The sequence below is a fragment of the Carya illinoinensis genome, chromosome 3 (genome assembly GCF_018687715.1).
Source record: "Carya illinoinensis cultivar Pawnee chromosome 3, C.illinoinensisPawnee_v1, whole genome shotgun sequence".
Taxonomy (NCBI): Eukaryota; Viridiplantae; Streptophyta; class Magnoliopsida; order Fagales; family Juglandaceae; genus Carya; species Carya illinoinensis.
The window spans coordinates 43,089,619-43,161,707 of NC_056754.1; the positions used below are offsets into that span (position 1 = coordinate 43,089,619).

Sequence of the window (72,089 nt, forward strand, 5' to 3'; positions counted from 1 at the left end):
TGTCAAACTCTCCACAGCATTTAAATCACTTGTGTCATCAAAATGTGCTGGCATCTTGCAAGCGTTGAAAACGTTCAACTCAAGTGCCATGTTTCCAAAGGTAAGCTTCAAAACTCCACTTCTGCAATTGATCAATGCATTTGATGTAGCTAGAAATGGTCTTCCTAGGATGACAGGAGCTTGGTAAATAGTGGAAACCGGCTGCTGCATATCAAGAGCCACAAAATCTACTGGGTAGTAGAATTTGTCCACCTAGACCAACACGTCCTCTACAATACCCCTCAGTACCTTAACTGATCTGTCAGCCAACTGTAGCATGATGGAAGTCTTTTTCAGCTCACCCAATCCCAACTGCTCATATACTGAGAATGGTAGCAAGTTCACACTACTCCCCAAATCAAGTAAAGCCCTCCCAATGCGTGATTCACCAATCATAATGGAAATATTGGGAGAGCCGGGATCTCCAAACTTCTAAGGAGTCTCGCTCAATATCAATGCACTAACTTGCTCCGTTAGGAAAGCTTTCTTCTTCACATTCAGCTCCCTCTTCACTGTGTATAAGTCCTTCAAAAATTTTGCATATGAAAGCACTTATTGTATGGCATCCAAGAGTGGACTATTGATCGTCACTTGCTTGAAAATCTCTTTAATCTCCTTGTGATACTTGTTCTTTTGGCCAGCTGCCAATCTTTGAGGATAGGGAACCACAGGTTGGTATCCCTTACTAGTCTCAACATCTGCACTCACAGGCTTCTTCAGCTCTGGTCTCACTACCTCTGATTCTTTCTCAACTTTTTCAGTCTCTGTTACATCTTCAGGTGTAGGACCAACTACCTGTGTGTCTATAGGCATCCCTGGTTGGGGAACTTCCTTCCCACTTCTCAAAGTAAGAACTGCCTTTGCTGTCTCAATAACATCCCCTGAGACATTATGCACTTGCTGTTGTTGCTGCCTGTATACTTGAGGATTAGGCTGAGGCTGTGCTGGAAATTTCCCTTTCTCTAGGGTGTTCAAGGTTGTGCTCATCTTATTAATAGTGCCTCGCAACTCATTTATGGCCTGAGTGTTCTGATTATTTGTGGTGGCCTGAATCTGCATGAATTGCTGAAGTGTATTGGCCATCTGAGCCATACTGTCATCTAGAGTCTTCTTTGCAAATGATGAAGGCTAAGAACTCTGTGCAGCTACATGAGACTAAAATCCAGGAGGAGCTACATAAGGATAGCTCTGAGGATTTTGATAGGGAGGATACTGGTGCTGAGGAGCACCCTGATTGAATGGCTGCTGCTGAGGTGATGGGGACCGACCAGGCTGATCATTTCTCCATGAGAAATTTGGGTAATTCCTCCACCCCGGATTATATGTGTTGGAGAAAGGCTGATTCTGTGCTCTATTAACCCAGTTAGCTGATTGCATCTGCTCAGACCCACCTTCTTGAAATACTGGCATAATCGGGCAGTCTTGGGTCTTATGGTTTGAATCAACACATATAGAACATGCCTCTACTACTTTCACAACCTTCACTTTCTCCATTTCCATGACCTCTAGTCTTCTAGTCAATGCAGCTATTCGGGCTTGAACATCAGTGTCTTCTTTAAGCTCATATCTACCCCCTCCAAAAATAGCCCTCAGTGGTTGTGCTGCTAATGGAACTCGATCAGTACGAGTGTTCCACTGTTATGCGCTCTAAGCAAGGTAGTTAAAAAATGATAGTGCTTCATCAGGTTTCTTGCTGAAGAACTCCCCATTGCACATTGTCTGAACAAATTGCTTGCATTCTGGAGTGAGACCAGTGTAAAAATAGCTCACCAACCTCCAAGATTCAAAACCATGATGTGGACAAATGTTCACCAAATCTTTAAATTTTTTCCAACTGGCCTGAAAGGTTTCATCAGGTTTCTGATTGAACTGACTGATTTGCTCTTGCAAAAACTGAGTTCTCTGAAAAAGAAAAAATTTTTGTAAGAATTCACGCTGCATATCAGACCAACTAGAAATAGAATTAGGCCTCAAAGAATTAAACCAAATCTTCACTTTATCCTTTAAAGAGAAAGGAAATAAACGAAGCCTAATGAATTCATCAGTAATAGCCCTAGTGATAAAAGTAGTGCAAGCCAACTCAAAATCTGTCAAGTGCTGGTAAGGACTCTCAGAATCCATCCCGTGGAACTGAGGTATCACTGACATCATGCCATACTTAATAGAGAAATTAGGTGCATTTTCAGGTAAAACTATGCATGAAGGTGTAGTGGTGCAAGTGAGTTGCAAATAATCCTTAAGAGAGCGTGGTGCAAGTGCAGCCATGTTTTCTTGTTCAATTTCAATTTCCTCACCTGACTCACTAATAGAAAAGACAAAAGAGCTATCTATCTCCAAACTGTGTATACTACTCTCAACACTCGAAGTAACTCTAAGCAACCTATTTGAACTGTCCCCCACCCATGACATGAAACATCAATTTAAAGAGCATAACAAAAATATCGAGTTTAAATTTAAGTTAAAATACTTTCCCCGGCAACGGCGCCAAAAACTTGACTCACTCAAAAATGAGTAGCACTAAAGCTATCCCAAGTGCAGGAGGATGTCGTGTAATAATTAGGAATAAATTCCTAGATCGTCTCCTCAGGGAAAGTTACATAAAAATCAAACTCGTTGAAAAAGGTGAAAAACTTCACAAAGAGAAAATCAAATAATGGTATGTGCAATGGATGGAAAAGGGTATTAGTCATGGACTAGATTCATGTTTTTAGATTTTGATTGTCAGATTGGAATGTAAAGAACTAATAGATTAAACTCGGAAATTAATAAAACTAAATTAAGAATTAAACTAAATTAGGAAGTAATTGACAAAACATGCACTGAAAATTGAAAAACCCCAAAATCAATGTTCTAGGATTCATCATTGTATTCAAATCACAAATTTTCAAATTAAACTACCGTAATTGTAATCACTATTAAAATGAAAACTTAACGAAACGATAAAAATAAATAACATGAATTAAATGAATAACAAATAAATTACTCAAACGTCTAAATCAAAATTCTCCAAAATAATTGCAGAAACTTAAAACTGAAATGAAATAGCAAATAGGGAATTGAAAAGATTAAGCCAATTGAATGGAGATGAAGATTCGAAGCGGTGGAGGAGGCTGAGCTGCAGTGGCAATTGGACCTCTCAAGTAGTTCTTCAATCTGCTGCAGTGTGAGTGAATGATCCAGTGGAAATTGTGTAACTGTGTGAATGATCGATTTTATTAATCCTCCTCTTCGAATTTGAACGAAAATCAAAGGAAAAATGAATTCTAAGTGTTTCTCAAATCAAAACAGAGTTTTCCATGCCAAAAGTCGTCCATAAGATGTAAAAAATCCTTTATATACTCTGACGGCGGAATAAACACTAATCTGTAAAATGTGATATTCGCTCGAGCGGAGTGTCGAGCGAACATCGAGCGTTCGACTCTGCCTAAATTCGCTCGAGTGGAGGGTCGAACGAACATCGAGCGTTCCACTCTGCCTAACTTCGCTCGAGCGGCCAAATGCCTCCGCTCGAGCGATCTCCTTTCCCGCACACTCGCTCGAGCCCACTGTCGAGCGGAAGTCAAGCGTTTGAATCTGCCTGAATTCACTTGAGCGGCAAAAAGCCACCTCTCGAGCAATATGTACCATAATCCATAGTAATCAACAGTTGATAAAATTAAAGCAGAAATTCATGCTTTTAATCAATTAAAATTACAACTTTGATTTATTCATTTTTTCATATAAAACCAATGGTAAAGTAATGAAAGAATTAATATATATTGGTTCCAAAAGCATTAAAAATGCAATAATTCAGCTCAATCAGGTATTAACTTATTTGTTGACCTCGGTGCACTCGAGTTGCTCCCCTTATGTAGAGATGACATCCCACTCGTCCATCTCTACCCATCCGTATTAAATGATCATTCAATTCAAGAAAGTGAGAAAGAAGAAGAAGACGAAAAAGAATTCGGGGGGGAAGTGGATAAGGAGGATGAATAAGAGGTTGATGATGATAATGAAGATGTTATAGAGAGAGATTCTAAAGCAAGCATGGAAACCCATTGAGGACTCCCCACCTGATGAGTCCGTTCCTGAAGATGAAGTCAACACTATAGAGAACGATGCACAGTCGACACCTACTAGTAAGGAAATGTCGTTGATAATTAATTATATAATTAATACTTTTGTCTCAATAACTATATAACTATAAAAATTATACTATTATCTATTAGTTGATGCATCTGCTCGTCACGGTCGTGGCTATACACGCGACATCTCACTTGAGAAAAATCGAAAGCACGTCAAACTGAAAGTCACAATTCCTGATAATTCTACTGGAGGAGTGGATGATAGTGCAGCAGAGTTTTCCTCCTATATTGGCACAGTAGTCCGAACTTATGCTCCATTTCATGTGCACACTTGGTGAGATGTGCCGAATGAGATTAAAGAACACATTTGGAGTCATGTGCTGGTGAGTTTACTTTGAGAGTTCGTTTTTTTCACCTAGATTAGTATATCATATTTTTTACATAATTAATTTATAATTAGGATGAATTTGACATCAACTTTGGTCGTAGCGAGGATTTGAAAACTGTGAATGAGTTAATGGCTACACTATTCCAATGTCACAAGGAACGATGTCACGACCACTTCAAGAAGTTTGAGACATTTGAAGAGACTGCACAATACCCTTTCCAGCAGATGAAGTTAGACGACTAGATAAAGTGTTATGATTTTTTTACATTTCCAGAATATCAGGTATTCTAGATTTATTTCCTTTAATTATTTACATTTATATTTGTTGTTTATATTATATGTATATATATTACAATTAACATTCTTAATTAATTTTGTAGCACTTAAGTTCTACTAATGCACATAATAGATTCGCTCTGACTATTCACCATCATGCTGGTTCAAGATCATTTCATCGTCTTGCTAAAAAAATGGTAATTAACAAGCTATATAATTCATTTATTTTCCTAATATTCTTTTATATAAGTACTAACACTATCTTTTTAAAATTGCTAATGTCGTTTTGTTAGAAACGTGATGATCCTGAAAAGTTTTCCCTCGTTCATGTCTATGCTTCTGCTCACACTAATGATCATAGTGAGTGGAAGGATCCTGCCGCTGCAATTAATTATGTAAGCAGTGTTCCTTTTGTTAAATAAAGTATGAAACATGTGAATAGTTTATTTTTTATTTGTATTTCTTTTAATGCGTTACTTATTGTGTGTTTTGATCTTTCAAACTGAAGGGAAAAATGATGGAGATACAGTCAGCTTCCGGGGAATCCTCTCCTAGTGACATAGACATTTTCATATAAGTGCTCAGGCCCAACTATTGTATGGCAAGAGGTTTGAGATGATCTTTCAAGCATTCCAGTTCATCCTCCTCAACCTTATCGACTTCACAAATTAATAATCTTACCAAAGATTTAGAAGACGCACGACGCAATAATGAGTATGTGAGGTCCAGATAGCAAGAGTTGGAGTTCCTCTTAGAGCGACAGTCTCATTTAGAGACGCGATTGTAGGACCAACAAAGAGACCAGCAGGAAAGAATACGTAGTGAGGTCCAAGAGCAAGTACAGTGGAAGATGATACTGCAAATGGAGCGTGTTATGTCATTGCAACAGAATTGTGGTGGATAAGGAAAGAAAAAGAAATGAATTTTATTAGTGTATTAAATTTTTAATATCTAATTTGAAAACAGTTACAAACATTGTTGGTTATGAAATATGATACAATTGGTATGTTTATTAATTGGATGAGTTTAGTGTTTCTGATATATACGTTCGAATGTAAATAAAATACGTTTGAACAATATTTCACATTCGAACACACGTTCAAACGTAACAACACAAAATTATAACAAAACGTTCAAACGTTTACACCGTCAAATGAACATAACGTTCGAATATTTAAACGTTTAACATTCCAAATCTCCAAACGTACCTCTTGCTTTCGAACTCTAGTTTCTTAACATTCGAATGAACATCTGAACATTATGACACGTACGTTCAAACATTGGTGCGCTTACGTTGGAATCTAAATTCGAATGTAACGTTCGGACGTATAAACATTCAAACATAAATATGATACGTTCGAACTATAATCAACAAACGTTACCTTCTCTCATTCGGATATCAATTGGTCTAGTTTAACTTCGAACGTTATATTTTATGTTCAAACGTAAGTTTCTGTGACAAATTCTAACCGTCACAGAAAAGTAAACGTTTGAATGTTATTTCAAACAGCACATCACCAACCATCACTAAAAATATTTTTAATGACGGTTGTACAGTAAACTGTCACCAAATGTATTCTGTGAAGCACATTATGTGAAGGTCGTGGTGACGGTTTACAGTAAACTGTCACCAAATGTATTCTGTGAAGCACATTATGTGACGGTCATGGTGACGGTTTATAACCGTCACCTAATGTATTTCGTGACATTTTGTTCATTTCTTGTGACAGTTTCATCTGTCACTAAATTCAATTTTTTTTGTAGTGTGGTCTTTTAACCCAATAATGAACAAATAGTAAAAGGCTGAGCCCTGGATTCAATCCTATGCAGGAGTGTGAGTAACATTTACTAGTTAGAAAAATTAATTCTTGGGCATGGTATGAAGATTCTAATTTTTGTTCTTTTTTGTTTATTGAGTTTGGGCATGCTCTGAAGATTCTAATTTCTTTCAACCTAGTGTTGCAATAGGGGAGTTTTTCTATGTAAAATTTGATATGCTGGGATGATGAGTAATGCGGCTTTGGTTAAAGTATCAGAGAAAATGCCTTGGCTACCTTAGAAAACTTACTAATTGGGAGTATTATGCATTTGTCTTAAATGTATTCATTAATATTTATATAGTTAATTAAATCTTTTTAAAGGAAGATTTAATTTTGCCATGTTGTCTGTGCTGCTCTGTTTGTTCATGCTGGAACTGTTTGTAGGAAACGCAAGGTTCAAGAGATAGAAGAAAAGAATCGGCCAGCTAGAAATGATAAATGGGAAAGAAAGGACAGGCAGTCATGGAAGTACAAAGCAGAGAGAAGGCACTGAAGTATCTTCGCCATTTTTTATCAAGTTTTTCTCATCTGCGTATTTGAGTTGGTCTCTGTCTCAATAGCTCCAAACTCTGAGTTAGCACAACTTGTTGGTTAAGTTACACAACTTCTCCAAAATATGTATTTTCATGTACTTCAAAAACTCAGAAATATGTTCAAGAATTTCTTTGATCTGGAATTTGGGATTGAATATATGGATTTTGAATCGCCATCTACTCCAATAAATCTACATTTTATGATTATTCATTGTCAATTAGCCTCTTAATTATTAAAAGCTCGGGGTTTTATGTTCAGTTCTCTTGGCTGCAAATAGTATTCAATTCTGGCATGAATCTAGAAGTGTGTTGACTCTACCACTGAAGCTTTTAGGGGGAAAAAAAAAAGACATCATTGCCTTTCAGTGTGTATATGTAATTTCGCTAGTAATGATTGATTGCAGCAACATTATCCTGAGGAAAAGATTTTATATATATATATATTTTTTGTTGCATTCATTTTTGACCATATGGTAGGTTATTTGGGACAAATTCAATGGTCAGAAAAAACTGATTGATTGTAGTCACTAGATGAATGGCTGGAAAAAGTGGCAATTGGGACTAAAATTAAGGGACCAACCAGTGATAATAACAAATGGCCGCAATTAACTGATTGCTACCATTTTATAGACTATTTTCCAGCCAAAACGGATGCAAGAAAAATCCAGATATGTTGTAGTGGATAGACATGGTTGAAAATAGGCTTTCTTCGCTGTTCAATCCAGTTAAAATTTGAGGGACTACTCCAGCTAGCTAGTCTCTGCTTTCATTATCTTCACTTGTCTAAATCTCTGCTTTCATTATCTTCACTTGTTGGGTGGAGATATTCCCAACAAACTTCCAACTTAAAATCACTCCACTCATTTTCTTCGATGCTCAGGTAGTTGTCAACGGCAAGCCTCCCACCGTAAAGTCCTCCAACTCCTAAACAACCTTTGAACACAGGTAATTAGGAACAATCATGATGAGCAAAAAGAACTAAAACAAACCACCTTTGGTCGGCTGCCTCCAAGTTCCTCCTCGAGTTACCAGGGTCATGATTTCTATCAAAATCATGTTAATCGCATGCTGTGTCAAATTGAGATGAAGGAATGGGCTACTAATGTTTATAAGACACTACAAAAGAAGAAAATAGTTTTGCTCATGATGTTTTTTTGTGAATCATTTACTCCTATGTCAGAGTGAGTATGTTATCTCATTTATAAGCTTGTGCATACGTTTTCATGTAAGTGTACCAAAATTAATGGGATTTGATAGAGTAAAATTAAGGTCACATATTATTTGAATATTTAATATATTACGCTGTACGTAGACTCTGCTTGTCAGTGGTCCTCATTCGTAGGAGTTGAAGGATGCATAATGGCTGGCTAAGGTATGGCAGGGTCAATTGCGCGCTTCAATGAATAGCCATTACTGTAAATGTATCTTTCCGGAATACTGACACTTACATGACGTTCCTATTCTATTATAGGACCATTTCATGTCAATTAACAATATTGGTGCCTATCTATAAAAGTAATTTTTTTTTCAAAGGAAAAATACAATCATTTATTTATCAAGAAATTTATATTTATGAAAGGATATATTCTGAAATATTTACGTATCAAATATGATATTATAAACTAAAATAATAGATTTGAAACTCCACTAGCACACTATTTTTTTCTGTGATAGGTCTGATCTTCACTACTGCTGATACTCTCTATAGACAAACGTCTAAAAGACAACTTAACCTCACCATTGATAGAATGAGAGGACTCAACTTCTTCAGGCAAAAATCGGAGAGACAAACTTTGTTTTTAATTAATAATAAGGAAAAAAAAGCAGTAAGATAGATGCGAAAAATGACAAATTACAGTTTTAACCAACTCCGATAGATTTCGAAATCTGAGATAGAGCCTGAAGGTAACAATCTGCTCGTGCCAGGCGTGTATCTTAGGAGTTTCCAAAAATTTGTAAATATATCTTTTTCAGCCTTAAAGTAAGTAAAAATAAAACTAAGTGAAAGGAACTACATTGATAGACAAAATGGGTGGAGGAAAAAAGGAGAGGAAGGAGACGAAGAAGGAGCCTGCTCCTTCGGCAAAAATCAGATATGGAGCCTTGATTTTTCACCTATATAAGCAATTTTAATTATATACGTCATGTGGTGATAGGATTAAATTAGAGTCATCCATATTTTTGGAGTAACTAATAATTTTCTTAGTAAATAATCCCTCTTTTGTTAGATGCAGGACGACAATACGCAGGCAAATTGTACGACGTTGCATTCCTATGCTCTAATAAATTTCTAATTCTTTCATTTTTTGAAATGGATTCGATGCAAGCATCTTAATTTGGTTATTCAGCTCAGGAATCACAATAAATCCACTTTTCATGTGGGAAAAAAAAGGTATATAAGAGGTTTGGTCGTTTTGTGATTATTGAAAAGTTTCAAAGTATAGCAACATCAATTTCCTTTGCAAAAACTTTATGTTGAATTATTTTTACGTATTTTTTATGTACTTTATTAATATGATTAATTGTATCTTTTGTTAATATAAAATATTAATTTGACTAACCACTTCAATAAAATATCTAAAAAATATATAAAAATAATTTGATTTCACATGACTCCTTTCTTTGTAGGTATTAGGAAAATAGACAAAAAAGTCGTACATTATACCCACGTGGGCATTGAAAGGTGTATTCCAACCCAACATGGAGGTAGCTAGGACGAGTAGCGCCAGTCGACCTAATGGGGTTGAGAACTTGGTATCTTTAGCTGCCCTTCAACTTAAATGACTCGCTTCAAATCCCATTCCAACGTTCCAACATTCCAACATTTGTGCATATAAACCTTTATTTTCCAATTAACTTTTAAGTACGGATAAGAGTTCAAAATAAGAAAAGAATTTGTTCAGATTAAGCTTAGTTTGGTAACGATATCTCATATCGTTTCAAACATCACTTAAATATAAACAATTTTTAATTTTAGGCTCCACTTGGTTATCAAAAATCAAAATTTTTATCCCATCTCATCTCAACTCATCATTACAATTTTTTCAAATTTTCATACAAAATATAATAAATAATTTAACTTTTTCAAATTTCAATACAAAATTAATATTAAAAAATTAAATTATAACAATAATATTTTATTCATTAATATTCAAAACATCTCATCTCATCTGTATTACCAAATGGGACCTAAATTTTCAAAATTTTGATCTAATCATTACCTAATGATCTTTATAGCTTTTCCAAATTTTCAAACAAAATATACAAAATAATTGAATTGTCTTAAATTCCAAAACAAAAATTATATTCTAATAATATTTTAACTTTCTATTATTTTTATTCAACTTTTTCTCTCTATTTTCCTAAAATCTAATAAAACATTTTAATTCAAACATTTTTAATACTAATCAAAAAATTTTCATCTCATCTCATTCTCTAAATGAGGCCCTAAATAAGCTATTTCATCTTTACATCATTTCAGTAATGCTATTATTCATTACGAATTTTGTTAATTTTAATCATTTTTATTTTTCGTGATACATTTTAAATAAGTCTAGTTTATTTTCAGAAACCATCTCATCTAATTGTTACTACTTTAATTCCTAAACTAAAAAAATAATAATAATAATTCAACTTTATCAATTTTCAAAATAAAAATCATATTAAAAAATTATATTCTAACAATATTTTATTAACTTTCATTTCATCTAACTTGTGTAACTAAATGAGACCTAAGTATCAATCAATTAAATATAAGTCACTTAATATGTGTCACGTATGAGATATGATAGAGAATATTAATAAATAAAAAAATAAATCACAGATACTAAAATTTATTGCAAAATGGAAACTCAGATGGTTTGAATTCGAAATCCAATATAGATCTAAGAAGCCATGTTAAAGATATCGAAAAGATTGGGATGGTCCCTTCTTTTTTGTCTCTTTTATTTGAGTCATACTAGAGTAGAGAACCGAAACAATGAAATCACTAGTGCGCTTGAATGGATTCAAGATGAGATGGAATGATTTTAGAAGAAAATTAAAAGTTAGATTAAATATTATTAGAATATTATTTTTTAATATTATTATTATTTTAATATTTAAAAAAAATAAAATAGAATTTAAAAGAATTGAATTATCTATTATATTTTATATAATAATTAAAAAAATTATAATGATAATATAAAATAAAACGCTCTCTGAATTTATACGAGTTTTTATCCTTCATGATGGCATTAATTCTCAAAAGTGAAGAAAAAATTAAAATATTTTTAATATCCAAATCGGTCAAAAGGGTCACAAGCTTTTGTCTCCTAAAAAAGCCTAATTTTCAGCATATCTTAATTATGAGTTCCAAAAGATTAGCAGATTTGCCTTGCATTCAGTACTCGATCATGAGCTAAATATTCAATTGAAATCTTCGCCAAACTGACGTCATTTCTTTACAGGAATATATATTAATTTCTTTTATTTTATAAAAATTCTATGTGCAGTCATTTTTGTGTATTCTTTTGTGCACTCCAGTGATATGATTGGTTGGATATTAAAAAAAAATTAATCCAGCCAATCATATCAGTGGAGTGCGCAAGAAATATGTAAAAATGACTGTATGTAACATTCCTCTTTATTTTATCTAGTTTCTTTGTATATGATCATGAGCTGTAAACTCTAGCAAGATTTCCAAACTCCGAGAAAAAGCACTATATATATTTTGGTAGGCTGGAATCTACCATTTTTACTGATCTGCAGATAGGCACGGGTTTATTAATTTAATTGATAAAAATCTCTCTAATTTGTTACCATCCATAGGGTGACGCCAAGTTCACATGCCGTAGATCCAGGGCAAAGATTTTGAATGGACTCTACGACTTTAAATCAAAAGATTTGATATATACCATAATTTACCCATACAACTATGAATAAGATTAATCATTTCATATATCTATTTTCTTTTTGTGTAAAGGACTCATGATTAATTCAGAATGGAAAGAGATCAAGATGGCCATGAATTAACAAGATATATCTACATGCACGAATCATCCTGCTCACCTTAAGTTTTACAGGAAACAATATTCAATGAGCCGTACAACACAGCAATATTGGATTGAGTTCACGTGTGAGGTCAAGTACTGCACTGATCACATGATTAGTATAATAAATTAACTAAATAATTATGTTTTAGTAATATCAAGGGAATAAACGTAACGTACGGAGTTATGTTTGTATATAATATGATGAAGTTATGTTTGTATATTATGAGTTATCTATGGTTACTGCAATAATGATGCTTGTCAATGGCGGAGCTAGAAATTTATTCTAAGGGGCCAAATAAAATTAGAAAAATGTACGTAAAATATTTTTTGTTCTATTTTTATATAATTTTTTTAAGATATATAATAATTTGATATGAAGATTTATAATAAAAAAATATGTTTAATACAACTTATATATTAAAAAAATATTTGATATGTCAAGATCGAACAATATATTATTAAAATAATATAAAGACATTCATATAAATATATTAAACAAAAAAATACAGAATATCTAAAATTATAACTTGCATTCTTTCAAACAAGCAAAATCATCAAGTATTGAATCTAAATCAAAATTCTTAATCATTTTTCTTTCAATATAAACAATGGAAATAGGTTAAAAATACTACTAGTTATAGTTAGAATTTTTTTATTTATGATAAAAAATATGTATTTTATTTTATATAAGATGTGTTTTATTTATTTTATTTTTATATCAAATTAAATTTTATAAAATGGTCACAATAATCTTTAGAGAAAGTCAATACATAATAAATTAATATTATTTTATTACATAAAAAAAAATTAACAAATATATATTTTTTCAAATTTGCATGGTCCCCTGCCCCCAACGTGGCTCCGCTATTATCTTTCGAATGAAGGCAGTCCCACGCATGCTCCAGTTACTCGGAGGTCAGCTATTGAGTACTTTCGGCCGCCTCCCAACTGGGCAGCCAATTCCAATGAGGAACGTGGCAAGGGTTCCACCTGGCAGTGAAAACTGACCTTTGTACATTCGGTGCCCTTTCAATAGGCAATGGCCGGCAGAAACGTGGCAAGGGTACCACAGGCAGTTAAAATTAAGCATAATCACTGACGATCTTATTATTACTATTTTTTTAATTCTTTTAATATATTTCAAATTGTTTTATTTTTATTATTTTATTTTAAATATTTTTTTAATATCTTTAATCATTAAAAAAATATACAATCTCACTAATAATCACTTTTCAACTATTAAATAAATAAAAAAATAAAATAAATAATATAAAGATAATAAGAATATAGGAAACCTATTATTATTCTAAGAGTGCTGCTGCAGTTAAAGCTTTTCTTTTGAATATCCACCGAATTAGTCTACATTTATTTTTGGTGATTTTTTATTTTTTTATTTATTTATTTATATTTTTAAATAATTTTTTAAAAATTAAAAAGATTCATAATATTATTGCAAAAAATATATTTAATTACTAAATAAAAAAATCAATTCGAAACACTTTTTAAATCCGAATTCATTATTCTAAAAGTAATAATACTGAATTATTTATTTATTTATTTATATTTTAGCAGAGAATTCTTATCCATGGACACGTGTGGAGCGACAAGGATAGTACTACTACCCCACCAAGAGCGTAGAACGATAAAAAAATTTTATTTGAATTTTATTTTTCTTATATTTTTAATCCGTTTGAATATTTAAAAAGAATTTACAATATCAATAAAAAAAAAAAGAAGTACTTACTTAAATAAGTATTTTAAAAAACACTTTGGGACCGACAACAAGCGAAAGCATTTTTCCGTATTTTCGCGACAAATATAGCGATTCAGCAGTTCCGTACCTGTAGCAAAGACAAGGACATCTGATGATTGATTATTGTCACGCTTTTATCAGGCAGTGAAGATATGGACAGGATCATGTCACGTGGTGTTGGGGCCTCCAATGTTGCATCAGTGTGACAGTTCTGTTGTTATCAATGCTAGACGGTCCTACTTCCGGACAGAGTCTCGAAACTCTCATCGACCAGTTAAATTTTTTTTAAATATATAAAAAATTTTGAAAAATAGAAACAGAAATTCATTAAAAAATATTTATTTAATTATTCAGTAAAATAAATTTAAATAAAAATAAAATAAAAACCCGCAATCGGTGATCTGTGGGAAAAGCAATTTCCATCAATCACGATATCTCTGGAGCCGATCGCAGATATCAGCTGGCCATATATATATATATATTGTAAAATAATATTGTTGTAAAATAAATTATATGACTACTTTGAACTAACTGTCAAATGTATAGTGCATAGTACTAGCATAGTGAGTTGGCCGACATATGCATAGTGCATAGTATTAACATAGTATAGCATAGTGAGTTGGCCGACATATGCATAATGCATAGTATTAGCATAGTGCAGCATAGTAAGTTAGCATAGTACCCTTTGTACGCCTATATATATCGTTGAATTTTTTAAGTAATTCATAAGTTTCATAACTTCTCTGAGCTCTATCTCTCTCTCTCTCCTTTCGATAGTTTCATAACACGTTATCAGCACGAAAGTTCTGACGATCTTTAAGCTAATAGTCCTCTACTTCAAGTAAGTTTTTCAATATATTTGTAGTTTTCAAAATAAATATGAAATGTTAAACATATTTATGTTCCTGATTTATATATGTAAAAAATGTCAAATCTTACAAAATTGGAATTCGTTGCTCTTGACATTTCTGGAAAAAATTATTTATTTTGGATCCTTGATGCTGAGATCCATCTGAATGCAATGAACCTGGGAGATACAATTAAAGAAGGAAATCAAGGGTCCCTGCAGGACCGTGCTAAGGCAATGATTTTCCTTCGGCACCATCTTCATGAAGAATTAAAAACTGAGTATCTAACGATGAAAGATCCACTTATTTTATGGAATGATTTAAGGGAGAGATATGAACACCAGAAAACTGTAATCCTCCCAAAAGCTTGTCATGATTGGATGCACCTGAGGTTGCAAGATTTCAAGAGTGTTAGTGAGTATAACTCTGCACTCTTTAAAATTAGCTCGCTATTGAAATTATGTGGTGAAAAAGTTACTGATGATGACTTATTAGAGAAGACATATACTATTTTTCATGCCTCGAATGTGCTCTTGCAGCAGCAGTATCGAGAGCGAAAGTTCAAGAAATATTCTGAACTTATATCTTGTCTTCTATTAGCTGAGCAAAATAATGAGCTTTTATTAAGAAATCACTAGTCACGTCCTACTGGTTCTATATCATTCCCTGAAGTGAATGGTACTAGATTTACATCATTCCTAGAAGCGAATGGTGCATCTTTTCAAAGAAAAAGAGGGCGTGGACGTGGTAAGAAAAACTATAGAAGTGGAGGTCCTAGAAGTGACTACACTAAAAGGGATAATAATAGATATACACCGTACCACCAGAAGTGGTTCAACTCAGAGAAGGGCAAAGGACCTCAAAATAAATTTTTAAAGAAAGATGAAGATGGATGCCATAGATGTGGTATGACTGGACATTAGGCTCATACCTGTCGTACAGCTAAGCACTTGGTTGCCTTATATCAATCTTCTATAAAAGAAAAAAAAAAAGAAATTTGAAACAAATTTTACTGAACCATCATATGCTTTAAATTTTATAGATGGAGAAGATATTACAAGTCTTGATGTTTCTGATTTCTTTGAGGATTCTAGTGGTAGACTTAATCATGGAAGTGTTCCTTTTTAATTAATGTATTTCCTTTATATTATTGTAAAATATTTTTATTCTGCAATGTTTTTTTTTTTAGTAATGAAAGTTTTATATATTTTGTAGAATCATGAGTTTTATTGATGAACTTTCTATCTCCGAGATGAATAATAAAGATGTATGTCTGGCTGACAGTGCTACAACTCACACAATTCTTAAGGATAAAAAATATTTTCAAAATCTAACATTGAGTAAAACCTATATTCATACCATTTCCGGTTCATCGAATCTAATTGAAAGCTCCGGAAGAACTTATATTGTGTTGCCTAATGGCACTAAATTTTGTATTAATGATGCTCTATTTTCTTCACAATCCAGAAGAAATTTATTAACTTTTAAAGATATACGTCGTAATGGTTGTCATATTGAAACCATTAACGAAGACGATAAAGAGCGTCTTCTTATTATTAAATTAATTTCGAGCCAGAAGCTCGTATTAGAAAAATTGTCTGCCCTCTCATCTGGATTGTATTATACAGAAATGAGAACAATTGAATCACATGTTGTAATGCACCAGAAGTGCATTGATCCCAAAATATTTATGACTTGGCATGATCGCCTTGAACATCCGGGATCAATAATGATGAGACGAATAATTGATAATTCGTATGGGCATCCCCTAAAGAATCAGAAGATTATCTTACCCAATGAATATCCATGCTCTGCATGTTCTCAAGGTAAATTGATTATCAAACCATCTATCTCAAAAGTTATTTTTGAATCTCCATCTTTTTTACAAAGGATTCATGGGGATATATGTGGGCCTATTCAACCATCAAGTGGACCGTTCAGATATTTTATGGTTTTAATTGATGCATCAAGTCGATGGTCACATGTTTGTCTACTTTCCACTAGAAATGCTGCATTTGCTAAACTTCTTGCACAAATAATTAAGCTACGAGCACAATTCCTTGACTATCCAATTAAAACTATTCGATTGGATAATGCAGGAGAATTTACATCTCAAGCTTTTGATAATTATTGCATGTCAATAGGAATAGATGTTGAACATCCAGTTGTCCACACACACACTCAAAATGGTTTAGCTGAATCATTGATTAAAAGGCTTCAGCTAATCGCTAGACCTTTACTCATGAAATCAAATCTTCCTATTTCTACTTGGGGACATGTTATAATTCATGCAGCATCATTAATTCGAGTTAGGCCGTCAGCATATCACAAATATTTACCATTACAGCTTGCATTTGGTCAACAACCAAATATTTCTCATCTTCGTATTTTTGGATGTACTGTATATGTTCCAATTGCACCTCCACAACGTACAAAAATGGGCCCTCAACGTAGATTTGGGATATATGTTGGGTTTGATTCTCCATGTATTATCAGATACCTTGAGCCTCTTCAGGGGATATGTTTAAGGCACGTTTTGAGGATTGTCATTTTGACAAATCCATTTTTCCAACATTGGATAATGAGAAGTCGGTGCTTGAAGCACGACAGGAAATTACTTGGGAAAATAAAGCTCTTTCCCAATTTGATCCTCGTACAAAAGAATGTAATCTAGAGGTTCAAAAGATTATTCATTTGTAAAGTGTTGCAAACCAATTACCGGATGTATTTACTGACACTAAAAGTGTGATAAAATTATATATTCCTGCTATTAATGTTTCAGCAAGGATTGCAGTCCCTAAAGGACAAGTTGCTAAAATAGCAATAGGCGAATCTAAAATACGCCTGAAGCGTGGACGACCTATTGGTGCTAAGGATAAAATTCCTCGGAAGAGGAAAATACAAAATGAATTTGGTACTCCTGAAGAGTCCATACCAACACAGGCCATAAGAGTAATTGATGCTCCTGAAGAGAGTAAATCTCCTGAGAAAGAACCGCCTGAAGAGGTATTTCATGAAATGTCTTCCCTTGAAGAGGGACAGGTACTTGAAAATAATGAGATCTCGATACATTTCATGAGTACAGGAGAAATTTTGAATAGAAATAAAACTGTTGTCGACAACATATTTTCATATAAAATGGCTCTTGACATTACCAGAAGTAATGAAGAAATTGAGCCAAAAAACTGTCGAAGAATGTCAACGTAGAAATGACTGGCCAAAATGGAAATCAGCTATTGAAGTTGAATTAAACTCGCTAGCAAAGCGAGAGGTCTTTGGACCAATTATACAAACACCAAAGGGTGTAATGCCCGTTGGATATAAATGGATATTTATACGTAAACGTAATGAAAGTAATGAAATTGTGCGATATAAAGCACGACTTGTTGCACAAGGTTTCCTGTAGAAACTGGGGATTGATTATGAGGAAACATACTTTCCTGTTATGGATGCAATCACATTCAGATATTTGATCAGTTTGGCAGTTATAAAAAGATTGAATATGCAATTGATGGATGTGGTCACTGCATATTTATATGGATCATTAGATCATGACATATATATGAAAATCCCTGAAGGATATAAAATGCCTGAAGCTTCTAATCTGAGTACATCCAGAAGTATGTATTCTATTAAGTTTCAAAGATCTTTATATGGGTTAAAACAATCCGGACACATGTGGTATAAACGCCTTAGCGAATATCTATTGAAAGAAAGATTTGAGAATAATTCAATATGCCCATGTGTTTTTATTAAGAAATCAGACTCCGGATTTGTTATTATTGCGATTTATGTTGATGATCTAAATCTTGTTGGAATTCCTGAAGAGATCAAAAGAACCGCTACATATTTAAAGAATGAATTTGAAATGAAGGATCTTGGCAAAACGAAATTTTGTCTCGACCTGCAGCTCAAACATTTGCCAAATGGAATTCTCATTCATCAGTCAAATTATACAGAGAAAGTCTTGAAACACTTTTACATGGACAAAGCTCATCCCCTGAGTACTCCAATGGTTGTTCGATCACTTAATGTGCAGAAGGATCCATTTCGTCCTTGTGAAGACAATGAATAAATTCTTGGTCTTGAAATACCTTATCTCAGTGCAATTGAAGCCCTGATGTATCTTGCAAATTGCACTCGGCCTGATATTGTATTTTCAGTTAATTTACTTGCAAGATATAGTTCCGCACCAACTCGAAGACATTGGAATGGCATTAAACATATCCTTCGATACCTTCGAGGTACGGTTGATATGAGATTATTTTATCAACATGGTTCAAGTCCACAATTAGTTGGATATGCAGATGCAGGTTATCTTTCAAATCCACACAGAGGTAGATCTTAAACTGGATATGTATTTACTTATGGAAATTCTGCTATATCATGGAGATCTGTCAAACAAACACTATCTGCTACCTCTTCAAATCACTCAGAGATCATTGCAATTCATAAAGCAAGTCGAGAATGTATTTGGCTAAGATCAATGATCCAACATATTCAAGAAAAGTGTGGTCTTCCAGTGATTAATGATAGCCCAACAACTTTATACGAAGATAATGCTGCTTGTATTACTCAAATTAGAGGAGGATATATCAAAGGTGATAGAACCAAACATATTTCACCTAAATTCTTTTATACTCATGAACTTCAAGAGAAATGTGAAATTAAAATCAAGCAGATACGATCAAATGATAATCTGGTAGATTTATTCACAAAAGCATTACCAACTGCAACATTTAAGAAGATTGTGCAGAACATTGAAATACGGAGACTTGAAGATCTTTTATTATGCACTTTTCAGGGGGAGTAATGTCTTGAAGACTTATACTGATTGTACTATTTTTCCTTCACTAAGGTTTTATCCAACTGGGTTTTCCTTTGCAAGGTTTTAATGAGGCAATCTTAAAGCATTTTACGGTACACATGAATATTGTACTCTTTTTCCTTTGCCATTGGTTTTTTTTCCCACAGAGTTTTTCCTTGGCAAGGTTTTAACGAGACATATTCATTATATGTGGTCATCCAAAGGGGGAGTATTGTAAAATAACATTATTGTAAAATAAATTGTATGACCACCTTGAGCTAGCCGTCAAATGCATAGTGCATAGTGCTAGCATAGTGAGTTGGCCGATATATGCATAGTGCATAGTGCTAGGATAGTACTAGCATAGTGAGTTGGCCGACATATGCATAGTGCATAGTACTAGCATAGTGCAGTATAGTGAGTTGGCCGATATATGCATAGTGCAGCATAGTAAGCTAGCATAGTTCCCTTTGTACGCCTATATATATCGTTGAATTCTTTAAGAAATTCATAAGTTTTATAACTTCTCTGAACTTTATCTCTCTCTTTTCGATAGTTTCATAACAATATATATATATATATGTTCCATTAACTGGCAAAATTGACTTTACATGGTAATAGTGATATGTATTGAGTAAAGGAGGGCCCTGAGACCATTACAAATCAGCTGAGTATGCAGAAGATGTATACAGATTCTGTTACAAGTTGAAAATAAATACAATGAGGTTTATTTGAAAAAAAAAAAGAAAAAAAGGTATATGTTCCATAAAAATAGTAATAATTACGCACATAATTAATGGGCATAGTTTTTCACAAGATTCTTTATACATTATCAAAATATTATTGTATTTATATTATTTTTTCAAAAAAAACATATGTATTATAACATAAAATGTAATATTATATTATCATTAAAAATTTTAATTTTATAACATAAAATTAATATAACATAAAATTTTAGTTTTAAACATGAATATTTGATCATATATTATTAATATAAACTCTATATATATTAAGGATAAACAAATTTTATAGCATAATAAATTATAATATATTCATTTTAATAAATTCATTTCTATACATTTGATTATATACACTCATATAAAAAGTATATATAACCATCATCTTATCATTAACATATATGTAACCAAGAATATTATTACTAACATATATAATCAAATATATAAATAAGTTAGACACTAACCTATTATCGTTAGCATATTATAACTAACATACATAATCAAATATTATACATATCACTATATGGTATTATTATTATATATATATACACACATATATATACTAATGCTAGTATTATTAGCAATCCACTATGTATCACAATATCATTATATATAATATAGTTATACTAATTATATAATCTATTAATACTATACTAAAATTAGAAAACCCAGATCAAAATGGATCGAAACCGATAAAACTAGAATTGTATTAGTTTAGAATTGTTATATATTGGGTGAGTATCAGTTGTTCGAATCTTAAAATCAATATTATAATATTCTAGCTCAGTTTTCGAACATGTGCAAAACTAAATCCAATTATCTGACCAGTTACATCTTTATTTAAAAATATATGTTTTTTTAAAAATACTATCACCTGGGACCATGGACCCAGTAGCATTATCTATATATATCTCGTGTTTGTTCGTCTATATATATAGATATATATATATACACACGAAACGTCTGCATCACGTGTTTGCTGGTGTGAGGTACCTACCCAATTTTTTTCATCGATACAATTCTATCCCCTCTTAAAAATTTACTAAAATAATTATATATATATATATATATATACAGTTCTTCTACTTAGTCCTGCTTTACCTATGTACTAATGTGAGTGTTCTATCTTTTTACTTTTTTCATTTTTTTTCCTCAATACATAGATGTGTGATGTAGTGTGTGTATATATACACAGGCACTCGTGGGTGTACCTGACATAGTAATTTGAATAAAAAATAAAAAATAAAAAAGTCATTAATTTATTTGTCTAGAAAAAAGAAAATACAAGGTTAAATAAAGGCAAAAAATCAAGATTAAAAAAATCTAAACTTCAGCAAAGTATGAATATTGGTCTGCATCTATATTAGATTATCTATTTATTTTCTATATAACAATAAAATATTATTGATTTAATTTTTTTTATTTTTATCACATTTTATAGTTCTACTAATTAAAATATTAATAATAATTACATTCCAATTAAATTAATAATTAATGTTTTATATTCAGTGTTTTAAGTTTTTCTTAGTTAAATTTATTTAAAGTTAAATTTTACAATGAGAATGCTCTAAAGTGTTTCTGTTCTAAAAAGTAAAATCATTTTAATTTTTTAATTTAAAAAAATTAAAACAAAAAAAAGAAAAATGAGTATATTGTCTTATCAAGAAAAATATGAAAAAGAGACATCAATTTATATACACCACGAGGCTATTAATGACCTTTTGGTTATACAAGATTCTTTATTAAATTTTACAAAGAAACTACACGTTAAATAGGGTCTTAACTCTTAAAGATCTTTTGGTAAAACATGACTATTCATTAAATTCTAATAAAATATGACTTAACAGACTTAACGAAATTAACAAAAAAATAAGTTAACAGAAAAATAATAAAAATTACTGTTCATAATTTTTCTATATATGCATGTTCTCACGAGTCACCAGTAGATCAGTTGTCACATGCATGCACATCTTCTGTATACGTACGTACAAATCAAAACTTGTTAGCTAATTATGTCTATGCATGTTTACTAGATGATCATCACGTGTATGTCTGGCTTTCTAAGTTAGCCGGACTCGATAAGTAGCCTATACCAATGCCTTTGCCTATGCATTCAATTAAATAATCTCCTAGCTGTTAATTATATTTTGAATTAAAAACCGCATCTCTTTTCTCCTTTTGACTGAAATGTGGGTTAATTAATATAAAAATAATATAACTACTGTGGGTCCCGATGGATGACTTTCACAGCTATTTCATTATTATGATTTATAAATAAATAATTATTATTTATAAATTATTCACTACTATTTATATATTGATCTAAAATATATTTGGTAGCATCGCTGAACTTAAATTGATAGATGCAATACTTATATATATATATATGTATGTATAAAAGCGAGAAACCTTATTATAATATCTCATCAATTGGTCATAGTTTTATATATAACCTACATAGAAATCTCACCATGATCAACTTATAATCATAATCTACTACTTGAATTTATGACTTTTACGTCGACATCGATGGCAGGTAAAGTGTAAATAAACCCTAGATCTGGATCTTTGAAATATTATATATATATATATATAATAATATAGTTTATACCAATATCTTGCAAGATTTGGCAGTTTGTGTCAATGAAGGCTATCATTGCAATCAACGTAACCCATGAATTGACAGGTTGCCAATATTTTGTATTAAACAAAGAGAAGCTTAGATCCCATGATCTGCACATACAATGAATCAATTGACCTCGATCATCTCAATATATACTGTGGCCTGATGCACAGCGCGCGCGCGGGCATTACTATGATCAGGCTATGCATGAAATTAAGACACGTCGTTAGTTAGCTAGAGTGATCATCATCAGCTACATATCAGCTTTGTCGTATTTTACATACCGTGATTACGTTAGTTGTCCAGTCGTTTCAAAAAGAAAATTATTTTTTTTCATATTAATTACGCATTTATTTATTTATTTAAAATAATTATACGACTACAAATATTATTTTTAATATATGTCCCGTGGATCCATTAAAATTATAATCCTTTTTTTGACTTAATTTCCGGATTAATTATTAAGTACTAATTAATATCTTAGACATATTTGTTTGCTTAATTTTCTTATGGGAGGACGTTTAATTTATTTGTTACTCATTATCCCCGTAAGTCAAGACACATCACATTTATTTTTATTTATTTTTAATTTTTTAAAATTTTATTCTTTTTAAATTAATTGAACTATTCTACTCATTATTCATACATAATATATTTATTAAGAGAAAAAAAAATAAAATATTATGTATAATGTGGTCATCATCATGTGAAGATGATGATCAGTAGAATTTATTTATTTATTTTAATTTAATTATAATGAAGATCATGTAACCAAATCAGGATCACCCAGCATTATTATCTATTGATCTGTCGACAATATATAGATTTATGTTTTCTGAGCAAGCTTAATTTAATTATTCTGATGTAGCAAGCAGTTTTTTGGCTTAATAACTTCACGTAGTTCGACCAAATTAAGATTCTTATTCTTACTCCTAAAAAAGAAAAAATTTAAGATTCTTATTCCACTATATAATATATATATATATGTATAGGCCAGACATGTTTTTTAATTACGTACGTCAAGAGGCAATATCCTCCTTATATTAATCTGCCAGCTTCTAATTTATAACTAAAAATTTTGTTAAATGAAAAGTAACCCGGCCTGGAGATAGGCACAAAGGAAAACTACAATATCGATCAGGTCGAAGGTGATCACCAGCACGAGAACTACGTGCAGTACTAGTAGAAGAGATATCTGAAGAGTATTCCGACAAACCAGAAAACGCAGGGAATAATTAATTACCATCATTTGGACGTTCGTGTATTTATTTGAATAGCAAGCTGTTGAAAATATTATTAGTACAATCACCGTATAAAAATCCATTGGAAATCTTGCATTATTGTTATATAATTACACATAGAGCCGGCTGGTCAACAATACAATGTCACACAAAATCACATCACGTACAGCCACTATTTTATTAGTTTCAAGTACATTTGGACTTGAATTATTCATTCCATCTCTGCCTAGCTAGACATGCATACCTACTTTTTATTTTTATTTTTTTATAATAGTCCAGATCACCAGAATTAAGTCAAATTATTCTTCAAACCATTCCCCACCAGAATTAAGAAGTGATGAGAAAGAGTACTGGCGATTTGGAGCCACATAATTCATGGTTTGAACACAATTGCTTGTCTTCCAATCTTGCAGCATATCCCGATGATCATCAGAGTACTGCATTAGAGGTGGCTGGTCTGCAGAAACTGGCGATAAATCATTACTGTTATCGTCACTATAATTGAAATCACAAACATTTGAGAAGTCTGAGTTGAGAAGATCCGATAAGCAAATATCCCCCACGTTGAAATTCATCCCCAAATCCGACGACTGATTATTATTATGATCTCCTGATCCTGTAGTAGTACTAGTAACAAGTGATAATAACTCATCAAATGTACCAGATAATTCCTTGGGCTTGTTTATGGAATGATGTTCATGACCATCCATCGGGACCAATCCTACCCCGATCACGTTGGTCTCCAAATTTTCTTTACACTTGTTTGGCTGTGGGGTCTGAATAAGCTTAGAGCTGCACCGGAATGCTTTGGTCCGGATCACATGGGAGTTCGTGCAGGTTTTCGATATTGGTGATGATGGTAAGGTACTTGTGTCAATGGAGGACATCAGGTTGATCGTTGGTGGATTAAAATTGTTTTCATCAGTATAACCTGCAGAAAGCATAGGAGGCGTTGAAACTGTGGGTGGCGGAAAATTGTTTTCATCTGAATGCCCTGAAAGCTTTGGAGGAATCGAAACGGTAGTACTGATTTGCTGGTTTTGAACTTTTTTTCCCAGGTTGGTGTTCCAGTAGTTTTTTATTTCATTGTCTGTTCGGCCCGGAAGCCTACCAGCAATTAGAGACCATCTATAAACACCGCAAAAAGATATAGATTTAGCTGCCTGATTAACTTTTACATCGTTAAATACATTAGCGTTTTATTAGTAGAGATTCAAAACCTGTTTCCCAAAAGTTTGTGGAGCCTAACGATGAGTTCTTCTTCATCCGGTGATATGTTACCTCTCTTGATATCTGGTCTCAGGTAATTCAACCATCGAAGCCTGCAGCTCTTCCCACATCTTTTCAGACCTGCTTCAAACCATGCATGTAACGTTTCTTTCTTACTTAAAAGTAATAAATATTAAACAAACAATAATTAAAGTTGGGAATCGAATCTCTCTTCGTTTAAATATAGATAATCAGTACCTGCATTTTTGGGAAGGTTTCTCCATTTGCCTTCACCATGGATTCTAATGTACTCTATGAGAATATCATCTTCTTGAGATGTCCAAGCACCCTTGTTCAAGCCCTCCTTAGCACAACAAGGGCTTCTCCCCATTTGGCACTGTGTCTCAATCTGATCTCGATACCGATCGATGTGCTGTTTCCGCCTTTTAATTGAATGTTACTTATGGTCTAGAGGGAGCGAGCAATGGTGCTTATATAGCGGGTTTTTTGCCGTATAATTAACTAGCGTTTATGTTTTTGTGAATAAAAAATTATATAAGAAACAACACTGCATGTGTCTCGTGGTCATGTGGGCCCTTTGTCTTATTTAAAATCAACGTGGATGCCCGAAATATATATTTCTATCGCAAATAATTTACGTGTCTCCTGGTCACGTGGTCCTACTTCATATTCAAACGAAACAAGGCAAATAGTACATCTTTTGAAGCAAATCCCAGTCGAAAAAATTAAAATAGAAAAAAAAAAAAAAAAAAAGAAAAAAAAAAAAAAGGAAGAAGAACAATTATCGGAGGGCCTGCTTTCGGAAACATGCTCACTGAGAGACAGGCTTTTATAAGTGCAAATTAAATAAGTAGTAGGCTACTCAAGACAAGGTGATGTAACTTTCGAGAAATGATATTTGTAATTGTGGTTGTGTAAGTACAGTCATTTTGAAAAAAGTGAATTAATATGGGACTTATATGAAAAAAAAATTTTTTTATTCATTTCGTACAACCGTTTACATCTCGCTTGTATTTGCCGATTGTATATAGCAGTTCTGTGTAACCTTTTTCAATTTAATATGGTCCTTCCCTATACATGAATAAATTAAGAAATTGCATGCTGATACTGCATATTCATGCAAGAGATGCATTATTCAAGATGGCGAGAATTTACAGTATTATAAATATAAATATATGCATCTATATTTTCCTGAGAAGACAGAATATGGGATCGAGGAGCTTAGGTAGCTATGGAGAAAAAGTGTAGAACATAAATATCCGTACTCACCAGCCATCCTTTAATTATTGCGTCTTATCTCCAACTAACATTCTCACAGATGATTGAAAGTTTGTTGTAGAACACATGAAGGCCAGCTAGGACCTCCCTGATCTCCCCTAGGTCCGGTCCATTTTTCCTTCAAATTAATAAGAAATATGTGGGAAGAGCGTGTGATGAGAGATCAGGTACTTAGTAGCCACATCTTTAAAGAAATGTCATTGAAATAAAACTATCAATACATATGCATGCCTGCAGCTCTATGACCCATTCTGAACTCTTTTGGACCATCTGCTAGCTTCTCCATCGTCGTTATATAGCGATGTTGAGCTTTTGTTTCTCTATTTTGGATCCTAAAGTGATGTTGCGCTTCTCCATGTTCACCAACATGCAGAAAGAACGTAAAAAGAAAAAACAAAAAGGACCCTTAATGGACAGAACATATTATAGCGGTCCCCTGTGACTGACTACCACAAAGATGCTTTTACCGAACTAGATTTTTGGTTGCAAACAGAGTGACTTTTTTACTACCCAAAACCTGGTCCGGAAGAGCTTACGTAGTGAATTTATATTAAGAGGCAAGTGATTAAAAGAAACCATGTGCAGTGTCCACAAGCGATAATGTTTAAGATTTCAAAAGTTAAACAAGTGAAAAATGGTTGAAATGCCATTTATATTCGCGTGGGAGTCTTAAAACTTAATAACGTGTCATCTCGTGAAATGGTGAAAGTATCACTTGTTCATACTTCGAGGCTGCTTAAAATTAATGCTCTACTAGTCTTAAAAAACTATTGGATGGTCCAGAGTCACAGGATGAAGTGATACTCACATCTTATTACAATATGTCGAGACAATAAAACTGTTTACATATATAAGAACCACATTTTAATAACATACCATCTTGTGCTGAGATGAAAATACCCCGCTAAGGTTAATCTTGTTTAAAAATCTTCCTATCCAGCTTATTACAATAACTCTACCCATCTATCGTTTCACATGATTCGATCTCCTAGCTATTTGTTTCTTGGAAAATGATATATAGTATGACTATTAAATATGTTCATTCATGTATTTTGTTTTATTAATGAATTTATATTTTTTTTTTATTTTTTCTTAACAGTTAAGAATGTTTAAAAAATAAATAAATAAGAAAAAACTTATTCGGACTGATATGTACTTTTGGCAAGCACATTTGATATAGAGCAATGCTACACAACCTCCCAACCTCCACAAACCATATATTTTTTTCAAATTTTCAAATTTTTTTATTTTTTAATTTATTTTTTGAGTTTATTCTTCTTAAATTAATTCAATTCATCTATTCATTATTCATATATTAAATATTTGATAAAAGAAAAAATAATAAAAATTAAAAAAAATGTAGTATGTAGAGGTTATATGAATAGTAAGAGGTTGTGTAATCATAATTTTTGATTTTTTTTTTTCTAAGCAAGCTTGTATAGATATTATAAATGAATATTACAAAACTATCCAGGTGGATCCTTTCCACTGTCAATAAGCAAAATACTGTAAGGAATAAAATCTACTGGAATGCTATCAAACAAAGAGTTTGTAGCTGCCCATTGCGCAACTGAGTGTGCAAGTTGATTTTGTGATCGGTCAATTTTGTTATAGCTCCATCCGGGATGGGAATGTAAGGAATTTGCAATGTCATCCGAGATGGTGGATATTTGTCAGACCACTTCCGTTTTAGAGATAGAAGAGATAACCAACTGAGAGTCTCCAACTAGAGAGGTTAATGGATAGTTGATAGATTCTGCCATCTTGAAAGCCAATTTTTCCGCTAGAGCCTCTGCCAAAACGGGGAGAGTAGTGGGCTTTTCCTCAGTCCAAATTTAAATGATTTCCCCTTTTGAGTTTCTGCTTACTACTGAGACCAAAGAGAAGGAGTTGCTAGCTAACCGCTGCATCAAAAGATATACAAATTTGGTTTGTAGAAAGATTCTTCCATTTTTCCTCCCTTCTGGTGCTAATCTTTTCTTTCTAGGCCCATAGATTTTCTTCATAAGAAGAATTTAGCTGCTGTGAAATCTTTTGGAGAGAAAAATCTTTTTGGTTGTGAACCAAGTCATTTCGTAGCCTCCAAATAAAATCTAAAATTAGCCCTGCAAAAATTTTGAAGGGATGTTCTTCCTGTGAAGTTAGGGCCAGTTTAAGCATGGGGTTTAAGATGAAATGTAGCCAATCCTTCATTGAAGTTATGCCCAAGGAGGTGAGATTCAATGGTCATTTGCTCTAACTCCAAAGTATTCTAGATATGGGGCATTCTATAAAAAGGTGAAGCAGGGTCTCCTCTTTTTCATCACATAGACCACAATTTATGGAGATTAATTTTGGGATAAAGCGTTTGATGCACTCTCTTGTGGGTAGAATATCCCAAATAATTTTCCGTAAGAAGAGTTTATGCCAATCTTGGATTTGGAGGCTCCAAATTTTTCTCCATTGAATATCAGGAATTGCTTCCGTGAGAGGGAGAGCCAGATTGAAAGCAATGTGGTGGGCAGTCTTAATAGTGAAAAATACATTGTGCTTTGGTCCAAATGAGGCTATTCGGCCCTTGGTTGAAATGAGGTAAATAGATTTTTAGGATTTCATTGATGCTATCCTGTTGAAAAAGAGAGGTTAAGATAGGAATATTCTAGGATCCGGTGGCTTGAATAATCAACTCTGAAACTGTTAGAGTGGTCGAGATTTCCAATGAAAGGTCAAGAGTAGTAGGCTTGAAATCTTCTAAAGTTGGGATCCAGGGTTCTAGCCAATCTCTAATAGACAGACCATTTGTAATTTTGAAACACATACATTTTTCCAGTAACGGTCTTGTCTTGAGTAAACCCTTCCAGAATGGTGAATCTGTGACTTTTGGGGCTGCTTTTTCAAATACACTTTGTTTCAGATATTTTTTTGATAAGAGCTTTTGCCAGATACTGGTATTTGTTTTGCAAATTTCTCATCCTGCCTTTACTAGCAGAGCTACATTCATATTTTTCATCAGGCGTAAGTCCAATCCACCTTCTTTTTTTGGTTGGCATATGGATTTCCAAGATTTCATGTAGACCTTATGCTTTTGGTCTTCCCCACCAGAAATTTCAAAAGCTAGCGTTCAATATTTTACAGATGGATTTTGGAAGCATGTGAATTGACATCTGGTAAGTGGGAATGACGCTTGCTACTGTATTGATGAGCATAGTTCTTCCCGCTTGAGAGAACTTGGAATTAAATGACAAATAAAGGAGGATTTAAAACTTTGACATTACTTATTTTCAAAGGGCAAAACTCGCCACAAGAATATTTAATATGGCAACCTTTTTACTTAGCATAAACATTCTTATTTGGGTGGAACGAAATTATTTAGAATATGTGCTTATATGAAATAAATATTAAGGTTGAAGATCAGGTGCGTGTAGGGTTATATTACTTACATATATATTTTATTTATTGTGCGAGTATTGCCGTCTTCAAGTATTTATAGAATATCCATCTATGCATAACTTTCCCTATATATGTATCCAAAAGAATCGAAGATACGTTAATGTATTGATGAAATGAAGTAATTAAACCTTGATTCTATGGATACATTATTCTATAGTAATATGTATGAGTAATATATCTAGGATGTAAAAATTTTGCCCATTCTTTTTTTAAAAAATATAATATTTTATTATTATATTTAATTTTTTTTAAAAATAAATACACAATAATATCTTTTCTCTATATAAATTTATCGTGTAATATTATACACTATATTCTTATTCTATTTTTATCATGTTAAGTAAAATATAATTCATTTATTATTGTTGAATGAAAAAAAATATTTAATAAATAATTATTTTATAATAATAAATATATCACATCATATTTAATAAAATAAAAATAAAATTACAGTACATTATATAAAATTTTTGAAATCTGTCGTATCTCTCAAATATCTGCGGTAACTTCTAATAAGTTGTTGGGAAACAGGTGAGAAGCAGTTCGGAGAAAGCCTCAAGTGGCCGGTAGGTAAACTCAAAGAATGCATGCCGTTCTTAGTCATTGAGTGGTAGATGACAACTCACAATGAATGACTGCGACGTTTGCGGTGATCTTTCCCTCCCGTTAGAATCAAGGAAAATGATACAATAACACCTCATTTACAATTCTTGTACAACCTTCGAAAATTATACATCTAGCCGGAAGGAGTAAATAGGCCAAAAAAAGAAAATACCAATTAAATGAACACGCCCTGCACCAGCAGCAGAGGACCAGTGGGGCGACTAGAGTACTCGTACGTAATTGATTGATTGAAAATTTCTAATTTTAAATAAAAGTTTAAATATTATTTTTTAATATTATTTATATTTAAAAATTTAAAAAAATTAAACTAAAAATTTTAAAAATTAAATAATTTATTATATTTATATAAAAAATTTCTATGAAATATCTGTCCTAATACTCAATATAATAGTGAAGTACCTAAATAATTTTTTAATTTCTATTTAAAAAATTAATTTATATATATATTTAATATTTATTTATTTTTAAAATAATTATATAATATTTAAATACGCTACCACAATAAATATCATTTCACAATTATTAAAACGGAATCCAAATGGTCCAAATCATTTCAAGCAAATTCAGCCAAACTTTTAAAGAAAAATGATAAACTTACATTCCATTGACAACTAGTATAAAACAACCTAAAAAAATAATATTATTTTAAATTTTATTTTAACTTTAGTTATAATTATATGTGTTTAAATATAATAAAAAATATTATTATATTTAAAATTATTTATAAATTATAAATAAATTAGTGGTATCTCATTACTTAATTTTAAAATTTCCACGTCAACCATAAGTTCACGTCGTGTACCTTTCCATCACTCTTTAGCTCATCATAAATGTCGTATTATTGTTTGTCGTTAACTTGTCATTGTTCTATACTGTAGTACTAGCTTTGCAGCAGGCCAGCGAGCAAAAACAATCATTTAGGGTACTTTTTCGGTGTGAGAGCTACGAATCATGACGAGTTGGATTACGGCGAATAATAGACCCTAGCGTTTATTTTTATTTTTTCTTTTTTAACAATTTGAAAAGTTATAACACAAAAATTTTTGTATCATTTTACGTAATTATATTTTAAAATAAGTAATATATATAGATTTTATTTTTCATCTCATACTACATATTTTATATATTTTAATATTATTTTTTATAATTTTTATATTTTATTTTATTTTTATTAAATTAATTAAATTATTTTACTTATCATCCATAGACATATGTTATAAGAAAAACAAAAATAAATATAATATATCATATATATATATAATAAGCAAAATTATTCCTATAAGTATATATACACACGTCAGGAAGGACACAATGTGCACTACATATATGCCCAATTTAAAAAAGAAAATAATACTAAATCGTAAATGAGAAGGTAAATATAAAAATTATAGAAATAAATTTAGAGGTATCAAGATATAAAATTTAAAGATAACGAATTTAAATTGAGAAATAAATAATATTATATTCACATAATTGTACAAAATTATTCAATAATTGTCTTTATATATTTTTTACTTGCCACTTGAACTCTCCTCGTCTCGTAAATTTTTTACTTGTCACATCAACCTTTCTCGTCTCGTGTATAAATTAAAAGAAGGCCCGCAAGTAATGGCGGAGCCATGTTGGAGCAGGGCGGGGAGGGGGGAGGCAGCCTCCTTACAAATTTGAAAAAAAAGTGTTAAATTTTTTGATGTAAAAAAATAATATTAATTTATCATCTATTGGCCCATTCTATAAAAATTATTTTAACCCCTCCATAAAATTTAATCTAATATAAAAATGAAATAATTAAAACACATCTCATATAAAATAAAATACATAATTTTTATTATAAATAAAAAAAATTCTAACTATAACTAGTAGTATTTCTAACCTCTTTCCATTGTCTATATTGAAAGAGAAATAGTTAAGAAGTTTGATTTAGATTCAATACTTCATTATTTTGTTTGTTTAAAATAATGTAAGTTACAATTTTAGACGCTCTGTATTTATTTTGTTTAATATATTTGTATGAATGTTTTTATATCATTTCAATAATATATTGTTCTTGACATTCAAATATTTTTTTAATATATAAGTTGTATTAAATGTATTTTTCTTAATTGTAAATCTTCATGTCAGATTATTATATATCGTAAAAAAAAATATATAAAAGTAGAACAAAAAATATTTTAAGTATAGTGTTTTAGTTTTATTTGGCTCCCCTAGAATAAATTTCTTGCTCCACCACTGACCACAAGTGAAGGCTAAAAAAATTGTTTGGCTCAACAGCTCAATTATCATTTTTTATTTTACAAAAAATTTAAAAGCCTTTTATATTAAGAAAAATGCTTCAGCCACCGAGAGGTGGTCTTGAGACATTTTTCTGATTTTATTTATTTATTTTTACTTTAATCACAATGTATTTTTTTATGATGTTGTGAATTTTTTAAAAAAATTTAAGGATATGAAAAAAGAGTAATGATACATATAGTTATGAAATACGTAAATGCTATAGAGTTACTTTGAAAAAGTAGTAGGGTCCACTATTAAAAAATTAATTGTTCTTTCATGTGAGTCCAGTATTTGTTGCCTTTTTTCAAAATAAGTGCGTCGCGCTTGCGCACTAATGATTGCAATTAATAAATTATTGGAAGTAATATTAATCTTTAAAAAATATCACTTTTGGAAAAATATAGTGTTCTACACTTTTATGGTTTTCTCTTCAACACAGTCGAGAGTCGTCGGTTTCTCTTCAATGCGGTGGTTTTCTAAATGTGGTGGTTTCTCTTCTACCCCAACACACCGACTCAATTAAACTACGTTTTCACTCTAGGCAAGAGTTGACTTCGACTTCATCTCTAAAGTCTTCTTCCCTTGTCTTTTCGTAGCTTTAGATTAGAGCTTCATCTCAACAATTTCTGCACCCTAAAGTATAGCAACTACAACACCATAATTAACATAGTCAACCAACAACACCAGATGTGAAGCGAGGTTTGCATTCTTCTGTGAGAGGGGTGGGTGGAGAGTGAGGTGGGTTTCATGTGAGAAGATGAGAGACAAGAGAGTTTCTCTCTCACAACAAAATGGCCTCGCCAAGAGGAAATATCGTCATATTATGGACATGGGACTCACTCTTTTTGCCCAATCTGGCTTACTTAAGAAATTTTGGGTTGATGCTTTCCTAACCTCTATTTTCATCATTAATCGTTTACCTACCAAGGTTCTTGATTATTCATCACTATGAATGTCTCTTTCATCTTCCACCCGACTTTACATATTTTTCAGCATTTGGCTGTTAATGTTTTCCATATATTCGTCCTTACACAAATGATAAATTGTCGTATCGTAGCACACCCTATATTTTCATAGGTTATTGCTCTAATCATAAAGGCTTTCGGTGCTTTGACCCCTCCTCCTGGCTTGTTTATATCTCTCAGAACGTGATCTTTGACGAAGGCAAATTTCCTGCTCATGTACAATCTATATTCACCAACCCTGTCATATTCACAGTTTGCTCTTACCTCCTCCCTCACATATATTCACTTCTTCCCCTATTTCTTCTACTAATTCGAGCCTTCTTCACCTATCATTTCTCATGGTGCTACCTCACCCAAACCTTCCCTCCACTCCTCTATGCTATCTCTCAATTCTGGCCAACCCGAGATCCTTTCAACCTCTCCCTCTTCCACTATGCCTTCTCTTAGCCATCTCCTTGCTCACCGAGATAGTGCACCTCATGACCACTAAGACGGTGCACCTTCTACTCATGTCCCTTCCTCTCATATGATCACTAGATCCCAAACTGGTCATCTTAAGCCACGTAGCTTTCTTGATTTTCAGTCATATCACTCTACCTGATACTCTCTTTGAGCTTTGCATGCAATTGTGGTCATTTCTAAGCCTCGTACCAATGCTCAAGAGGTGTCTATACTAGAGTGGCATGCAGCAATGGACCGTGAGTATCCGGCATTATTGAAGAATGAAACCTGGTCTCTATGTTCCGGTCCTCCTGATAAAAATGTGGTGCCATGCAAATGGATATTTAAGCTCAAACGCGGACCTGACGGTGGCATTGAATGTCACAAGGCAAGACAAGTAGCTGTTGGTTATCTCCAGAGAAGTGGTATTGATTTTCATGACATGTTCAGCCCAGTCATCAAACCTTCTACCGTCCGTATGGTTCTTGCGCTTGTTGTATCGTGCTTCTTGTGTCTTGGGCTCCAAACAGTCCAAATTTGATGGAGAACTTCTTCATGATCCATCTGATTATCGACAAACGGTAAGTGCCTTGCAGTATGTCACCCCCACAAGCCCCGACATAGCATACATAGCAGCCAAACATGTGCTACGATATTTGAAGCATACGCTTGATTATGGCCTCTTCTACAAAGCCGGTTCCTTCTCTATTAATGCCTACTGTGACTCTGATTGGGCCGGTAACCCTAACGACAGATGATCAATATGTGGCTATGGTGTTTATGTTGTCGCAACCTCATCTCTTGGTCAACCAAGAAACAACCTATGGTTTCCAAATCTAGTATTGAAGCTGAATACCGGTGTTTAGCTCTTGTTATGACTGAGGTATATTGGTTGCGCATGCTCGTGTGTGAGCTGAAGGTTTCACTTGATTCTGCTCCCGTTGCTTGGTGTGACAATATCAATGCTTTAGTTCTTGCCTCCAATCCGATTTTCCATGCATGATCTAAACACATTGAACTGAATTACCACTTTGTCCGTGAAAAATTTTGCAAACCGAGATATAATCCTACAACACGTCCCCACTTCACTACAACCTACGGATATCTTTACCAAGGGATACACGTCTAATTGGTTCTGTTTCTTTTGGGACAAACTATATGTGTTGGATCTCCCTGCTAGTTTTCGGGGGAATGTTAAGGTTAAGGATCACTCTATTACAAACGAAATTCAAATTAGATAGATTGCAAACGATCTTTCGACTTGGCATGATCTTTTTGTTGTTGTTTGGCAGTTATCATTTGAACTTGTATTTAATCTTTTGTAAATCTTATCTCTTGTAACAACACATATATCTTCCTCTTATCTCTTGTAACAACTTTGGATATATATATATATATATATATATGAATGAGAATACACACGTCTTTGGCAAGTAAATCCAGAGTAGTTTCAATTCTTTCAGAGGAATCGCAATATACACTTTTGGGGAGATTTTTCACTCTTCAAAATGGTCATACTGTATAAAATAAGCATATTTATAGGATTACAAGGCAGAAACCTTAACTTTTTTTTTTTTTGTGATATTCGTTCAAACTGAATGTTGAGCACGCATCGAGCGAACTCTCTGTCTGGTTTTCGCTCGAGAGTCAAATTGAGAGATTATCGAGCGAACTCTTTGTTTGGGTTTCGCTCGAGCCCACTGTCAAGCAAAACTCGAGAAAACTTTCTATCTGATCTTCACTCGAGCTAAGCATCTAGCAAACGTTGAGCGAACTTTCTGTCTTGATGCTTCTTGAGTAAAAAACAATGCCAAAGATTTTTCAAGTCAAATCATCAAAAACCACAACGAATCATTAGTTGGTCGGATTATCAAGTCGGGCCACCTCAACAATAAACCAGGCTCCACAAACTCAACAAGCATGTGTATACATACATACACTTAACTCAATTATTGTTTCCAATTAAAGTACTGTATGACACGATCATTAGCTGGAAAGAGAAACAGTAGATGATCAAAGTATATTTGCGATTATCAATAAATCCAAACAGTTAGGAATTAAGCTGAGAGTTTGAATTAATTAGCTAGGACAATTTTTTTTTATGGTACGTAATTAATTAGCTAATTTCTTTTGGGAAGTTTCATGGCGGTAAAATCTTGATCAATACTGGTGACGTTCCTCACGACTTCTCGTTTGCATAACTCAAATAACGCAGAGATTTTTAAAATCCATATTTTTTTTCCCACATCATGATTAAGCTTACAATGATGGAATTAAAACCCCAAATTATTGAAAGATCCAGATATCATTAATCCTAAACAATATGCTCTCACTTTTGAGTGAGATTCTGAGGAGCTCTTTTGGGTTGTATTTTCTCTTCACTTTTGTTCTATGCTCTCAGTTATTTTTCTAGTGTTGATTTGATATTTTATTTTAGTTTTATCGTGGAGAATGTTCATTTGATTTTCATAGCTCTTGTGTTGAACATGATTGCCTAAATTTTCGTACTAAAGTTAGAGGTGAAGTTTAATGATTTAGACATTATTTTCGGATCGAAATTGAAATTTATATTGTCAGTTTGATCGATTGAATGGTTTTATTATTGGATATTTTGATTATCTATATATTTATCTTAATTCATTGTAATTTTTGAATAAAGTAAATGCTTGAAAAAAATTCCTGTAATATTCAAATGAGTTTGTGAATATTTTAACCATCAATCATTCAGGCTTAATCATTAGTGATTATTTTTCTTGACCTTAAATGCTAAATCTTCCAATTAAATGGAATCATTATTTTAGTTTAATTGAAATAAATCGATCAGAAAAAATATTTTAAATTATTACATAGATCCTTGAAATCTTAGTGGTTCATCATATCAATTTATTTTATCATTTTAGTTTTATTCTGTTACTTAAAAGAAAAATCTTCATCTGAATAATTGTCTTTTTTATTTGATTGCACGTTCAATTTAGTAATTTATTTTGCATTGTTTGAGTTATTTCCTTTATCACATAAGTCAATCCCTGTGGATTCGACCCTATGAGGTACTACAATACCTATATACTGGAGTTCAGGGTCCAACCAGCTTAATACAATCGATAAGGTCGGTGGTGTTGGAAGCTACACCGATGCTTCTGGGGTTAAAAGTGGTGGACACAAGCCATGGGAGTCCCTCCAACTGGTGGCCGTCAACGCACTCCCTTTTGCAAAATTATCTACCACAAGCATCAATTATGGGATGTGGCCAAGAAATGGGAAAAAATAACAGAGGATTGAGGAAGAAGTTTGTAGATTTTGGTGTGAGGAGAACAACAATTTTACTGCGTGACTTGGTTTTGACTGACTTGGAAGTGGCAGGGAGAAGTTTTGCTCTGCTAGGGTTTGACTGACTTGTGTGAAGCATGGCAGCCGCCGGGGTCCATCAGGGTGCCTTGGCGTCATCTGGAAGGCACAGAACTTTTGCAGACTTGGTGACCTAAAGTCCTCAGCCACTTCCAGAAGTGGATATACCTATGAGATCGTTGAAGGTCCTCGATGGGGTGACATATGTATCTTTCACGGAGGAAATAGAAAGGTTTGCACAACCGTTTAAGTTCTCTTTGGTCATGAAGTTTCTGAGACAGAGACCATCTTTAGACTTAATCAGAGCGTTTATTAGAAGTTGGTGGGGCTTGGATTCTCAACCAGTGGTGTCTTCAATGTCAAAGGCCAGGTCTGTATTTGTTCATTTTTTGCATGAATCGGATTTTGTTAAAGCATTTTTGAGAGAAACATGCGATGTAGAAGGTGTCCCATATCATATCTTCCAGTGGTACCCAGAGTTTGATGAAGAAAAAGAGCCGCATTTGGTCCCAGTTTGGATTACACTTCCAGGCCTTCCACCTAACTTTTACCATGAAGCTTTCCTACGGAATATCATGATGCCGGTGGGTTAATATATCCGTCGGGACAATAGCACGAGGTGTGCGACCCGAATGGATGGAGCAAGGGTCTGTATTAAAATGGACGCTTCCAAGAAGCCGATTGATTCTTTTTGGATAGGTATTCCTCACCAGCCTGCCAGCTGTTTGCAGAAAGTGGTGTATGAAACCCTTCCTGCGTATTGTTGTCGTTGTCGAATGCAAGGCCATAATGACTCTATATGCAAATGGAAGGGAGGCAGGAAGATGGAAGAGAGACTCAAAGGAGATGGAGGACAGGTGAAGAAGGTATGGGTTAGACTAGAAGCAGGAAATCCTGTTGGGAGTGGGGAACAAGACAAGGCTGAAACTAGTAATCATGATGAAATGGATGGTCTAAAGGAGGAAGTTTTGAATAAACAAGGAGATGGTAGGGAGGAAGCAGGGGAAAAAATAGGGGAATAAACAAATACGAAGGAAAATCAACCATTCACGGATGGAAAGGAACTCAATATAGAGGAAATGTATGTAGAAGAAGGAAGAGATAGCTGGGTCCAAGTTTGTTGTGAAACTCAACAGCCTGGAGATCATGCTGATGCTAGTTTAGTAGAGGTTGTGGACTTTTATATAGCAGCATATGGTCAGGAAGGGGAAATGGATCCTGTTGGGGAATATGTTCCTCAAACGAATTCAGATTTGTCAGGCTTATTAGAAGTAGTTGTAGAGACACAATATGCAGGAAAGCTGGTGACTGTGGAAGACGTGGGAGAGGACGATAATGGGATGTGCGAGGAGACTGCAATAATTTTTTTTGATTCTGAAATTGAAAAACGTGTGGAAAATATTGGGAAGTCTAAGGCAAATATGTCTGACTCTGAGAACCTAATTAGACATAAAGGAGGAAGGTGTTTGAGGAGTTCTAGTCGGGCTAAGAGCAGGCCCTCAAGACTTAATTTATGATGCAGCCCATTCTTTATTGGAACATACGGGGGATGGGAACGTCTAAAAGAAGGCTAAAGAAATTGATGAATAAGTATAGTCCTGGGATTGTTGCCGTGGCAGAACCTTTCCTATCTCAAAGGCATATGGAGAGCTTTAAACAAAAATTGCAGTTTGAGGGTTGTTTGTCAAACGAAGTGCAAGGGGGAAAATTATGGATTTTATGGGCCAAGGGGGCTAAGGTAGTTTTAGTGGAGGTGACTAATCAACTCATTATAGTGTTGACAGAGATTCAAAGTAAGCAAGTGTGCATTTCTTTTGTATATGCTAAATGTACCCAGGTGGAGCGCATGAAGCTATGGCAATCTTTATCTAATAGGGTGAGGGGATCTACTCCATGGCTTGTATTGGGAGACTTTAACATCATAAGAAATGATTTGGAACGTAGAGGTGGAAGGCCTCGACAGTATGCGACAATGGAGGATTTTAATTCTTTTATTGATTCTACTGGCTTATCTGAAATGAAGTATTCTGGAAACCATCTTTCGTGGTGCAACAGACATGAAGGAGCTTCGCAGAGTTGGTCCTGTTTAGACAGGGTCCTTATGAGTGCTGAGGTGCTGTCAATTTTTCTTGAAGCTCACCTAGAATACTTAGGAAGAAGTACTTCGGATCACTCTCCAATGGTGATTCGGTGGAATAATTCCTCAACATCGTATGGCTTTCCTCCCTTTAAATTCCATCAAATGTGGGTTAAGCATGAGGCTTTCATGGAGTGTGTGGCGGTTTCTTGGGAGAAGGGGATGGAGGAGAGGGGAATGGCTCGCTTGGCAAAAAAATTGAAAAGATTGAAAAGTACTTTGCGTGGGTGGAATAAGGAGGTTTTTGGGGCTACGACACTTAATATTAGACTCTTGGAAGATAGAGTGGGGAAGTTAGAAAATAAAATGCAAGAGGGCTTTAATGAGGAAGATGAGCAAGACTATTTGGTAGCTAAAATTGAACTGAACACTTGGCTGGAACGTGAAGAAACAAGATTGAGACAACAAGCTAAACTTTCTTGGCTGGAGAAAGGTGAAGCCAGCCCAAGTTTCTTCCGAGCTTGTAATGCTCGGTCCAAAATGCAGGTTAATGAAATGCGACTACCTGATGGAAGATGGTTAAAGTCTTCGGAAGAAATCCATGAGGAAGCAGTTCAATATTTTAGTCATTTTTTGGCCCATAAGCAGGTGGGGGTACTTCCAGATTTATCAAATCTGGTGCAAACAGTTGTTATAGAGGAAGATAACGAGAGGTTGTGTCAGCTCCCTTCAATCCAAGATGTGAGAGATGCAGTGTTTTCCATTCCAATTAACAGTAGCCCAAGGCCAAATGGGTTTGGGTCGGGTTTCTTTCAAGCTTGTTGGCATATTATAGGCAATGATGTGGTGGAAGCAGTACAGGAATTCTTCTTGGGGGCTTATCTTCCCATAAATTTTGCAGCATCATTTTTGACCCTCATTCCTAAGGTGGAGTCGCCAACAAACTTTGACAAGTTTAGGCCGATCAGCCTATGCTTGACCTTCTACAAAATCTGTTCGAAAATATTGGTGAGTCGACTGGCTCCAATGCTTCCACGAATTATAGCTCCAGAACAAGGAGCTTTCATCCCTGGCCGAAGCATCTTCGACAATATAAGCCTTATACAAGAGCTTGTACACAGTATCAATAAACCTATTTGGGGCGGCAATATCATACTTAAGCTGGATATAGCAAAAGCTTATGATAGTGTGGATTGGAACTTCCTCTTGCATGTCATGTCTCATTTTGGTTTTTCGAGTCAGGTGTGTGACCTGATCAAGATGTGCATTTCGAATGCTCATTTCTCCATCGTCATGAACGGGGTTCCAAAGGGTTTCTTTAAAAGTGGTCGAGGATTGAGGCATGGGGATCCAATCTCCCCATATTTGTTTATCATGGTTGAAGAAATTCTCTCCAAATTGCTCAAAGCGAAATTTGAAGAAAAGAAAATTGGTGTGTTTGTGCAACCTAGAGGTACCCCTTTGATATCGCATTTGTTATATGCCAACGACATAGTTATTTTTGCTAATGGGAGTAAAGCTTCAGCGAGAGCCATTATGAGGGTTTTGTCTACATATGAGCAATGGTTGAGTCAAAATGTTAGTAAAGGCAAGTCGTCTATAACCTTCTCGAGACATATCACCAGGCCCAGACGGCGATCGATCCAACGGATTACTAGGTTTGTGGAGGGCAAAACGCCTTTCAAGTACCTGGGAGTCCCAATCATTTTTGGGTGTATGAAATCAGCTTACTTAGAGGAAATTGTTGGGAAAATTAAAGCAAGGTTGGAAGGATGGAAGAATAAATTATTAGCTAATGGGGCTAGAGTGCTTCTCTTAAAGCATGTCCTAATGAGCCTCCCTATATATTTATTGTCTACTGTCTATGTACCTGGTTTAGTAATGACAAGTATCAACAGATGCCTAAGTAACTTTTTCTGGGGTGTTCAAGATGGAAAGCCAAAAAAACATTGGAAGTCACGGGATAAGTTATGCTTACCTGTAGCAGAAGGTGGAATGGGGTTTAGAAAATTTACAGATATTCAAAAGTCCCTCTTCATGAAATTTGCGTGGAAGATTATGGTGGAGGACTCGTTGTGGTCTAATTTTTTTAGAGTAAGTATGTGCGACAGAACCACATCTCGCTGGTGGATAGGGGAAAAGGCACTAGATTATGTAGGATGGTAGCCTCATGTGTTCCTGATGTTCTAAATCTTTCAAAATGGAAGATTAAAATGGTAACATTTCCTTTTAGTTTGATAAGTGGCTGGATGAGGGTCCTCTATGTAACCTGGTTCCTATGGGTGATCCTCCAAGCCTACAAGTTACAGAATTTAAAATGGAAAAGGGGTGGGATGTTGTCAAGCTACACGGTATATTAGGGGCTGAGCTTACGAAAAAAGTGTTGGAAGTGTTAAGTAAAAGTAGAGCAGGGGCAGATGTGCTGGTATGGACAGCTAGTAATGATGGAAAATTCTCCACTAAAAGTGCATGGAATTGTGTTAGGATTAACGCTCCCAAGGTGAGATGGGTAGACTGGGTTTGGCATCCTTGCATCCCAAAGAATATTTCGGTTAATATGTGGAAAGTTTTTAATAATGCTTTAAGTGTGGATGATAAAATAAGATCCATTGGTATTCCAATAGCTTCAAAATGTGACTGCTATTTGAATGGTGGATATGAAAATAGAGATCGTGTGCTAGCAAACGGGGACATTGCAAAGGAGGTATGGAGACTAGCATACGCGCAGATGGGTTTGGGCAGAACTACAGGAATCTCTTGGAACCGGATAGTGGAGGAATGTCTTACTAAAGCTTCCAAGTCATCACAACTGGGGCACCTACTCAGGATCATTCCATCCATTGTGACCTGGTCCCTCTGGCTAAGATGCTGTAAGGCACGAGCAGAAGGAATAAAAGACTCAGCTATCACGGTTTGGTATAATATTAAAACATGGATAGCAAAAGTGGGAGAAAAGCTCAAAGTGGGGAAACTACTATTGAGTCGTGATCAAAAAATCCTAACGGAGTTGAACATTCCAGTTAAACCTCCGAAAAGAGTAATTCTGAAGCTGGTGCGATGGACAAAGCTGGCACTTGGTCGTTTGAAGTTAAATGTTGATGGAAGCTCAAACGGAAATCTTGGTTCTGCAAGGGCGGGTGGAGTGCTTAGAGATTCTAAGGGTGAATTGCTGATGGCATTTTCGGTTCATCTTGGTACAGGTACAAGTAATTATGCAGAAGTGATGAGCTTAATTCATGGTCTCCGGCGGATTAAAATGATGGGAGTGGCCCACATTGATCTGGAATCAGATTCCATGCTGGTGGTTAGATGGCTGAAGGCATCGAGATGTGAAGTATGGTATCTTAAAGAATACTGGGAGGAATTAATGGAGCTGTTGAAAGAATTTGAGTTTCAAATATCACATATATACTGGGAAGGAAACGCAGCAGCAGATTTCTTGGCACGTCTGGGTGCGAAGGGCATGAATAAGCAATGGCATTCTCTGGATATTCCTTCCAATCTTAGAAGGATCTTACGGATGGACAAACATGGATTTCCTAGCATCAAACCATGATGGAGCCTGTGTTCTTTTGGTTCTTATGTTTTTTTGTTTCTTTTCTTTTAGTCTTGACCTTTGTGTAAGCGGTTTTCCTCCGCCATAAGTGAGGCTGTCTTGAATAAAGTATAGAGGTACTGTCCTCTATTTAAAAAAAAAAGTAATAAATTTTACCGCGTGAAATGGGAGAGAATTCTATTCCCGCGAAAGTTTTTGTCCAAATGCATTCTCAGTTTTTACATATGTGGATATTTGGGGATTTTTTTTTTACAGCGAGATATGTTCGTGGGACAAAGACACTTATTACAACAATTTACTGTAGGTCGTACTGATGTCGAGGTAAAAAGAATTTTCATTTTCCACGGATCGAGTTTGTGGCATCAATCAAGTATATCCCACATGGCTTGCCTTGGAAAGGAAGGCCTATATTTGGTGCATGCATTTTTGGATTTATATATATAACTAAATTTGTGGTAGGCTTTTGTATCACGTGTATATAATTCAAAGGTTTTGACAGGTATACGTATCCAGAGAAGGGTATAAAGCAAAACCAGGCTAGAAAAAGTCCCCCAAGTCTTTGAACTACAGCGTCAAAAGGAGTGAGAGATCCGCGAGTGAGCCTACAATACACAGAGAGAGAGAGAGAGAGAGAGAGAGAGAGAGAGAGAGAGAGAGAGAGAGAGAGAGAGAGAGAGAGAGAGAGAGAGAGAGAGAGAGAGAGAGAGAGGGGAGCAAAAATGGGGAGGAGGCCATGCTGCATCAAAGAAGGTCTAAACACGGGAGCATGGCCTGCTTGGGAAGATAACATCCTTATCAACTATATTCACTACAAGAAATTTAATTTTTAGGGACGAAATTCCTTAGGCACGAAATTAATTTCGTCCCTAAAAGTACTTTTCTATTTCGTTTCAAAACATGGAAAACCTTATAAATCCGTTCGAACTAAAACATAATAGTTTGAACTGGAGATTATGAGACGAATTAGGTCGTCTCCAAAAATCTATACCGTTCGAACTAATTAAATTCAATTCGAACAGAAAATTAATTAATTCGAATGCAATATTATTGGTTCGAATGAGTATTAACGTGTTCGAACGGTATTATTTACTTGAAAAGATATATTGTTAAAATTGTAAGAATATATATTTTTTCTATTAATTTTTTTTTCATTTCCAAAGTAAATAAAAAGTTCTATATATTATATATTATGATTTACAATGCATTAAAATATTTACAAATTCATAAATTAATTTTATGTAATTAATTTAAAAATATTTTAGTTAACTAAATATTAATTTAAAGATAGTGTCATTTTTTCAATTATTGTGAACACTAAGTATAATGAGAAGAAAATATAATTAATAATAAAGAGGCTAGCAAACACTAAAAATAAAAACTATACTGCATTAATTACATTCCAAAATGAGTTAGACGTTCTATACAACATAAAAAAGTAAAAAAATTACTAACAATATTTATTTATTATATAAATCAAAATCCTCCTGTAAAGTTTGCAAGCGTCCTTCTAGATCCTTAAGCTTCTCCATCATGGGCTGAATGAAGTCCCTCAATAAAATGTCGCGGTGCTCCGCCAATATAGCTCGTACCTCATCTGGAGTAGCCCCAGCAGGGTGTCTCTCAATAGGGGCAGCAGCAGTAGAAGCTGGATCAGTAGGCGGAGGCTGATCTTGTAGGACTGCACGAGTCTTCGACAAGTGACCCTTGCTCTTACTGAATGTGATCTTGTTAACGAGCCCCATCTGTGGCGACCTCCGCTCAGTCAAAGTCACTGTAACCCCTGAATGAGGTTAGATATTAAAAGCGCAAATGGTAGACTACCTCCACCCGAATAGCATGACTCTGTGCGAATGCGGAGGAAGAAATATAATGCCAGATCAGTCGGCTCCCCCTGTGCTAACCGTAACAAAAATCTGGCCCGCTCGATCCCGAAATCAGTCTTGTGTTTTTTCGGATCAATGTTATACCCAACAATCAAATTAAGCATTTTGAAAAATGCTATATAGTCGGCCTGTCGGATCACTTTACTGCCATCATATGGAGGAGTCTCAGGGTCTTGCACTAGGTCACGAACCTGATCGTCTGTGAGACCATCATCAGGTACCTCATCACCGCTCTCACTATCATCCGAGCTAGCATCCAGCTCTGCGGTCTGTACATCTGGCGCTGGCGATGAGGATGCGACTGTTGTGTCCTCTCCAGATGGTGCAGTCTCTGCTCTCGCTGCTGCTGTTACAGGATAGGCACCGGGCTCTCGCCGCAAATCTAGAAACTCAGTAATAACACAGGGAGAGAATATAATACTCACTCCTCGGAATACTAAGTTATAGCATAGAGCATCACCAGACTGTTCACCCATGGCACGGTAAAACTCACCGACCATCTGATCAGGATATGCTGTGCCCCTCTGTCGACAGATCGGTGATGATGTTATGTATGCTCCACCCCTCCCAAGTGAGGTCACGAAAGTCACCTAGAATGATCTCCCGCTCAGCTAGTATAGGCCTGACGGCCGGCTGAGAAGGAGCTGCGGAGGTACTTTCGACTGTCTGGGGTCTGGAACGTTTTCTTCCGCTGCTGCTTGCCATTAGTATACTATTGATGTATAAAATATATATGTGATCTAATTAAAGTGAATTAGAGGAATGATGATGTTGTGCTGTCATGTTTGACAACTGCTTATTCGAATGACCTTTAATTCCATTCGAATTAAATTATATTCATTCGAATGAAATTTAAATTCATTCGAATGAACATAAAATTAATTCGAATGACCTCAGATAACTCCATTCGAATGAGCATAAACTCCATTCGAATAAAATTATATTCCATTCGAATGAACCCAAATTTAATTCGAATGGACTTGACTTTAATTCGAATGGAATTTATATTCATTCGAATGGACCTGAGCCAAACAGACATGGCTGAGTCGACTCAGACCCGAACCGACACATTCATTTTTCACAAGGAATCCAATATTTTAATCGGTAGAAATGATTTAGGAGTAAATCCCTATCATTTCTACCGATTATAGTTGTGTCATTTGGCCCCAAAACAACAAAATGGGGCCGGATTGATTCAAAATCCAACCCCCCCAAAACTAACCAAAAAACTAATAAAAATAAAACTCATTTAACCCATACCTCTTGTTCCAGGAGATTTGAGGAGTTGGTCAGAGTTGGTGGCGGCGTTGTGGCTGCTAACGGCGGAGGAATCGAAGAGTAAGTTCGAATGAGAGGAGGCACGAAATGAATGGAGAAGAAACTGGTTCACGGCTTAAATAACGTAATTCCGTTCGAACGGAAGTATAATCAGTTCGAACTAAAAGAGTATAAATTCGAATTAAAAGGGTATAAATTCGAATGAATTATATAATACTTCATAAAAATATATATATAAGTACAAGAGGTAAAACAATACGTTTTATATTAGTAATACTAGTATTAGTACTAATAAAAAATTTCTCACTAGTATATATAATATATATTAGATAACTATATATAGATAGTATAGAGTTTTATACTAGTTACTTATATATATTGTAAGTAACTAGTATATATATATGTAATAGTATATATATTATGCATTAGATGAGTATAAAATAGTATTGTGTAAAGCATTGCATTATAAAGTAAATATAGTAAGTATATAGTAAAACACTGCATTAATTATAAGTATAAAAAACATATTTCTAATATATTTAGTTTGTATATTAATAATAAACCAAGTACTTGGACTATATTATAAAGTATTACAGTATTATTAGTTTTCATATTTTGATGCTATCTATACTTTAATATCACTTAGTATTATACTATTAGTGATACTTAGTATTATACTTATAGTGATACTAACTTATAAGTATAACACTATTAGTGATTGTAAATAAAATATTATACTATTTTAAATACTTAATATTATAGATTGATAAGAAAATTAGTATTATGATATTAGTGACACTTAGTATTATATAGTGTATATAATTTTTACATATAGACATAATAATATTGGATGTATTATGTGTTTAGTTATATATTTATCTAATATCTGTTCGACTAATATAATGTCAGTTTGAATAGAGATATTTCATGTTCGAACGAATTTTTTTTGTTTGGAGGGAAAATTCGCGCCAAGTTATTGGTATATGCTGGAGAATATTCCTTTTTTCTGTTCGAACTGGAAAAATATTAATTCGAACGGGAAAAAATTGTGGAAAAAATTAGCGGTATTTGGATTTTCGCGTTCGAACTTATAAAAATTTAGTTTGAACGGAAATGCACATGTTATTAATTCAGATCTTTTCACTTCATTTTCACTTGGATTGAAGATTGAAAAAAGGAGAAAGAGCGTGACAGAGGCTGTGAGAGAGTGTTGTGGAGAGAGAGAGCTTGAAAGCATTGAGAGAGAAGAGATTCTTGAGAGAGAAAGGAGAAGGACAAGAGGTAAGTTGTTTTTTTTTGTATTTTTCATTCCGATTTTTCGTTTACAAATGTCTTAATATTTTTTGTATTTATTTGTTGAGATAAAACAATAGTTTAATGTGTTTTATGTATATATAGGTAATGTGGATTGACTGAAATTTGAATTGCTAGTACAAGAGGTAAGTTTTATTAGTTGTTTAATAATCATATTTAGGGATATTTATATAGTTTTCAGTGTGTTGTATTGAAATATGGCATCATGAATGTGAAAATTGTGTTTTGTGGTTCAGTTTTGTGCTCTGTTTTGTGACTGGTTTCTGGGTTGGTTTAATTCGAACGCTCTGAATATCGTTTGAATGTATTTTTATTTGTTCGAACAGAATATAACTCGACCAGTGTTCCATCCGAACTTATAGAGTGTTTGTTCGAACAGTATTAATTAAATACTTATTATTTGCAGCGATAATTAAATAGCAGTTAATACTCCAAATATAATAATAAGATAGTTAATTAAAAAATTATAATTAAATATTTGAACATAAGTAAGTACTCAAGCATTAATTAAGATGATTAATACATAATGTATAATTATATAATATCTATGATAGTGTTTAATTAAATAGCTTAATACTCCAAATATAATAATAAGATATTTAATTAAAAAATTATAATTAAATATGTGAAGATATTTAAGTACTCAAGTAATAAGATGATTAATACATAATGTATAATTAATTATATCTAAGCACACTAATTAAATAGCTTAATGCTCCAAATATAATAATAAGATAGTTAATTAAAAAATTATAATTAAATATTTGAATATAAGTAAGTACTCAAGTATTAATTAAGATGATTAATATATAATGTATAATTATATAATATCTATGATAGTGTTTAATTAAATAGCTTAATACTCCAAATATAATAATAAGATATTTAATTAAAAAATTATAAGTAAATATGTGAACATAAGTAAGTACTCAAGTATTAATTAAGATGATTAATACATAGTGTATAATTATATAATATCTATGATAGTGTTTAATTAAATATCTTAATACTCCAAATATAATAATAAGATATTTAATTAAAAAATTATAATTAAATATGTGAAGATATTTAAGTACTCAAGTAATAAGATGATTAATACATAATGTATAATTAATTATATCTAAGCACACTAATTAAATAGCTTAATACTCCAAATATAATAATAAGATAGTTAATTAAAAATTATAATTAAATATTTGAACATAAGCAAGTACTCAAGTATTAATTAAGATGATTAATACATAATGTATAATTATATAATATCTATGATAGTGTTTAATTAAATAGCTTAATACTCCAAATATAATAATAAGATATTTAATTAAAAAATTATAATTAAACATGTGAAGATATTTAAGTACTCAAGTAATAAGATGATTAATACATAATGTATAATTAATTATATCTAAGCACACTAATTAAATAGCTTAATACTCCAAATATAATAATAAGATATTTAATTAAAAAATTATAATTAAACATGTGAAGATATTTAAGTACTCAAGTAATAAGATGATTAATACATAATGTATAATTAATTATATCTAAGTACACTAATTAAATAGCTTAATACTCCAAATATAATAATAAGATATTTAATTAAAAAATTATAATTAAATATTTGAACATAAGTAAGTACTCAAGTATTAAATATTTCAAAATCTTTAATAGCCTATCATGTATACTTGTAATGTAATCTTCCCATGTATTTGTGATGTATGCTTGTTATGTTTACTACTGAGTGCTTGGATTTTGTAGTTATTTTACATGCAGTTAAACTTTAGACCCGTTCGAGAGTTGTGGCCAAATATTCTCTTAAAAAATATTTGGATATAACTCTTGAATTGTCCAAAGTGGACAGTTTGAGATTCTATCATCTATATGGCATATATACTTAGTTATAACTCATGTGTTAGTCAATTTAAATTTTGGTTTAGCATTTTCTTACATTCTTCGAGTATGTAGTTCATAAGTTTCTCGGCTCATGAATAGGGTCGACGACTTAACGTGACTAGCATACTTGGAGAATTGTAGGGAAATGCTGCCGAAATTTTTACTAACATACGAGTTTTAGACTAAGTATATATAGATGATAGTCTCTCGAATGGGATAGGACCAACTACCTTAAAAGTACAGGGTAATTAAACACATGTATTGTAATAGTTGAATGATAGTGTTTATCCCATGATTGTGGTTTTCTTTTATAGATGGATAAAAGTTGGATGTTGTTGGGAGATAGACTTGGTCGAGACTATAAGCAATATGCACAAGGGGTGAAGTCTTTCTTAGAATTTGCTTGTGGGAGTGTTGATAGTTGAGGATTTATAAGATGCCCATGTAAGAAGTGCAAAAACCTTAGTTCATATAATATGATGGCTGTGGAGGATCATTTATTCGTAAATGGAATTGATTCTAAATATTCACATTGGGTTTTACATGGAGAACCATTTTCCCAAGGAGTTAGATTTGGCAGTCATCTCAACTAGATGGATGAATGTAACGAGATCAACACAGAGGACATAAATGTTGATATTTCTGATGATAGTTATGATAATGGAGAAGATATGACTAAAATGTTAGGAGATCTTAGTGCAGGCATATTTGGTGCCAGGGTTGGAGAAGGAACATCTACCCAGTCATTTGAGGGAAATGAAGACTTTGGATCCTTGTGGGAGGATGCACAACGAGAATTGTACGAAGGGTACACCCGTCATAGCAAGTTGTCATTCACTATGAGGTTGCTCCATATAAAGTCTATTTGTCGTATTTCTGCAAAGGCTATCGATATGCTGCTTGAATTATTTAAAGAGGCTCTGCCAGAGGATAACGTAGTACCTCAAAATTTTTATGAAGCGAAGAAACTGAAGCGAGGGTTAGGATTTGATTATAATATCATCCATGCATGTAAGAATGATTGTGTTCTCTTCTGAACGCAATATGCAGAATGTGAATCAAGTTCGGTGTGTCTTGAGTCAAGATGGACATCAGATAAGCGTAATGTACCGCAAAAAGTGTTAAGACATTTTCCGCTTATTCCTCGACTTCAAAGATTATTTACTTTCCGGATGACTGCGAAAGATATGACTTGGCATCACACAGAAAGAGTTCAAAATGATCAATTTCTCACTCATCCTGTAGATTCCTTACAATGGAAGAAATTTGATGACGAGTATCCATGGTTTGCTGAAGAACCTCGCAATGTACGTCTTGGTTTAGCAGCTGATGGCTTTAATCCATTTGGCAACATGAGCACTTCTCATAGCACTTGGCCTGTCATAGTAATGCCTTATAATTTGCCACCATGGAAGTGTATGAAGGATCCTTATTTTATGATGACTCTATTGATTCCAGGACCAAGGTCACCAGGAAATGAAATAGATGTATATTTGCAGCCAATGATGGAAGAGTTGATAGAGTTGTGGGAACATGGTGTCAATACATATGATGTCGCCGCTTCGCGTGAATTCAAAATGCATGCTACAGTACTTTGGACAATAAATGATTTTCCGGCATACGGGAACTTATCTGGGTGGAGCACAAAGGGAAAAATGGCTTGTCCTGTTTATAACAAAGATACACAGTCTCAGTGGTTAGCGAATGGTCGGAAATTATGTTTCATGGGACATCGTCGATATCTACCTCATGATCATAGATGGCGAAACAATAGGGTAATGTTTGATGGAATGGTTGATCGTAGGTCATCACCGCCAGAGTATTCTGGCAGTGATATTCTCACTCAATTGGTAGATGTCCCAGACAACAGATTTGGAAAGAATGCAAGATGCCGAAAGAGGAAAAGACAAGCAGTGGAATTGAATTGGACCAAAAAAAGTAATTTTTTTGAGTTGCCATACTGGTCTACCTTAACACTGCATCACAATCTAAACGTAATGCGCATTGAAAAAAATATATGTGAGAATATTTTGGGTACCCTGATGTCAATACAAGGAAAAACAAAAGATATAGTCAACTCTCGTAAAGATTTGAAAGAGTTGGGAATCAGATTAGAGTTGCATTTGCAAGATACTGGGTCATCAGCTTATATGCCCCTTGGATGGTATACACTTTCAAGTGATGAGAGAAAGAAATTCTGTGATTGGTTCATGACAATCAAATTACCCGATGGTTATGCTTCCAACATGTCAAGATGTGTCCGACCTCATGATTGGAAGATAACTGGTCTAAAAAGTCACGACTGCCATATATTTTTACAGCGATTGTTGCCAGTTGATGTGCGCCGAAAGCTTACTCCAGATGTTCGTACAGCTATCACAGAATTAGGGCGATTTTTCAGAAATATTTGCAGTAGAACGTTGAAAGTTGATGCCTTATTAAAAATGGAAGCTGGCATTGCATTGATATTGTGTAAATTGGAGAGTTTGTACCCGCCTTCATTCTTTGATGTAATGGTTCATTTGGCTGTGCATCTCCCTCGTGAGGCTTTAGTTGCTGGCCCCGTTCAGTATAGATGAATGTATCCTATTGAACAGTTTTGGGAAAACTTAAGCGATCTGTGGGGAATAAGGCTCGTCCAGAAGGATCGATCGCAGAGTCATATATTCATAATGAGTGGCATACATTTTGTTCAATGTATTTTCGTGGGGTTGATACTAGATTTAAGAGACCGGATCGAAATTATGAAGGTGGACAAATGGGAGTTTCGTTAGCATTTACCGTATTTTCCCAGAAAGTACGTCCTATAGGTGCACAAGGGGGCTATGACCTATGTGGGCGAGAGTGTGAAAGAGCTCGATGATGTCTTAAATAATTGTGAAGAGATTGAAAAGTATTTGAGGTTCGTGATGATCATCTAATTTGGTAGTAGTATTAAGTGCATTTTTAATAATATAGTATATATTGATACAAATTAATAACTCACATTAACATATGCAACGAACATATAAGTAGGTGTCATCATATTTATATATGATATTGATATAAGTAGAATAAAATTTATTTATGTAGGTTGCATCGAAATATAATGAACATTCAGGTGAAATCTCACCAGAAATATATGCTTTGGCATGTGGTCCGTCTAAGCGGGTTATCCAATATTCAGGATGTTTGGTGCTTGGATATAGATTTCACACAGCAGACAGAGAACGATATAGGAAAACTCAAAATTGTGGGATTGTTGTCGAAGGAAGCCATGGGGATGAAAATATTGATTTTTACGGAATTGTAGAAGATGTCATAGCATTAAAGTATGTGGGGGGATATATGGTCTGGTTATTTACATGTAATTGGTGGGATGTCTCAAATCCTACGTTGGGAGTACGTAAGGATGAATATTTTGTAAGTGTCAATACATCTCGCAAATGGTATGAGGACGACCCATTTGTTCTCGCATGCCAAGCAAATCAATTTTTTTATTTAGATGATCCGGAGTTTGGAAATCCATGGAGAATAGTCAAGAAATTTGTGCCAAGAAATGTATATGATTATATTCCAAAGGCAGACAAACTACATGAAGAAGTTGATAGTCCAGACCATGAAGAAGCATATTAAGAAAATGAATCAGGCATCAATCTATTTGTTGATCTAAGCCATTATGGCATGGTCCCATTGCGCAGAGAAGATGTTCAACCCGAAGTAATTGAAGGTGACATGTCGGAAGAACATGAATCAACTGAAGTGTCTACTAAGGATGAAAGCGATTGGTCCAGCAATACTGATACCGAATGATTTTCAAACAGATATTTGTGTAGGTAAAATTCTTATAAAAATATTTCATATATTTTGTTCGAATAATAATTTATTATAATTTCAAACAGATATGCCTCCTAATCGCAAAAGAACACGTGAGCCATCTCCACCACTTAGCGAATCCTCGTGTGCTTCACCTGCCAACAATGGTGGGCCATCGTCACCAGAACCAGAACAAGGTATTTTTTTACTGTATATCTTTCAAATAAGATTAATTTAATTAAAATATATGCTTTAACTTTTGTATATATAGCTGTTGTAAACCAGCGCCGAGTTAGAGGCATTACGAGGGGTGTCTGCATAGAAAAAGTAAGGAAAGTGGGTAAAATTAAAATTGATATATCTGATGATCACATCGGTTGCTCCGGGGATTCGGCAGCTTGGCTTGTTTCTTATGTTGGTACACTTACTCGCACGTATGCACCGATGGCTACATCCTCCTGGGCTAAAGTTCCCCAAGATGTGAAAGACCACATCAAAAATCGTTGTTTGGTAATAAGTTACTTTGTATAACATTTTTATTTAAATGCAAATGTTTGAAATTATACTAATTGTTTATAATTCTTTGAAGGACGAGTTTGAACTAAATTTTGGTCGGCGGGAGGATCGACTAACAATTGAAGAACTCATGTCGAATGCATTCCGGAGGTCCAAAAGTCGATGCCATGCACACTATCAGAAGTTCAGTACTACGATAGAGGCGTGTCAAAATCCATTCCAAGCAATGCCACCAAACGAATGGGAGAAAGTTTGTGATCTGTTTGAAGATCCTGCTTATTAGGTAATTTCGCTACTATCTTTTTTTTAATAATATATAATAGATGTATTAAATAAAAATTATAATACTTTTTTTAGAAACGGAGTACAGTGAACAAAGCAAATAGATCAAATTTAACGATACACCATCACGCGGGTTCTCAATCTCTTCATCGCTTGTAAAAAAAATGGTTAGTTCTTATTGTCTCCATTAAATCTTAATATATACACTTTTTTCGTATAAATTATGATATTAATTTTCATTTTGCAGCAAGAAGAAAATCCTACTGATTATGATCTGACCCAATTGTATGCTAAAGCACATAAAAATCGTGATGGTGTTTGGAGCAATCCTGAGGCAGAGGCAAATTATGTAAGTTTAAGTTTATTTAATTTCATTGTCTAAATATATTTTTGTTACATATCCTAATTTTAATGTTTTTCTTTTTCCAGGACAAGATGATATCTCTTAAAGACACTGTTGCGGATCTATCTGATGAATCATCTGTCAACGATGCTCAAATATTTTCTCAAGTTCTTGGATCACGTTCTGGATATTTGAGGGGCTTAGGACGTCGCTTGAAGCCATCCTCATCATCTTCTAAAGGCAGATCGAATGACGACAAGACTAAAAAATTAGAGGAAGCTGCACTTGAGATAGAACGATTGAGATCGAAGGAAAAAGAGTTGCTGATCCGATTAGATCAAGCAGCAGATTTAGAAGCAAGATTAGAAGAGAGGCTACAATTAAATAGCCAAAAAATGTTTGAACAATTTCAATTAATGATGTCCCAAAACCCTATACCACCACTACCACCACAATCATAATTCATTTGTTTTTTTTTTTAATTGCCTTTAATATTTATGATGTTTGTAAACATTTGAACAATTGATGTATATAAATTACAATTTGATGTATATAGATTACAATTTGTATTAGTATCAATTTCATTTTGTTTGATCAATGCCGTTCGAATAGTAAATTACCATTTATGCATACATTCGAACAAAAATATATCCATTCGAACCAAAAAATTCCCATTCGAATAAAAATATACCCATTCGAACTTACCGGGAAATACAATTCATGCGTTCGTTCGAACAACTAAATACTCATTCGAATAAATTCATTTCTAAAAGTCCGTTCGAACAGAAGATTTTTGTAAATAGATTATTTGTTCGAACAGTTAATATTTTTCTTCGAACTAAAGTCCCTTACGAACTTGTTTGTTCGAATGGACTTGGTCAGATATGGTCATTGGTTCGAATTAACATTTCATGTTGTTCGAACAAAAATATTTTAGTTCAAACTTGATTCTGAGACGACATTTTTTTGTCTCAGAAAAAATTTTCCGTTTGAACGGTTTCGACCGGTTCTGTCCAATTTCAATCCTAAAAATACTTTTCGGATATGAAAATCAATTTTCATCTCTGAAAACTTTCTGAGACAGCCTTTTTGAGGCAAAATAGAGACGAAATTTTTTGATCTCCCAAAAGTTTTAGGGACGAAATTTCCAGTTTTTGAGACAAAATTTTTTGTCTCAAAAAATCATATCTCTTGTAGTGATTAAAGCCCATGGCGAAGGAAAATGGAGAGACGTTCCTGAAAGATCTGTTGCATAATTATCTTGAAAAATACTCTGTTTCCATAGAATTGAATGCTTTTCACCTGATCACTCTCGTGCATTCTTCATTTTTGTTTTCACTTTTGTAGTTTATTCACGTTGATAAATCATGTTAAACCTTGTAGGGCTGAAGCGATGCGGGAAGAGTTTCCGGCTGCGATGGTTGAATTATCTAAGGCCAGATATCAAGAGAGGCAACATTTCCGTGGAAGAAGAAGAGCTCATTATCAATTTATCAGAATGCATAAGCTCCTGTGTAACAGGCCGGTATCGGAAGTCTTCTTCTCCTAGTCCCAGTACTCTTCCTTTTTAACTTCTGCTGCAAAAAGTGTTTAATTATTTCCCAGATGACAAAATAATATTTTCCTCTCGAGAAATAAACGGACCGTGAATGCTATATAGTATATTAATTAATGAGCACAGAATGCGTAATAAATTAAGAGCCTAATCTTAATATTAAATAATGTCATTTTTTCCGCCAAAAGTACTTTTGTACTTACATTTATTCTCCTTTAACGTGAGAACAAAATAATTTGAACGGATGAATTATTCAATCTCTTCGTAGGAAAGTAATTAGCAGTTTCTGTAGCTGAGAGAGACAATTGGTTGAAAGTGATGATCGAAAGAGTGTAATTTGACACGAGGAATGTGATCATGAATCATCTTCTAGAGAGTGAAAAGGAAATATATACGACTTAACAACACAATTATTTGAGAAAGAAACCAATCCCAAATATAATATTAATACCGATAATTTATATATTATTATTATTATTATTAAGGTGGTTGTTGCTACTATCTTTTGCTATCGAGTTTCTTTTCTTTAAAACGTCCAATTTATACGCTCAATAAATTGATCAATGTGCTTACAAAATAAATAATGCTGAATTATATATGGCTGAGTGCTGCAGGTGGTCATTGATCGCCGGGAGAATACCCGGGCGAACTGACAATGAAATAAAGAATTATTGGAACACGCATTTAAGCAGGAGAATAATGCAAGATGGTTACAAGATTCTGCAAGATTCCTATAAACAAGATGGCGAATTGATCACAGATGATGATGAGGGAAGTAACTGGTCGGAATTCACTCAAGGAACAGGACAGGAAACTCATGATCACTCGGCGATTCGGACAAAAGCAATGAGGTGCTCAAATGCTTTTATCCCAAAGCAACTTGACATTGCAATCGAGAAAAATGCTAGTACTGTCATCCCTGATTGAGGTAGTGATCAAAGCGGAAGTTCTTTAGCCCAGCAAGAGGAGAATTCCGATGAGAATTTTCTCATGGATTATGTTGTGAATGATCTTTTGATATCTGATCACACACACTCATGTTTAGATAGCCACCAAGATAGAGAGTTAAATGAATGTGAGAATATGGTGGATGGAGAAATGGACCACGCCAAGAACAATATCATGTCTAGTTGTGAAGATTTTCTTATTTCTGGACATGATCAAGCCATGCATGAGAATTGGAGGCCGCAGACTGAACCTAATTCCCAACCAAATGATGCTTTGGATCTCAAGACATTGACATCTCTTCTAAATTTAGAAGATGACTGGATTATAAGCTGAACAAAACAAACAAGTTTACTCAATTAGTACTGCTACGTACACGGACCACTGGGTTCCACGAATAAGTTGTGAATGATTTTGGCAACATGTGGCTAAAATTCTGCTTAATTTCCAATAAAAGATCGAATGTTTTTAGGTTAATTTTAAGCCCGTTATAAATTACTGCAGCATGCATGGATCGAATTAGTAGTGTCATGTATTTCTGTAATTTTATAAGTATAAATTAATAAGACTGTACGTTGTGGCTCAGATCACACATGCACTAGACTCGCTCGGTGTTCGCATAGGTTTCCATACTGGTCTTAAATCATATACGTAGTACTTGCATGCTTCACTAGAAAACAGGAACATTAAAAAAAAAAACAGTGCAGTACCCCATTGTCAGTTGTGGCCGGCCCTCATGGCCCGACAGAAGGATTTTGGACGTTACTAATTATTTTTTCATTGCAATAAATTGGTTCCAAAAGTCTGTTTTTCTTGTAGTGAGGTGATCATGTGCTTTCTAACATGTTCTAGCAGTGATTGAGTTGGCTGGCCCGCCCGCCCTCAAAGAGTCACTACAACAAAAACGTTTTTTTGGGACGAAAAATTTCATCCCAAATTGTTGGGATTTTTCTGGGAAGAAAAAAATCGTCCCAACATCACTGTCTTAGAAGGTATTTTGGGACAAAAATCACTATTTCGTCCCAAAATATATCTTTAGGGACAATTTTGAAATTGATCGTTCGATACCGTTCGAACGGGTTAGTTTTTTGGCACGGTTTAATTTCGTTCCAGAATGACGTTCGAATGGTAATATATTGGGCACTTGAATGAAATTAAATTGGTTGAACGGTTATGAAAACACTTTCAAACGATCACACATTTTGATAACGTTCGAACGGTATAAAATAGAATTCCGTTCGAACGTTAAAAGAACACGGTGTTAAGTTATGTTCGAACGGTACAGTAATAAATTGCATTCGAACGTTTTTTGACCAATCTGATGTTGTTCAAACAGCTCAATCAATAATGTTTGAATGTTACATGGTCGTTCGAACGAAAACTATTTTTATTAAAACCCCATAATAATAAAAAACCAATTTGACATTCATAATATTTGAAAAACATACATTAGAAACAGTTTAGTACTCACGAAAGTTTTATAATAATTGCGAACTAATAAATAACTATAAGACTGACATTGTTCATACATAATTAGATAATGCATAATCTATACATAAAAAACATCAGTTGCTTGGAGGCCTGTACTGTTGTATAAGCTACTGCAATTCGAGTTGCATTTCTCTCCTGAACTATTCTTGTTGTTCTTCATGTTGTTTGAGGCGCATCTCCATCTCTCATTGTTTCGCCAATTGAGCCTCTAACTCATGCTGCCTTGCAACCAATTCTTCGATTCTACAATTTGAATTCTCTTGCGCTATAGAGGCCGCAGAGGCAGACCTGAAAGAAGAGGAAGAGGGAGAAGGTTTTACACAGCAACCCAAACCCCTCAAATATCCTGAATGTTGACCCATAACTTGTGTGAAAATCTCAACTTCATTTGTTGAGGAGTTTTGATCTGACGCAGATTCAGCACGTATAGCAACCATTTTATCCTACACATAAGATAAATAGTTAATATCATCATAAATATTCTAATATATTTATTTAGAACAATTTATAATACTTACACAATTCTCACGAGCATCAAGATGACTCCACTCTCCATTACGATTAGTATGTGATGCAGCATATAATTTTGTCAGATCATAATTGGTATCTAAATCTTGCTATGATAAATATTTGTTAAGTTATAAAGTTATTAGGATTCATATATTTAGTTAACTTTATACAAATAAAAAAAATAGCAATACTAATTTCTTACAGAGGCGGTGGAAGGATCTTGAGCCTGAATGATGAGTTATCTTCAATTTCGATCTATTTGTTTCGTTTATAGAATTTTGCTCCAACGTAGGAATTGAAAATATTAGAAAGTGAAATTAAAAATAGGATGACTAAAATAATTAATTTAATTATACCTTATATGATGGATTCTCAAACATGTTACAAATTTTTTCCCAATCAGAAGGTTTGACATCTTGAAAAGGATGTTGGCATGCATCTTCCATATTCTCAAACTTATTATAATGCTCATGACACATCGCCTTATATTTGTGGAATGCATTACTCATAAGCTCTTCGACAGTCTTACGCTCCTCCCTGTAAAAAAATTTAGACAAACATATTATTATTTATAACATTCTAACTTTAAGTAAAATAAAAAAATTTACCAACTCACTACCTGTTTTAAACATTACCAAACAACGCTTCTTGATAAGCTCTTTAACATCTTGGAGGACTTTCTTCCATGAACTTGTTGCCAAAGGTGCATAAGTTCATGTAAGAGCACCCACATGCGATGCAAGCCAAGCTGTTGGCTGTCCTTTGCCACTGGTATGTTCGTCAAGAATGTTAATCTTGATTTTACCCACCTTATGATATTTTTCCAACGTCACGCCTCTTGTAGTGCCTCGACCTTGACGAGATTGTACTATGAAGTCATCATGATATATAACATTGTAATCAATTTTCTATTATAACCTTAATTAATAACTTTTATGACTATTAGAATTTTACCTTGTTCTATAGAGTTAATCTCTAATGGTGAGTCTGAAGGAGAGCTAAGAACAAGTGGAGATGGGATGTGAACTTCCTTTCTCTTTGGAGGCATAATTTCAGAAGACTGATATAATATTCATTAAGTAAAATAGTGCTCATCATCACGTAATGTGAAAACATAATTCGTCAATCACTATCTGTATCAATATCATTTGATAATTCAGTCTCATCATCTGTAGATACTTCAAATGAATCAATATTTTGCTCAAGTGTCGCATCAACAATTTCAGCCTCAATATCTTCTCTATTTAATGCAATCATCTCATACTGGCTCAAATCCACAAACAAATTAAAGACGGGCTGACTCTCTTGGTATGCTTCTTGAGTAGAGGCATCATCTTATTCTTCATCTCGCCCTTCCGCCTGAGGGATAACATCATATATATTTCTTGGATAATATTTTTGTACTACTTGCCATTGATTTCCTAATTTCGGGTCATCTAAGTAGAATACTTGAGATGCTTGAGAAGCTAAAATAAAAGGATCATCCTCATACAATTTTCTTGATGTATTAATACTCAAAAAATATTCATCATCACGGACTCCAGTTCGAGAATTGCTTAAATCCCACCAATCACACTTAAACAGATAGACTGCAAGCTCCCCCAAATATTTCATTCCAATTATATCAACAATCACTCCATAGAAATCAATATTTTCTCCATCATGACTTCCTTCGACTAGGAATCCACTATTTTGTGTTTTCCTATAATAATCTCGATCTATTGTGTAATACCTACTTCCCTGAGAAATACATGAAGAATATCTTGTAGCACGTCTCGATGGGCCACGCACTAATGCATACAGTTCATCTAATATATCGTTTGGATTATTCGCATGCATTTGTACAACCTACATATTGAGTAAAGCTTCTATTATATCAATAAAAAAAACAATCAATATTTTTTGAACTATTGGATGAGTAAAACATATGTAATGTCATTACCCGTCGTTCAAACCATCTCGGGAACTCCTCTTCATATTTCTGGTCCATATCATTTACTCCTAGTTCCTTGAGTATGTTAATATGATCACTGAAATTGATGATTACCACATGTATTTTATATTCTTAGAATTTTGCGAAAGTAAATGAGCGAATATTAAATTAAGAAAAGATTAGAACTTACTTTAAGTAATTTTTTAGCTCAGGGCAATTGTTCAGCACGTAGCACTTAGCTTTCTCAAACTCTCTTCCATATGTCATAACCACGCATTGCACCAAGTGGACGTACTTGTTGGGAAAACATAGAAAACACATTTCGTTGTGTTGCTCGGTCAATGTCAAAGTTTCTTTCCGGCCGATCAAACCTAGTGTCAACTCCATGGAAATATTTGGAACAAAATATATGCCATTCATCATCAATATATGCTTCTGCAATTGATCCTTCTGGGTGAGCCTTGTTACCAACTGTACGTTTCAACTTCCCAAGGAATCGTTCAATGGGATACATCCATCTATACTGAACTGGTCCTGCAAGTCGAGCCTCACGTGGCAAATGGACAACTAGGTGAACCATGACATCGAAAAATGACGGTGGGTAACTACTTTCTAGCTTACACAATATTATGGGAATTTTCCATTCCATTCGATCCAAAGTTTCTACATTTAATGTCCTATCACATAAGTCTTTGAAAAATAAACCCAACTCAGTCAAAGCCATGTGCACTTCTCTAGTCAAGTACCCACGGATACCAATAGGCAAGATACGCTGCAAAAGGACATGACAATCATGACTTTTTAACCCAATTATTTTCCAGTCATTTGTTCGCACACATCTTGTCAAATTCGAGGCATAACCGTCCGTTAATTTAATTTTCACTATCCACTTACAAAAAGTAGCCCTTTCATTCCTTGACAATGTATACCACCCAATCGGCATGTAAACGGACGAACCATTTTCTTGCAATTGCATTTCCAGTCTTATTCCCAACCGCTTCAAATCCTTCATTGAGTTTAATGTATCTTTCATTTTTCCTTCAATTGACATCAATGTTCCCAATATGGATTCGCATATATTTTTTTCAATATATATAACATCAAGACTATGCCGTAATGTTAACTTTGACCAGTATGGAAGATCGAAAAATATACTCTTCTTTGTCCAATTCAACTCGGATGTAGCTCGTTTTCTCTTTCGATGTTTTTTACCAAAATCATTACAACCAACATCTACAAATTGTGCTAGTACATCTTCACCAGATAAATATGGTGGACGTTGGCCCCATTCAATAGTACCATAAACATTTGTGAATTTTCCCGCCATCTATGGTCACTAGGTAGAAATCGACGATGACCTATGAAACATAATTTCCTCCCGTAAGTGAGCCATTCAGATTTAGTATGTTTGTTACAAGTTAGACATGCCATTTTCCCCTTAGTACTCCAACCTAACAAGTTTCCATAAGCTGAAAAATCATTTATTGTCCATAACACGGTAGCATGCATCTTGAACGACTTGCCTGTTGATGAATCAAATGTGACAACCCCATCCTCCCACAAATCTTTCAATTCTGCAATGTATGTCTATATCATTTCCTGGTGATCTTGGACCTTGAATGAGCAAACTCATCATAAAATATGGATCTTTCATACACTTCCACGGTGGAAGATTATACGGCATAAGTACAACTGGCCAAGTACTATGACTAGTACTCATGTTCCCAAACGGATTAAATCCATCTGTTGCCAATCCAAGTCGCACATTACGCGGTTCTTCAGCAAACCATGGGGGTTCCTTATCAAATTCTTTCCACACTTGGGAGTCAGCAGGATGTGATAAAATATCATCGTTCCTAACTCTAGCTGATGAGTGCCATATCATGTCTGCAGCTGTTGCACGTGACATATATAATCGTTGTAATCTAGGTGTCAATGGAAAGTGGCACATTTTGTTTGTCAAATGTCCATCTTGATTCGTGGCATATGGGACATTCGTTCACTGCTTATTCTCTTGCCAAAATAATATGCAGTCATTCTTACATGCATGTATTACGTTGCAATCAAATCCAAGTCCTCGTTTCAATTTTTTTGCTTCATAGAAGTTACGAGGTAAAGTATTATCTGATGGCAATGCCTCCTTAAATAGCTCGAGTAACATATTGACAGCCTTAATTGATAATTGGCACATTGATTTTATGTGAAGCAGTCTTACGGTAAATGACAACTTACTGTGCCTTCTGCATCCTAGATATAGCTCACGTTGTGAATCATTCCACAATCGTGTAAAAGTATTATGACCCTCATCATTTGAACTTGATGTGTCCGTGCCACCTTCATTCATAAATATTCCCGCATCGATGTCACCTAACATTTCCTCCATATCCTCATCATATTCATCTCCAACAACATTTGGTTGTACATCTTCATCGATCTCTTATTCTTCATGTGGAACCTCGAATGAAGTTGGATATGGTTCGTCGTGTAAGACTCAATTAGTATAACCTTTGTCAATACCTTTCACAAACAGATGCTCTCTCACCAAGTCTATCTTATGAGAGCGCAAATTCCTGCATTTTTTACATCGGCATCTAATACGCCCATCACTATCACATGTACCCAATGCAAACTCTAAGGATTTATTAACACCTTCAGCATATACGTTGTAATTCTGACCCAATCGATCGCTAACTCGCACCCAACTCTTATCCATGCCAACTATCTTCATTACAAACAATCACGTGTGCATCGACAAACAAATATGTATCATGTATCAATCAAGGAGTATGCCACCTTACACCGGGTAATTGGTCCTATCCCATTCAGAATTGTAAGATCATAGTTGCAAACCTATTCTCTATAATCTGTCACGTCCAACAAAATTTCAGAAGCATCTCCCCAAAGTTCTCCAAATATGCTCGTCTGGTTGTGTGCATCGACGATTAACACATCCATACACCATCACCAAATATGCATATCCAGAAAACAAGGGATGAATGAATCTACCAAAATCTTAATGATGGACGTATAACAGATATAGATCGATAGTTTGCGAGAATGATCTTTCAATTTTAAATTGTCCACTCTGGACAATTCAAGAGTTATCAATCTTTCAATTCATCTAGATTGATAACTCTCGAATGGGTTTAAGGTTTATTTTGATGAACAAGCAATACAAGACACTACAAGAAAAAGGACTTTTTGCGGCTATTTTCATTACCGGCGATAGAATTATGGTCCCAAAAAGCCGATTTTTAAATTTTGGTAAATCTTTTGTGTCAATAATAAAAGTAGCCGCAAAAAGTCATTATTTCCGGCTGTTTTTGTTCGCCGGAAATAATATAGCCACAAATACCCCGTTCTATAAAACAAAATTGTCATAACAAAGTTTCTGCCGTTAAAAAAGTTTTGTTACAGTGACTTTTTGTATTATTAAGGCGACTTGATAGGCGCCTTAATAGATTTTCTACACTTACTCCTCCCGCCTCTTATTTTCCCACGTGGACCCATTTTCCCTCTCTTTCTCGCTCTCTCTCTCTCGCTCTCTCTCTCTTTCTGTCTGCACGGGGGTTTTGGTTCACTGGTAGCGGAACCGTCTTCTCGCCGTCGTCTCGCCACCGCATTCTCACCGTCATCTCGCCGCAGTCTTCTCGCCGGTGAGTTTCTTTTATGCTCTATCACTTTCTCTCGCTCTGTCTCTCTCTGTCTCTCTCTGTAACTCATTTGTTTCTGAACACCCGAATCAATCGGTCGTATCACTTGTAATTTTGGGGTTGATAGATGTATCTAGTTTAGTTGTTTTACGTTTTGGTCTTTGATTTTAAAATATACATCTCGTTATTTAGCCATATGGATTGTCTAGTTTGCTTATAAAAGGGGAAAAAATGGTGGTGTAAACTGAGACCCACGGTGTTGTATCTCTTCCTCCCTTTCGGTTGCTTTATGGTTGTGAAGATATTTGGTTGTCAATGGTTCTAAAGATTTCTAGTTGGATGGTTTGCTTTTAATAATGAGTGTTTCTCTCTAATTTTATTTGTTGTATGGGTATTTTAATTCGTTCCAATATATAGCAGAAGCATTTAAGCCCAACATTGAAACTATATCAGGGGCACTCTACTCGGATCAGTAAATATATTAGGATTGTTTTAGTCCATGATGGGATCTGTAGAAAGGTAGTCTGGGCTAAAGACATCACCTTGGATTCCTACGGGCATAGATACAAAGATTTGTGATTATTAGCCTGAATTTGGCTCAGTTGGCTCAGTTGGGTTGTGTTGGGTGTGCATTGGGTTTTTCATTAGTTGAGGTTTAAACTTGACTTGGGTTGGATTGGATTGCGCCTAGTCTTGATATCATGGACACATTGAGAATTGAAGGAATGTAGTTTACTTGTTCAGTAGTTATACCTCTTAACATTAGTTGCTTTATTCCTCAAAATACCAAACCAATTGATTCTTCACATATAACTTGATTTGATTTGAAACACTCACCAACATATTTTTCCATTACTAATAGATTTTTTTTTTTTTGTTTTTGTTTTTTTAAAGAAAAGTGGATGAATACCCACACTAAGTTTAAAATATTGAGTAACATGAACATCCAGATAAGAAAAGGTCTACCAATAAAACTGACTATCAATTAAGTCTTGTCGGAAATATATAAAAACTCAAGCTGCTTTGAAACTCTGATTTCATTGAAACAATCTCATCATCCAAAAATACAACAGCAGAAAATTCATAACAAAATTGGGAAACAGATATAAAAACTATGCTTAGGAAGCATTCTCCTTTTTCAGTTTTGCGAGCTCTTGCCTTACCAGTCCAGCCCTCTTAATCTTTGCCAACATAAGTTTGAACCTATCAAAGTCAGTTAGAGAAGCCCTTCTCTTCTGAACAATTAACTTTCTGCCCCAGGAACTATTCTCCCACTTTTTCTTAACATCAGCTTTCTCCATAGCATCAAGCAATTCCTTCTTCTTAGGAACCCTCTTAATGTCAATTTTAAGGTCAGTGAGAGAGAGCCTCTTGAAATTCATTTGGGATCTTTCCATATCAGGGGCATCCACGAGAGCTCGGTTCTAGTTGATGACATTGACGATGACAACGAGTTTGCCATAGTCTTTGCCGTAGTTGACAAGGGTGACCCTCCCGATCATTTCACCCAGCAGGGAAAGCAAAAAGCCCTCTTATAAAACCCACGGAGGGAATTAATTAAATGTGGTGCTGAAGTTGACAACAAGGCCAAAATGACACCCATTGATCTCTTGAAATGTACCTCTCGTGATTTTGGCTTTTGGCTTATTCAATGATAAAGGATCTGTGAATAGTTTTAATTTCTACACATACTCTAATCCCCTGGATCCTCATGTGTATGCTGGTTGTATTTAAAATATGTGTCATCAATTAATATAATTAATGATAATAAAAACTTAAATTCAAAGTAGCATGAATATAGTCCTATAGACTAATAATATAACTTGTAGAGTTCGGAAACTGGAAGCATGCTACTTCAAATATAGATATACAAACACGACGACTAGAAACTATTATTTTCTAGTCAAGGTATTCTGGAAGATGTGAACAAAAAAAAAAAAAAAAAAAAAAAAACTGGACAGACCTACAATAATCTACCAATACTTGTCGAAAATAACTTTTGTATTAATCTATATATATATATGTTTTTGTTTTTCAAAGTGTACAACATACTTGCCCAAACAGTGCAAAGTTGCAAACTAGGCCCGTTCGTCCAGTTGGCCTGGTTTGGGAGAGTACAAACTAGTGAATTTTTTTGCATATTTTTTCATATCAACTTATGAAAATACACTAGATCAGATGGGGTTGAGGGGCATATTTAGAGAACATCCTAACATCGTCCATACTGGAAAGATCCCACTTTTTGAGGTGCTTCTTCTATCATAATTAGTTCCTCTTCACAATGAACTTCATAATTAGTTCTATCATAATCTGTTATATCTATATATAACTAACTAACTATAGATAGTTTAATTATGAAACACGTAAGTAGTACTGCATGCATCCTTGTTTGAAACTAATTTTGGCTATATATGTACATATTTGACTAACTTTCACTCAAATTTACACAGTGGCCGCTTGATGATCAAGGGATAACATTCCTTATTTCAAGCGATTAATTAAATATTTCAAACCCCAAGTAAATATAAATTAGAAATTAAAGTTCAAATAGGTTGAAGAGTTCTATACGTACAAGTACTAAATCTTTCAAGTTTCAGAAGCTACCTACACGTAATTATTTAATAATAATATTCTAAAATATGTGTTAGACCAATTAAGTACTTGTATTAATCCAAGGTAAGCGTGCTAGGACAATATATATATATATAAATGTCGTATATAACAAATTTTGCAAGAATAGCTGGCTATGATCTATCTCGGTTGTTTCCAACTTCGTATATGCAGAAACTGATCAGGAATATATGTTGAATATGAGACAAGAAATGAGAAAAAGTATGATTAATTAATTAGACTTCTCTCGTAATTATTAATAGCTGATAGATAGCTACTTGTTCCTGTGTGGCTAGGCTTTTAACCATGCAGTAGGTCAAAAGGCTGAATTACTTTGGGTGTCCTGTTTTTAGTACTCATCGACATTGGTGGGGTGAGTAGCTGTACATAATTGAGCTATATGTAAAAGATCATTTTTAGGCCAAATGGGCAAATTCCCCAAATTCTACTGAATGGGTAGCAGCTTATACTTTTTCCTCCTAGTGTTTAAAAATGTGTTTAGAGCGGCAGACGCAGGGAGAGTCTCATAGAGAGACTCAGGGACCTGCATAGTTAATATTTGGCCATGAACCATTTTTTGTGAATTTTGATAAGGAGATGAAGGTGAAAGTAATATACTTTTCACAAAATGCCTCCTACTTAGTTAATATTTTGTTTAGGGTCTAATGGTGTGGGGTAGGTAGTGTAAGGTTAGGTGTTGTGGATATTTTGTAGCTTATGCCATTTTACATTTCTGTTGCCACCAACTGCTCACATGGAAGTTATTGGTCATTGGATGTCAGGTCAAACTACTACAACAAGGTAAGTAATGTCCTACACCCATAGGCTTTTTTATGTTCTGATTTGAATTCTTAACGATTAGCATTGCATACTTATTTCCATGTTATGATTGACTTCGATTGAATAGTTTAAGAAAGAAAATCATCCCTCTTTGGTGCTATTGCAGTTTTGATTTCTCCTAAACCATCTGGAATCATATATCCAGCTATATATGAGGCCTATTTCGTATCTCTTCCTTTTTTTGTATCACTTAGTATCTTTCTGTTAAAATTTCCTTGTTAAGAGCTTAAAAATTCTGTCGATTAGTATAGACTGACTATTTGGTTTTATCAATGAAGCGTCGAATGATGGTTTCCAGGAAAATGACGAGTAAGAAAATTCAGATGAAGAGGATCGACAACACCACAGCACGGCAAGTGACTTTCTCTGAGAGGAGGAAGTGCATATTTAAAAAGGCTCTGGAGCTCTCAACTCTCTGTGAGGCTAAAATAGGGCTCATTGTCTTCAGGGCTACCGGAAAGCTCTTTGATTACGACAGCCCAAGGTTTCTCTCCCTCTCTCACTCCTCTTTACTTATAGAGGAACATATATCCTATTTATTAAAGTAAGTACGTAGCTAACTATGATTTATGAAGATTGACTTGTTCGTGCATTCACTAATTGGTTGAAAGAGTGCTAGATGCTTAATTGGCCAAGATTTATTTCTCTGTTTTGTTGGTAAAGTTTCTAGAACTGATGGATGTTGTAGGTGTAGCTAACTATGATTTATGAAGATTGACTTGTTCGTGCATTCACTAATTGGTTGAAAGAGTGCTAGATGCTTAATTGGCCAAGATTTATTTCTCTGTTTTGTTGGTAAAGTTTCTAGAACTGATGGATGTTGTAGGTGAGAAGTGATTGCTTTGCATACAGAGTTTCTAGTGATAAAGAATGGTGTCTCCTTACACAGGATTAGATATAGTTTTATTTATATGTGTGGGTGTTAGTTCTGAACAACAACAAGCTAACCACTGCAATTTGAATGAGTATTTAAGAATTAATTTCTGGCTAATATCAGAATATAGCTGATTAATAACCAGTCACCATCCAAATTTTTCCTGACTTCTAAATCAGTTCAAACCCAAGCTGTTTTCGAGCTAAACTTTTCCATTTTAGTCATGCAATGATTAAATAATTTATGTTCATTTTCAGATTAGAAATCAGATAAATTATTCCTAGCTGTCTTCATTGTATACGTCGTGTTTAGTTCAAGTGAAAACTTGAATAGGTTGTCTTTCGATTATAATTAATGTTGATATTAAATGTGGAAAAATGATACTTGTAATCTTGAGTAGCTCAATTAGGTGCTCAAGTTTTTCTTTCTTGAATTGCAGCAATTGAGGTATTGGTATTGTTGGAAATGACCATCTCAGAAATCATAAAACAATTTCTGGAAGATGGAGATGTTTTTTCGTGACTATGGTGTTTGCTATATATGTGTAATTTCTTAATATCAATGACATTACTTGTCGAAATAGAAAGATCAAAACTCCTAGTGTTATATGGAGAATTTCCTGGCACTAGAGAAATTTGTTGCTACATTGTTAAAAAAAACTCCCCTGATAAATTGAGAACCCCACCCACCCAACCCAACCCAACCCAACCCAACCCCAACCCGGTCAAAAGAAAAATGAAGAGTTCTCGAAGCCCTCTTATGCTGACCAGTGTTCAGACATGGCCATTGACCAACAAATACTTCAAACTTAGGAGTGTAGTCTTCTGCTTGCTTTTCTTTGCTTTTAATCATTCTCTTGTCCGAGTCAGAAGCATCAAATAGTTGCAACACATAAAACATAACGGATGATTCAACTTAGACCAAGTCAAAGCAGTTTTTTAGAAGGGATTGTTCAATGTCCACTTGATGCAAAAGGAGACAAGCCAAACTTGCACTAGCAACCACCAATCAGTAAAGAACACATGAAGCATCCAACCTTTTAAATCCCATGTTATCTCAGGGATGCTATGAGCTGAATAATGGTTCTTGATCCGAAGATCCAATTAAATAACTCAGTATGAGTATCTATCTGATTTGGAACTGAACGTTTTTGAGACCTATGATTATCTTGTGATACATATGTGATGATTGAAATCAATTAGGTCGCAGAATATATTGCATTCTATGTTACATTTCTTTTTATAAAAACTATGCATGGGGAAATTTATTGCTACATTGTTAAAAAATCTGATTAGAAAATTCTTCACATAGTTGGTATAGAAAACATGTACGAGAAAAATAACAACATTGTTGAATACTTTGATTTATTGCATTTTGCATTCTATCTGGTTGTGCATGCTAGCTAGCTTGTGTTTGATGACATCTTTAAAAACTCATGACCTATTTTTTGTTCTTGTTTCTCACAGGATTGAACCAAGATATCAAGAAATAGAGCAAAATCATTTCATAAGCTGTCAAAGATTGATGGAACAACTAGCTAAACCCATATAGAAAAACTTTCACTTGTAAATTTTTTTTACATTGTGATATATTGGATGGTTATATGTAAAACTTAATACAATGGCAGTGCAGTGGTTAAGCTTTAAATATGTACTTTGAGGTTATATGAATGATGTTTCAAGCAAAAATGAATTTCTCTATATATAGTATTTTTTAACTTATTAACTTACTTTGTTTATTAACAAGCAAGTATTCAGGGAAAAACAACATATGAATGTACAAATTAAACAGGGACTGCTTCCACATATTTCTGGCGACAATATTTCGTCGGAATAAATTTAACAACAGCAAAACTTCACTATTTCCGGCTACAAAAGTAGTCGCAAATAATTTTTTCCGTCGATAAAATATAGCCGAAAATAAAAAATGGCCAAGCCAACCTAGCGGCAACTATTTGCGGCTATAAAATGTAGCTGCAAATACAAATTTCCGGCTAAAATATATAGCCAGAAAACAGTTGGGCGACTAAACAACTAGCCAATATCTATTTGCGGCTTAAAAAATTTAGACGCTAATAAATATTTCCAGCTAAAAAATATAGCCGGAAAGTATTTTTGGCTATTTATGATGGATATTGGCAAAAGTTATTGGGACAACATTTTATTTATTTGCGGCTATTATTATTGTCGGAAATAAGGTTTATTTCTGGCTATTATAAAAGTAGCCGGAAAATGTTTTACTTGGCTCTTTAATAGCGGCTATTCCTTGGCGACTAGAAAATAGAGGGTAATAACTAATATCGGCGAAACCATATGTTTTTTCCGGCTACTGGACCCGCCGGAAATGGAGCAATTTCTTGTAGTGAGATATGCTAACATGTACCATACAAACAATACAAGATATGCTAAGTAAAAGTCAATTGATTAAATTAAATATTTAGTGTTTAAGTATTATTAAATCTTAACTATTTGTATTTTAATTCCGAACTTTAATTTTATTAATTTAAATAGTTAGTATTTAAATATTATTAAATCTTAACTATTTTTATTTTAATTCAAAACTTTAATTTTATTAATTTAAATATTTAGTATTTAAGTATTATTAAATCTTAACTATTTGTATTTTAAAACATAACTTTAATTTTATTAATTTAAATATTTAGTATTATTAAATCTTAATTGTTTGTATTTTTTTTTAAAATTCAGTTGATTAATTTAAATTTTAAGTATATGTTCAATTATAAACTCTTAATTATTTGTATTTTAAACTAAATTCATATATTTAATTTAAAGATTAAGTATTTAAGTATTATTGAATCTTAATTATTTGTAGTTTAATTAATATTGAAATTGATAGATTTAAAGATTTAGTACTATTCTAATTTGTAATTAACATTTTAACATTGACCAACATAATGTTCAAACGGTGAACATAACCATTTAAACGTAACATTAACGTTCGAACGGTAAACGTGTACCATTCGAACG

The 72,089-nt window shown here is 33.9% G+C and overlaps 2 protein-coding genes and 2 pseudogenes across 3 annotated transcripts; 2 read left to right on the forward strand and 2 right to left on the reverse strand.

Annotated features, from left to right (window-relative positions):
- Positions 1 to 24,238: 24,238 nt before the first annotated feature.
- Positions 24,239 to 25,850, reverse strand: LOC122304299 (myb-related protein 330-like). Its single transcript, XM_043116480.1, has 3 exons — positions 25,636 to 25,850; positions 25,389 to 25,518; positions 24,239 to 25,296 (listed from the first exon to the last, which is right to left on the reverse strand). Exons 1-3 carry the CDS (start codon positions 25,766 to 25,768, stop codon positions 24,468 to 24,470), a joined length of 1,092 nt encoding a protein of 363 aa, XP_042972414.1. The 5' UTR covers positions 25,769 to 25,850; the 3' UTR covers positions 24,239 to 24,467.
- A 13,453-nt stretch (positions 25,851 to 39,303) lies between these two features.
- On the forward strand, positions 39,304 to 43,387 carry LOC122304830. The gene is made up of 3 exons (XM_043117098.1): positions 39,304 to 39,492; positions 39,592 to 41,925; positions 42,065 to 43,387. Exons 1-3 carry the CDS (start codon positions 39,304 to 39,306, stop codon positions 43,385 to 43,387), a joined length of 3,846 nt encoding a protein of 1,281 aa, XP_042973032.1.
- Positions 43,388 to 44,106: 719 nt separating this feature from the next.
- LOC122305727 lies at positions 44,107 to 57,639 on the forward strand (annotated as a pseudogene).
- An 8,206-nt stretch (positions 57,640 to 65,845) lies between these two features.
- Positions 65,846 to 66,280, reverse strand: LOC122304831 (annotated as a pseudogene). The gene has a single exon (XR_006241001.1). The product of XR_006241001.1 is annotated as a 60S ribosomal protein L14-1-like (transcript).
- Positions 66,281 to 72,089: the final 5,809 nt, after the last annotated feature.

Coding starts and splice junctions, on each gene's coding strand:
- LOC122304299 (XM_043116480.1), bottom strand. CDS start 25,768: ATGGGGAGAAGCCCTTGTTGTGCTAAGGAGGGCTTGAACAAGGGTGCT. Junction 25,519..25,635: donor AAACCTTCCCAAAAATGCAG/GTACTGATTATC, acceptor GGTTTGAAGCAG/GTCTGAAAAGATGTGGGAAG. Junction 25,297..25,388: donor CACAAACTTTTGGGAAACAG/GTTTTGAATCTC, acceptor CGGTGTTTATAG/ATGGTCTCTAATTGCTGGTA.
- LOC122304830 (XM_043117098.1), top strand. CDS start 39,304: ATGGGAACGTCTAAAAGAAGGCTAAAGAAATTGATGAATAAGTATAGT. Junction 39,493..39,591: donor TATGGGCCAAGGGGGCTAAG/GTAGTTTTAGTG, acceptor AAATGTACCCAG/GTGGAGCGCATGAAGCTATG. Junction 41,926..42,064: donor TGTGGTCTAATTTTTTTAGA/GTAAGTATGTGC, acceptor ATTTCCTTTTAG/TTTGATAAGTGGCTGGATGA.